Source organism: Quercus lobata, chromosome 4, assembly GCF_001633185.2.
Source record: "Quercus lobata isolate SW786 chromosome 4, ValleyOak3.0 Primary Assembly, whole genome shotgun sequence".
Classification (NCBI taxonomy): domain Eukaryota; kingdom Viridiplantae; phylum Streptophyta; class Magnoliopsida; order Fagales; family Fagaceae; genus Quercus; species Quercus lobata.
The window spans coordinates 82,369,520-82,441,608 of NC_044907.1; the positions used below are offsets into that span (position 1 = coordinate 82,369,520).

General features: G+C 31.9%; 1 protein-coding gene and 3 pseudogenes across 2 annotated transcripts; all 4 read right to left on the minus strand.

The window, feature by feature from the left end:
* Positions 1-29,169: 29,169 nt before the first annotated feature.
* LOC115987335 lies at positions 29,170-32,479 on the minus strand (annotated as a pseudogene).
* On the minus strand, positions 32,116-33,314 carry LOC115987336 (annotated as a pseudogene). Its single transcript, XR_004091056.1, has one exon. The product of XR_004091056.1 is annotated as a G-type lectin S-receptor-like serine/threonine-protein kinase CES101 (transcript).
* A 15,082-nt stretch (positions 33,315-48,396) lies between these two features.
* Positions 48,397-52,157, minus strand: LOC115987333 (G-type lectin S-receptor-like serine/threonine-protein kinase At1g67520). The gene is made up of 7 exons (XM_031110863.1): positions 50,850-52,157; positions 50,158-50,265; positions 49,796-49,995; positions 49,498-49,708; positions 49,139-49,376; positions 48,865-49,015; positions 48,397-48,785 (listed from the first exon to the last, which is right to left on the minus strand). Exons 1-7 carry the CDS (start codon positions 52,057-52,059, stop codon positions 48,480-48,482), a joined length of 2,424 nt encoding a protein of 807 aa, XP_030966723.1. The 5' UTR covers positions 52,060-52,157; the 3' UTR covers positions 48,397-48,479.
* Positions 52,158-69,352: 17,195 nt separating this feature from the next.
* Positions 69,353-72,089, minus strand: part of LOC115985941 — an 8,000-nt pseudogene continuing 5,263 nt past the window's right edge.

Consider the following 72,089-nt stretch of genomic DNA (forward strand, 5'->3'; position numbering starts at 1 on the left):
TAGGTTTAATCCAAGGTAGACTAAAAACAATTGAACTATTGTACTAGGTCCAAGGACTAGGTATATCAACATATAGAACAACCTACCTATCCACCTAAGGTAACGCTTTGTAAACCATATTAACAAAAGCATATGATCTTAAAAGTAAAGGTGAGGGAAAAATAAGATTTTTCATTATTTTATAAATAAAAGAGTATAGATGACAACTTTCACTCAAATGTGCATAATAAAACAACTAGGCCTAGTAGTGAAAAGTTTGTTATGCTTTTATCCCAAAACAACATCAAAAAGAACATTGAAAACTATATTTATTTCCGACAAATTCTACAGCACCAGAAAATTATGAAAATACCAAAACAAAAACCTCCAAGTTCACTGGGACTTTACAGTGTTTCTTGAGAAATTTTAGTCCTTAAATTGAGAACAACCATAATACAATAATGCACTATGCAGGTAATATCTATCATAAAATATGTAATTAGCTTTCAGTCCTGGAGGAAAGGCTATCTAGTGTGACTGTGAACTATCATGAAATGTCTAATTATCACTACTAAAAAGAGTTGCACCGTCCATTTGAAATTACAAGCCAACCAAAAACAAAAAAAACAAAAAATACAAATAAAAGAATAACACCGAACCCACCCTTTTTATAATTTTAATGTAATTATATGGAGAAAGATGTGGTCTTTCACGTCATTGCCAATTAACCATTCCTCACGCAAACAAATTTGATAAAGACAAATTCACTTATTTATGAAGAACTTAAATCACAATATGTTTTGACTTTAAAATATAATGAAAGATAAACTCATAGAGATGTAACGACTTCAAGAATTGTGGAGTTTTGCATTTTGATAAACATGCAAAAGATATTTTATCGAACAATGGTCTCAATAAAGGGGAAGGAATTGTTGCCTCACCATGAGTTCCCAGTACGCAGACTTTGGTGTTATGTACCGCCTTGTGTTGCGATCATACCACGTCATGTACTGAATAAGGTACGTATCATCACCGTCCAAGAGAGGGGCATCACAAACTTCATGCCCTAAGTTGGCCCATTGCTGAATATGGACATGATGTTCTACCTCCCAGTCCTTCTCCCATTTACCTTGGAGGGATATTCTGTGAAGGTCAATCAACGTATCCACGACAAGTGGAATTGGTTGCTTCATCCCAAATTGACGGAAGACCCGATCAATGGCACCTTGGCCCTCCAAATATACTGCCCGGTGGTGCAATACGCAGGTAGGGAGCCCAACGTATGCGTGTACGGCTCCCATAAAATCTGCATAAGTGGATTATGTTTGTGATAGTGAGACATCATACTAATTTAAGATTATGTTTGTGATATGTAATATGGAAAGCATGTAATTGCTTGCTTCTATTCGTACACAAAATCTTCAAGGATTATTGGGTAGAAAGTAAAATAACAGCAACATTGTGTTCAAAATATTAACAAAATTAAGTCAACAAGCAATTGAAACAATAACTAGGATTCAGCCCCATGTGCATCGCAGTGTTGGTCATGTTAATGCCACTGTACAAAAAACAATGTACAGTTTAGACATTTAAATTGCACAATGTACAGTAAAAGATCTAGGTTGACCAAGATCCACATTCCAATTTCAGCCCCATGTTCATATGCATAACATTCAAAGCTAAGCGACACCATCAGAGACTAGGGTTTTTAGAATTTGTTTTGGTTGGTTATGTTATGGTTTTATGGTGGGGGAGAGTTTTGCTGTAATTGGATTAAGTTAGCATTGAACTTTGAATGAGTTGAAACATGATGCGAGAATGAGCTTTTTGTATGAAATTTGCTATGACAACATCTCTTATACTGAATCTAACCATGTAATTATGCATTTTACTGAATAAAAAAATATATTATTTTTGGTTAGGAATGCTTAGGGGTTTCAACTTAGAGTGAGTTCAAGGATGTGCAAACGCAGGAGGCAATGTGGTAAAGACAACATGAACATATGCTAGGTACATGAAACTTTTCCTTCTAATTTCAAAATTGCTTTTGTTTTTGTTTTTTTCATTTTTTTTTTCCTTTTTTTGTGCTCCCTGCTTTATTTTTTTATTTTTTATAAACTTATTTGTTTTTTTTTTTTTTGATAAGTAACATAAGAACTTCATTAACACTCCACCCAGTACATAGGGAATGTACAAAAAAGGCAAAAACATCAAGAAGCCAAAGTACAATGATCAATCAACACAGGTAGGTTTAGAAAATGTCTTCCAATATTCAATTTCCTGAAATTAGTAGTAGGTTATTCTACTAGAGTTCAAATTACCACTAATAGATCTAATTGTTTTTAAAATACTTGTAGGCTTTTAATTTTGACCTTCACAGTGTGTTCCCCTCATAATTTGCATGTTCTAAATTGCAAAGACTGATGAGTTAGTGCAGCATTATGGTTGCATCAATCAAGTGTTGTTACTGTAGTTAGTGTTGAAATACTCATTGACATACTGTAATAATTAATTAGTAGTTGGTAGCATCCTATGAATGCCCATTGTATTGTACTAGGGACTACATTTGTAAAGTCTTAGGTTTTCTTAAATGATTCACAAGTCACATTCTGTCCTAAATGCGTTACCAGCTTCTACCATGGTTAATTAGGTGTTCGTTTGGTCTTTCTTTTTTATTGAATGGATGTTTGGTCAATGAATTATAATTCTTTCTCATGTATCATATAGTTTGTGGTACATGTTATGGATAAAGTTAGAGAGATATATAAGAAATACAACAATGTAACTTTTAGAACTTAGAAATACACATTAATAGTAACAAAGGAGCCCCAACATAGGAAACAAAACACATTTAATCCTACGCAACACAAAACTAAATGAAATTTTATTCAGTTCAAGCCTGAGACAGAGTTGGCAGTGTATGAGAATTGGGGAACAAAAAGAGAAGATTGTGTGCATGATTAGAATAATCTTCTAAGTCATATTTAGTGTGCGTTTGGGAAGCGCGTTTTGTGCTTCCCATGTCTATGTATTGCGTTTTTCTTTTCCTTTTTTTTTTTTTCAACCTGTGATTGTTGACTTTTCTCTCGTGAACAGTGCACGCACTGTTAACAGGACCCACAAACTTCACTGTTCAACAACTTTTTCATAAAAAAGTGGTCCCACGATACTATTTACACATTGTAAAAAAATTTGCTACAGTGTTTTCAGTTTTCAACTGTATCCAAACAGACCCTTAATAGCTTTCCCGTGCATAGCACTAGGACTGAGCAAGGACCCAACCCACCCGAAAACCTGAACCGACCTGATAGGGTTTGGACGGGTCTGAGAATATTCGGGTTGGGTTTTGGGTCTTAATGATGGGTTAGTTTCGGGTTCGGGTCAGTATCGGGTCGGGCGTTAGGTTATATAAGTACACTAGTCTGAACCCGATTTTTGCTTTTGAAACAAACCCTACTCTATTGTTGTTCTCTCCGCCTCCCTCACTCATTATACACAGTATTGGATTTTCCTGCGATTTGTTGTTCTCTCTTTGAACAAGAACAAAAACCCAGTTGGAGTTTTGTAGTTTCAAACCACCAGATCTGTCTCTACAGTGCTAGGTACGTGTTGTTCTTGTTTTCTCTATGCTTTTCACTCCAATGGGTGTTTTGGGTTTTGCTAAAGATAAGATTTTTTTATCAGTTTTTATTTGGGCTTTTCTAGTTGGGTTTTTAAACTAGGAAAGTTATGAATTTTCTCTATTAAGTGCTTCACATTTGGTTCTGGGTGCTGATATGTACTTTGTGTTGATATGTACTAATTCGGTTTTAGACCTGTCGGAGTCGATCAAGAGTCCTACTCCTGCGTTGAGGGTGTCGGTGTATAAGTAGTGAAAGGTAATTTCTTTTTCTTTCTTTAAATGTTTGTTTGGTTTGGATTAAAGATTTATCAAAATGGGATCGCATTGTGTAGTTTACAATTTAGAGATTCTGATTTAGGCTGCGTTTTGTGTTCTATTTTGGTGTGTGTGAACTTACTTTTTGCCATCCGTTTAGATTTTGTTTTTCCAATTTTTAACATTTTGTCTGATCTGACTATTGGGAGTTTTTTATTTTTTTTAATAGGACTATTTGGGTGTTTGAGTTTTTGTAATGGGTTTTTTTGTTATTTAACATGGGTATTTGCGGTTCTGTACAAGGTTTTTTTTTTTTTTTTTTTTTTTTTTTTTTTTTTCATGTGTGCTAGTTGTTTAAGGGGGGAATATGAGGGTGTCGGTATATAAGTAGTGAAAGGTAATTTCTTTTTCTTTCTTTAAATGTTTGTTTGGTTTGGATTAAAGATTTATCAAAATGGGATCGCACAGTGTAGTTTACAATTTAGAGATTCTGATTTAGGCTGCGTTTTGTGTTCTATTTTGGTGTGTGTGAACTTACTTTTTGCCATCTGTTTAGATTTTGTTTTTCCAATTTTTAACATTTTGTCTGATCTGACTATTGGGTGTTTTTTATTTTTTTTAATAGGACTATTTGGGTGTTTGAGTTTCTGTAATGGGTTTTTTTGTTATTTAACATGGGTATTTGCGGTTCTGTACAAGGTCTTTTTTTTTTTTTTTTTTTTTTTTTTTTTTTTTTTTTTTTTCATGTGTGCTAGTTGTTTAAGGGGGGAATATGAGGGTGTCGGTGTATAAGTAGTGAAAGGTAATTTCTTTTTCTTTCTTTAAATGTTTGTTTGGTTTGGATTAAAGATTTATCAAAATGGGATCGCATTGTGTAGTTTACAATTTAGAGATTCTGATTTAGGCTGCGTTTTGCATTCTATTTTGGTGTGTGTGAACTTACTTTTTGCCATCTGTTTAGATTTTGTTTTTCCAGTTTTTAACATTTTGTCTGATCTGACTATTTGGGTGTTTTTTTTTTTTAATAGGACTATTTGGGTGTTTGAGTTTCTGTAATGGGTTTTTTTGTTATTTAACATGGGTATTTGCGGTTCTGTACAAGGTCTTTTTTTTTTTTTTTTTTTTTTCATGCGTGCTAGTTGTTTAAGGGAATGAATGAACTGTCTCTTATCATGTCTTATCTAACTATTTGGGTGCTAGTTGCTACTGTCTCTTATCACAATTGTTTCCCATCTAAAGTGCTAGTCATCAATACTTAAAAATCAATGAAGAGTGATCACCTTATTCATCTGAATTAAATCTGTTTCTTATCTGAACTGGACGCTACTTTTTGTTCTGATTTTGTTGGCTATATCAAGTTGTTTACTATCTATTGGACCTTGGAGATGTGTACCTGAAGGCTTTTTTCTTGCTGGTTTGTTTGACTGTACCTTAGCAATTCTTCCTCTTATGATATCTCTTGTAAATGTCAAGGAAGGGATATAATATAGATATATAGCTATATACGAATCTACAGTCATCAAGCTAGAACGATGAGAAATCATTATAACTATTTTGTGTGTGTTAATTTTACAATGGAAAAATGCTCATAAAGCATCAGATATGCTAACTCAGTTACACGGGATTTGGTGATTTTAGTGACATCAACAAAATCAGTTACAGCTTGATGTATCAAACACAAGTTGTAAGCTTTCACCTAGGGTTGTTGTATCATGCCATAATATTCAGTTAATACAATTATGGCTAAAATTTTTACACACAAACTTAATAGAACATAGCAAATAATATTCACTTCTTTTCTTCCTCAGTGCAGGAACAAAAATGACAGAACAGATTGGAACAACAAAGCTAGTAGTCTTTTTTGAGTATGAACTCTTCGAAGGAGACCTTGACCACCTCAGAACTGTCAAAGCTACACCAACTCGGACTGATCCATGGATTGATCTTTCCCATTTTGTCATTTGGCCTCGTTTTTGTTATCTAAAAATTTGTTCTTTGTTTGTGTTTATGGGTTGGCCCTTTTTGTGTTATTTGGTTTAAGGCTCTCTTTTTTTTTTTGTTGAAGTATCTGAATTTTAGTTGGTTGAATTGTTATTTGGATTATAATTTGTTTTGTTGATTGGTATTATTTTGCTTGGTTCTATTCATCAAAGGGTCTGGTAGCAAACATCTAAATGCTTATGATTTTGTAACACTGTTGCCTTTTGGTTCATACTTAAAAGGCAACAGGGTGCCATTTGTTAGTGAGGCACAGCTTTAATATGGAGGATATGAACAGCTAGCAGTAAAAAAGAAAAAAGAAAAAAAAAAGTGCCCAACCCGAGACCCGAAAAACCGACCCAAGTACAGACCCGATTTTTCGGGTCGGGTTGGGTTTCGGGTCACAGTTAACCCGACCCAATATCAGTCCTACATAGCACGGGTTAGCAACTAGTTAATAATAATCTTAACTATTAAGCTTCTTAACATAACACTACAGCAGTATCCTGCATTAATACAACTCCTTAATCAGGGATAAGAGCCTTGAATCACCATAGTCAATTCCTTACCTCTGTTTTGTTTTTTGTTTTGTTTTGTTTTTTTGTTTTTTTTTTGTCTATTGTTAATAGGTAATTTAGGGTGCAGGAGTAGAATTTAAAGGCAGCATTCACCAATACAAAACTTGATGACAATCAGCACCATGATTCAAAATAATCTAACGAAGCATCAATACCAAGCATAGATCCTAAATAAACCAGAAGGCTTCAATAAAAGCGTAACCAACCTAGAAAAGAACCAATATTCTTAAATCAACTCAATCCTACAACAGTCCAAGATTTCAAACAAAAATAAAAAACGTAGTCATGCAATTGAGGGAAACGAAAATGAAAAACTCAAATTGAGGATGTCAATTAACCGAATACCTACTCCGCTCGTAATGTAGCCAGCGATGTCTGGTACGCAACGAGGACGTGTGTGGCATGCTCTGTGGTGATCTTTGGCCCGCTCCACCTAGCAAACATGGGGTTTCGACAAATGCTCGTTACTGAACTTTACATTTAACAAACTTTGCTTTATATTTCACATCCATATACTAAGCATTGATACGTTTCTTTTGTTTGTTAGTTTGACATGTTTTTAATTATAACAAAGAGACAAATAAAATCTAATATACTATTACACATAAATAATTATTCCTAATAGACACTTAGCTTGAATAACTAGAACTCAATGAATGTACCTAATGGCAAGGGGCCCTGAGTGCACTGGTGGTAAAGGCGGCCTCGTAATTGGGCATATTTGTGGGAACCTTGAATAGGCCCATAGCTGCACCAACAAGAGTGCTCCTCCAATCTGCATCGCATCCTTCTTCGATGCACTACAAAGTTGCCTGTAGAGCCAGGGCAATGCTGCATTACCCCAGCTGTACCATCTCGCATTGCTGATTGGGTTCAACAACAGCAGAGTAAACAATGAGACCCGGTCCGCCGACTTGTCCATGAACAACAGGGCCCCCATCCATACAAGTAGGTGGTAGCGGGCATGTTGCTGCACAACTTCGTCACTAGCATCCACGGTTGGGGAAGCGGCAAACTGTTCATCAAGCCAGTTGTATTTTATCCTCACCCCAGCAAGGGTAGACTTGTTTGAGTTCGGTATCACAGGCGGAGGTTCATGGCCCAACAAGTCTCGACACACCTTGCTCCATTTTAGGTTTGTCCTCCCAGTGACAGGCAACCCATCCACCGGAATCCCCAGCATCACCTCTATATCTTGCAAGGTGATACCCATTTCTCCATGGGGTAAATGGAACGTGTGCGTCTCCGGACGCCACCGCTCGACCAAGGCCGTGATCAAAGCATGGTCGACCTCCATATTAGGAACCTTGAATAACCCGGTCAAACCTACTGCATCTATGTATTGCATGATACGTGGGTCTAGCCCACCTTGCAGCAATACACATGTACGGTGTCGAACCTTTATGATGCCAGGCACCTCCTGCACACGGACGAGCATTGTGTTAGTTAGTGCACATAAGGTAATTATAAAATGGACATGTATTAATAATACAGTTACATACCTCGTCGGCAGCACACCTCCAAAGCGGAGTTGACTGATGATTCAGTTGTCGAGTCAACTGGGTCTCATCGTCGGGTCCAGGCTGCACTCTATCTAGTGCTTGCATATCTGACATGGTAGCAAATAGATTGTTAGCAATCATTTGACAAGTAAACCACAATTAATATAAAATAAAAGCATGGACACAATAAGACATATTATGATCCCAACAAGATTGTCAACATCACTTCGTGCCCTCACTTAACATGCAACACAAAAGCGATCAAATTAAAGCTTAAATAAATAAAATAAGAACTTGACATAATTTTACAGAAAAACACTTTTTCTTTTTCTATTATCTGTAATTGAAGTAAAAAAACAAACAAATGACTAATTAATGTGCTAGAAACTTGATTGACACCTAGATGTTCAACATCTACGCAATATTTAAATGTGAAAATTCTTTTTGGTTTATAATGTCTTTGAGAGAGATTTTAACACGGAAAATATCAATTACAATTATTAGGAGCTGCATATTAGGTTTCCAGTTAAATTTAACCATGCAACACACAATATGTGATCTTCCCCGAAGAACATTTAAATTCAACTCTATGGCTTATGATCAATGCAGTGACATAGTAAATATAAATTGCAACAACTCAATGTTTAGGTTTTCTGTTCTTAGAACTGTTCAATCAACCTTGGTCTTTTCAACAAAGTAACACTCTCTACAAGGTCATCCTTGACAGCTCCCCATTTTATGTCTTATGCAATTGCCCGTTTACAATGGACCACTAAGATCCCTACAGCTATAGGTCATTTGGTGTCAAGTTCTCAACTTAATATCTAGAAACCTATACTAATTATTCTACATTTCTACTCACTAGATACGTAAGCATACCATGACTCAGTTAGCCCACTTCCCTGCTTGTTAGGTCTATTTTCAACATTTTAGGAGTTAATTCTACTCAATTTCCTGCTTGGTGAGTCATTTTCAACTTTTAGGAGTTAGTTCTAGATCCATTTATATGAGTATGACTCTACCAGACTCGAAACTATACCCAGGTCCAGTATTAGCTATAAGCAATAGTCAGGATTCTACATTAGACCATAAGGCTTAAATTTCATCAAATAAAAACCAGGTACAACAAAATCCAATGAAGCATACAAGATGTATACCCTAAGTTTCTAGTACAAATTACAAATACTATGAGAACAAAAAGCTTTGGAGGTCTAGGCGCATTCAATAACATCCAATAATACAACAACCCTATTAATTGAAATTTAAGACTCTACATGGACAACTCTTGGCATTCAAAATATACTTCTATTCCTCTCTCTCTCTCTCTCTCTCTCTCTCTCTCTCTCCATAAAAGGAACATAAAACAAGATAGTACAGAATTCCACCACACTAACGAAAGCGTGAAAATTGTTTGGTTTTGGCAATAAAGAAAGCATACTTGAAAGATTAATCTTAATTTCTGGGACAGCACACTGATGAATTCATACAAAAGCAATTCAATTAACATTAACAAAAACTAACAAAAAGGTACCAAACAAAAGTAAAGTCATTGAGACATCTTATCACCAAAGTGTCTTACTATTTTAAAAGAGATTTTCTCATTTGGTTCAAGATTCAAATGAATGATGGAAGATTTGAGAACCAGCATTTAACAAAAAGATATAAAAGTATATGATTCACAGTCAACATAAAACAAATGAAAAAACAAAGATAGATTGAAGTAACAGTCAACATATTATAACTCACACATTCAAGAGAATGAAAGAGAAAGATAGATTAATCCCCCTCTGATAATCATAAAACAAATGAAAAACATTGAAGATTAATAATCATAAAACAAAAGTTACAAACTTTGATGTGCATTTAGTCTCTATTTTCAATGTCAGTGCATAGATTAATATAAGAAACTTCAGAAAATGGAAATCATGAAATTCATGTCATGGCTTGAACTCTAATGAAAGCAGCAATATATTCTCTATTTTCAATGTCAGTGCATACGCTCATACTGTTTGCAGCAAATACAAATTCCACAATAAATGATGAAAGGAAACGATATCAACATGAAGTTCAATGTCCACACCTATTGCAGAAATGGAAAATATTTATATAAACTATACTTTCGTATATTAATAAATAAATTTTATTAATAGAACATGTTCATTTGTCTTATGATAAATAATGATAATTTATTAATAGAACAGATTACTTCATGTTCATGATGATAAGCACACCATAACCTAAAAGAATTATGTACAAAGCTAAGTGATTATGTGAAATCAAGAAGGGGATTGCTATTTGTAAGCACCCCAGGCACGAGACCAATCAACCAAAGTTCTAATTAACAATGATTCCAACCGAGTGTTTACTCAATTTGTATCTTCAAAAATACAGCTACTTTGCTCCTTCCACAGTAGCCATTTGTTTTGGCAATATGAAACAAAACTTTTTCAACAACCCATTTTCAAATAGTAAAAAATTTAACTAGCACGCTTATTATCATCTTTTCTTCCCTACGCAAAACCTGAACATGCGGCGTACCCATAAAACAAATGAAAAAAATTGAAGATTTTGGTAATGCAAGATCCCCCTCTGATAAACATCCATTTCCCACAAAACAAATGTAGCACAAAACAGTAAAACGGCAGAGCATCGTACCTGTAATCAACGGCGGCGGGTACGGTGAGGGTTCGAAAAGGGTACCGGCAACGGCGACTGATTGAAAAGGGTGAGGGAGACTGATGGAGGGTGGGGGAGACTGAGGAAGCGTGATCGCAGAGAGCGAGGGAGAGTGTAGCGGGAGAGTGTAGAGGGAGAGTGATGGCAGAGAGCGAGGGAGAGTGAACAGGGAAAGAGTGAATAGGTGTTGTGAGACGTTAGTTTTGAAAAATGTAAAGCAAACTCGATTTTCTAATTACCGAGTTATGCGTTTATAAACAACCATTTTTTTATTGGAAAAGGCCATGTCTGCTTTGGCAGCGTGGCACAAGGCTGAAGCTAACTCGACTATAACACAACTGAGTTCTTCAATGAATCTCGACTTTCGTACTATCGAGTTACAAAAGAGGGGCATTTTCCTAATTAGTTTATGAAGTAGGCAGAATGCTACTTTTTTTGCCCAAAAAGGGCATTTGCCAATTTTTTAGGATTATCCAGATTGTCCAAATAGAAATAAAATAAAGATAATTGTCCAGGAATGTATTATACTCCACCTTTACCCTACATTAAGTTTACCTTGTTATTCATCATATGAAGACAACACCGAAGGCCAAAATGGGCTTTTATTCATTTCTCACAAATTTTCCAGCAAAATGCCCTCTTTTTGAAACTATTTAGAGAAATGCCCCTGTTTTGAAACTCGATTTTTTTTTAAATCGAGTTCCAAATATAAAACTCGATTTTTGGACAATCGAATTATAGCGAACGTGGACTTAGAATTTTTTTTTCCCTAGAACTCGAGTTCATAGAACTCAAGTTTCATGAATGGGTTCCAGAATTTATTTATTTATTTATTTATTTTAATTTTCAGTTCTGTATAACTTGATTGTCCAAAAATCGAGTTTTAAATTGAAACTCAATTTTTAGAAAATTGAGTTTCAAAACAGGGACATTTTCCTAAATAGTTTTAGATATAGAGCATTTTGCTGAAAAGTTTTGGTGAAAGGGGCAAATGCCTATTTTGGCCCAGCACTGAAAATTCTGAGCCCAACAACAATTTTGGAGGGTATGAATCCTGTTAGTCGCAGTACTATTCCTTCTCACACAACCTTATTAAAACTTGAAAAAGTGGAAGGAGATCCGTGATAACATAAAAATAAGACTTTTTTCGTGGAATAATTTTCCTCACTTCCTTTTAATAAGTCTACCGGTTGACAATTTTGTGATTGATTCAAAAGAAAAGTATAGGAAAACAATAATGTTAATATCACACACTAGGTTACAAATAGGACTCACTCAATATATTTCAGAGCCCAAAATGACAATTATATATATATATATATATATAAGGGTATTTTTATATTTAAATATTAATTAAATTAAATTTATTTAATTTTTAATATTATTAATAATGTATAAAACGTTTATTTGTCTTTACATTTGAGATGTAAATTTAATAATTAAGTTTTTAATGTGATAAATGAAATGAGATCTTTTACATTTTACTGTAATCTCATACGGTAGCAGTATATCTTGTTATGCTATAAAGATTAGTACACATGTAACACAACATGCAAAAGAGAGAGACTTATTTTTGGGTTATGATGAAAAATGAAAATTATTTCACTATTCAGCTTATTTTTGCTACTATTCTTGGGCCTCAGTGCACTTTTTGGTACTATTCATGACCATGCTATACTATTTCAACTAACTTTTACCTTTATCTATAGTACTTTCAGTAATAATTTTTCAGTTTCAGCAAAATAAGCAGTATCCAAATACACGCTTAAAAAACTAATTGACTTAATAACAAAATTATCTTGCTTTTGTACCATACATGTTGGGAAAGCAAAGACTAGCTAATAAAGAAATATAATTGGTAAAAAGAGAGAAAAGCTAAATAAATAAAAATAAAGTATTGGTAAAATTGGATATGCGTTGAGTGGATGACAAAAATAAATAATAATAAAAATATTGTGATAACTTTGCAATGGTCGGTTGCCCCCCTCTACCCCTTTTTGTTCACAAAAAAAAAAAAAAAAAAAAAAAAAAAAAAAAAAAAACACACACCTTTGCGATGGTCGAAAGGAAAAGAAGAAGATCAAGAAGTGACGTATATAAAAGCCCACTTAAAATACAGTTGAAAAAATAGCAGTTAACACCAATTTATGAGCAACTCAAAAAAAAAAAAAAAAAAAAAAAGAGAGAGAGAGAAAATCAAGATAGAGAATAGCAAGGTAAGCATAGAGTTGGAGAGCAATTCTTAAATTGAGAGATGAAACAAGGAAGTTTTTGAGGTGGAGGATGGGAAAACTATATTTCTTTGGCATGACCTTTGGCATCTTGCTGGAGTATTTGGTCAAAGATATAGTTTTCATGTCATTTATGATGCTGCAAGTAATCTATATATATATATAACCGAAACTTTTAAAGCTCCCACAATTTTTCACGTCAGCACATCCAACCCATGGCCCATCAACTATGTTGGTCGACAATACACCCAATCCAGCCTGTTGAAACCGGCCCAAAGGTAACTACTAAACAAATTTAATTAGAACTCTATAATATATATTTCTTTTTTGAATCCGAACTCTATAGCTATCAGGACTCTATAACTATTGTCTCATAAATAGTTGATTCTTATTAGTCTTTTTTTTTTTTTTTTTTTCATGGCTATTCAATTTCTAGGTTTATTCTTATTGCTATTCTCTTCATTCTTTTCCTCCATTCGAATCAGGGTTAAAGGTATGGTATTTGTTTGCCTCTGTGATAATCTATGTACATCTAATTTCTAACTATTTTAGTGTTTTGTTTACATTTAAAGAAATCATGAAACTCAAATTTTAGTGTAGTTATATAAGTTTTTGCAGTGTTCTTTCAATTTGGATTTTTTTTTTTCGCGGCTGTTGAATTTCTAGGTTTATTCTTATTGCCTTTCTCTTCATTCTTTTCCTCCATTCAAATCAGGGTTAAAGGTATGGTATTCGTTTAGTTTGGATTTCCTAGCTTTTAGTTTAGCTTTTTTTCTTAGCCTTTCTGAGATTTTTTACCCTAGCTTCATTGATTTCTGTTTTGTATTCTAGAGTTGATTAAATTGTAGTTTTAGTTTTGTTTCTCTTTGTATCTGTAATTGATTGAGTTTGGGTTTGGAACTCTATAGTTGAGTTTAGTACTGTGTTTTGATGATAATCAATTTGATTTATTTATTATTATTTGTGTGTGTGTGTGTGTGGAAACTGAGCTATGGGTTTGAATTTGTTTAGTGATAGTCTATGGTTGGTCTGCATTTATGCTTGCTTTCAATCAATTTGATGTTAGAATTATGACTTAGGATCTGATCTGCTTTTTTTTACTTCAAATTAATTTACTTCGAATTAGTTCACTTTGATGGAAAGAACTATTGAGGTTTTAAAGATTAGGTTATGCTTGAAATAGCTAGTCTTCTTTCACTCTCAATGGAAAAAAAAAAAAAATATATATATATATATATATATCTAATACTATATATAATAGCAGAAGCCTTTAACGACGTGTTGACACGTTAGGAAAAATGCTTATCTAAAAAACTGACACGTATAGAGTTTAAACTTAAAAAAAAAAAAAAAAAAAAAAAAAAAAAAAAAACCGGACGGTGCGTTTGGAGTGGTTCATCTTCAGACAGTAACCCGCTTATCAAAAAAAAAAAAAAAACCGCAAGCCCTTTGAAAACACTAGCCGCTTTTCCACAAAACAAAAGGAAAGAAAAAAAAACAAAAACCCTAAAACCCAATCCGTATTTCCCGATCAAAATTCAGACTCACTCAGACTAGCAATATTTCACTGCACCTTTAAACACACAAATAGGACTTGCATGTTTCAACCTATCAAACAGAAGAAAAATAAAACTTCTGCAACAGTGAAAACCTCTGCGACGGTGGAAATCTCTGTTCGTTCTCTACAACAGACAATTTAGAAGCTAACCCATCTCTAGTCTTCAACAACAAACGATTCAGAAGGTAGACATTTTCCCCCTTTATTGTTTTTTCTATTCAATTGCCGTTTCTAGGGTTTCCAGGAAAAAAAAAGGGGTGTAGTCGAAGGTAGGCATTTTTTCCTAATTTCTCATTTATTTTTGCAATTTCTTGAATCCTGTTTTGTTCGATTGTAGTATAAATAGACGAAAAGTAAAACCTCTGCAACAGTGAAAACCTCTGCAACAGTGGAAACCTCTGTTCGTTCTCTGCAACAGACGATTTAGAAACTATCCCGTCTCTGCTCTTCAACAACAAACAATTCAGAAGGTAGACATTTTTCCCTCTTTTTTTGTTTTCTATTCATTTGCCGTTTCTAGGGTTTCTAGGGAAAAATGGGTATAGTCGAAGGTATGCATTTTTTCCTCCTTTTTCCCTAATTTCTCATTTATTTTTGCAATTTCTTGAATCCTGTTTTGTTCGATTGTAGTATTGATTAAATTTAGTTTTAGTTTGGCAGATTTCTGTTTAGATTGTATTTTTTAAAAAAAAAAACTGAGTGCTTGGAATACACAATCGTCTTTGTTGTTTTCCTTTTTTGATATTTAATTTTATTTTTATTTCTCTATTGAAATATATCTCTATTGATATTTATTTTCATTTTTTGATTTATTAGAAAGTAGGAACTGCTTTTATGTTTTGTTTACTTATTTATGTCTTTATTGGTTTATTTTTGAGATATTTTACTTTGTAATCTTGAGGGTTGTATAACTGCTAATTACAATTTCAAGCCAGTTTTGAATATTTAGTTTATGGTCCCTTAGCATAAAGTGTTTCATGTACAGTAGCTGTTGATTTTTATAATTCGCAAAATTAATCATCTGTGAATGCACCCACCATTTGGTGTTAGTTTTCGTGTTTTTATTGAAAATTTAGCTTTGCAACTCAATGAACTGCTCAAATGTATTTTTAAATTGAGATCCATGGAGGAGTGTACCAACTGTAGGTTTCACAATAGTAACTTTTTGTAATACAGTTTCTAAAATTTTGAAACCTACCTAACTTTTAATGGTTGGTTATCTTTTAAACTTAATAATTAAATTATAATTTTTGGGTTTTTTGGTTTTCTCTATTACCTGTTCTGTTATTTGTAAGGGGGGTTGAGAGTGTGGGATTTTGAATATTTGGTTAATGTTATTTTTTGTTTACTTTGAAGAGTTTGTTAATGACCATATTTATGGGACTGATTCTTTAAGTAACATGCATGGTTTATGTGAAGGTACAATTTACCTGCAGTTACATTCTTCATATCTATTTGGTTCTTTAATCTGTTTCTTCAACTGTTTTTTTAAATATATTATTATATTTAGGGATTCTAATCGTAGTATACTTTTGAAAAAAAAAAATTGTTATAATATTTATTTTTTAAAACATTTTTGTATAATTGATACTTGCATTTGTAATTAGTGTTTTGCAGAAAACAGTCTTACACTTCTTTTGTTATAAAGACATTTTCTTTGTTGGTGTAAAAGCAAAGCTTTTTTGGTTGATGTGCTCATCCAAAAGTATGCATTTATAGACTTTCAATTACTATTATAAGTGTGATGAAAAATATTAAAATATAGCAAGATGCTAACTTCTGTTTTTGGCTTGACTTTTGTAATTCATTAGATTGATTAGAAAAGCTTTGAGGAATTAAAAAGCTTTTTTCGGTTTTTGAAGTGGGGCTTCAGTTTTATTTGTGTCTACATAATTTCAAAATCATATAATTATGATACAATTTTGTTTCAGTTTTGATAAAGTAATTTAAATTGAAGTATTTCATTGAAGTTGGTATTGTCATTGTAATTCTATCATGTTCTATCACGACTGATAGTTTGTACCTGTTGGATGAACATTTTGTGGGTTTGGATGGTTGTTTATGACGTAATCCATAAGAATTACCCCATACTAGCTTCTTATCTTAGCATTAAAATTTGAATTTTGAATTTTAATTCAGATTTCAAGTTTCAAAGAATACATCTGAATTAATTCTATCTTTACACCAAATTTCATGATTTTAAACATATTTAGCACACTCACTTCTATTCTTGCCTTTGTATTTTTCTTCTTAGTATTTTATTTTACTATTGTTTCTCTTCTGATTTATTGTTTTGATTTACTGGAATGCTTACTATTATTTTTTTAAATTTTCCTTCTTGATGTTTATTTCAAAATTGTTGTATTAGACTTGGTATCTTTTATTTTTTGTATTGCTCAGGCTATTAGGTTCAGTTTATTGGCAGTGTTTTTAAATTTGTAATTGTTGTTGTTGTTAGCTTTACTTATTTTGTATAGTCATTTGTTTTAATTGTGTATGTCTCATTCTTAGTATTAATTACTTTATTTTTAATTATTTCAGTAAACTGATAGTTTTTTGCTGTTTAATACAAATAAACATGCCATGTTTTGTGTTTTCAATGGCATTTACATTCTCACGTGCTATTGTAGGTTTATCATCTCTGTTTTGGATTTTAAGACCTTTTTTTTACTATTCAAGAAGAATTGCTGAATCAAATAAAGAGGTTAGTATTGCCAAATTTCCCCATTGTTACTTTTGTTTAGATTAGTATCTTTTCATCATTTGACTCTTAAAACAGATGCTAAGCCCAAATTCCCCTTTGTTGGTTTTATTTAGATTTGTATCTCTTTATAATTTGTTGATGCTTGATTAAAAAAAAAATTGAACAAAAGTAGCTTTGAGAAGATTATTAAATATGTACTCTTTCACTTTTAAAATAGATGCTAATTTTACTTCTGTTTTTCCATCTTATAATAGTAAAAGAGAAAATGGAAAATGCAAGTTTAGAACGACAGAAAAGACGGACGATGATGTTTAAAAAGCGATCCAAAAGAAAACAGTATGAAATACAAAATACTTTACAAAATGAAGTTGCTGAAGCTAGAAAATACAGGAAAATAGTCATTGCTGAAAAAAAAAAAAAATGGTAGTCAATCATGAAAATTGTTCATTACATTCACCCGGTAATGCTATTGAACCTTGGAATTTTGGCCCACCTTCTTATGTATGTAAGCATTGTGGTGCTGTGTTATGGTATGAAGAAAGGAGTGTAAAATCTAAAAGGCCTAGAATTCCAACGTTTTCTTTGTGTTGTATGGAGGGTAAGGTGAAGTTGCCTTTGCTTAGAAAAACACCTCCTCTTCTTAATGAGTTATTAGATCCTCTTGGTGGACAACGATCTAAATCATTTAGAACTCAAATAAGGAGTTATAACGCAATGTTTGCAATGACATCTATGGGTGGCAAGGTGGATAATAGAGTTAACGATGGTAGAGGCCCATACATTTTCAGACTTAATGGTCAAATCCATCATAGGATTGGAACACTTCTTCCTAATAATGGTGAGGACCCACAATTTGCATAGTTATATTTCTATGATACTGAAAATGAAGTCCAACATAGAATGAATGCCTTTAGTAGCAGTACAGTTAATAAAGACCTTGATCCATCTATTGTTGATGCATTGGTCCAAATGTTTGATGAGTCAAACAATTTGGTGAAGATATTTTGTATGTCTAGAGATCGTTTCATAGAACGTGATATTCATCATTTAAGATTACGTCTTATTGGCTCACGAACTACAGATGGAAGAGAGTACAATCTTCCTACATGTTCTGAAATTGCTGCAATTATTGTTGGCGATATTGGTGTTGATAATGCATTTCGTGATATTATTGTGGAATTAAAAGAAGGAGGGTTACATAGGATCAATGAGTTGCATCCATCGTACATGGCATTGCAATATCCTCTTTTATTTCCATATCGTGAGGATGGCTTCAGGCTTGGCATATTGTACAGAAATATAGATGAGACCAGATCTGACACAAATGACTTCGTTACTATGAGAGAGTATTATGCATTTAGATTGCAAGAGCGGGATGGTGAGGGACATACATTAATTTCTGGTGGCCGATTATTTCAGCAATTTGATGTAGATGCCTATACATGTATTGAGGCAATAAGAGTTATGTGGGTGAAAAATAATCAAGAAAAGTTGAGGATTGAACTGTATAATGGATTGAAGGATGCGGTTATGAGAGGTGATACCACCCCTGCATCTGCTGGAAAAAGATTTGTTTTACCTTCAAGTTTCACAGGAGGTCCAAGGTATATGATCGAAAATTACCAAGATGCAATGGCGATTTGTAGATGGGCTGGCTACCCAGATTTGTTCATTACCTTCACATGCAATGCAAAATGGCCGGAAATTGAGCTTTTCCTATCTAGGAAACCTGGGCAGAAAATTGAAGACCGACCTGATGTGGTTGCAAGAGTATTTAAGATAAAACTTGATCAACTTTTAAACGATTTAAAGCATGGTCAACACTTTGGAAGAGTGATTGCAGGTACACTTTGGAAGAGTGATTTCTTATTCCTTTTGGTGTTTATAATTACTCTATATTAATATATTTAACTTGCTGTTTTGGTACCAGTTGTCTATACCGTTGAATATCAAAAGAGAGGCCTACCTCATGCACACATATTGCTTTTTCTACATAATGATGACAAACATCCTATAGCAGCAGAAATTGACAAATGCATCAAAGAAAAAAAAATCTGAACTCTAATGTATATACTACCTTACTGAATGTACATATGTTTCTTTAGAACTACCTTACTGAATGTACATATGTTTCTTTAGAACTACCTTACTGAATGTACATATGTTTCTTTAGAACTACCTTACTGAATGTACGTATGTTTCTTTAGAAGAGTAAACTGAATGTAAACAAAATGTACTGTTAAGTTGCTATGACTGTATTATTGCTTTTTAAGTATTTTCTTTTGGTTCAAACACAAGCTTCTGATATGTGAGTGTATATTTATGTTGAAGCTCCTGCTATATATTGATCATAGATTAAGACAACTGCTTCTATATTTTTCTATTATGTCTTATCAAAACAGACTTCTAATTTATCTGAACACATTGTGCTGAACTATGATTTTTAGCCTGGATGTACAAATAAATATGAATCAATATGTTGTTACAGAGTGCTTCTATAGCTTGGAACATTTGGTTTCAAAATATATAGGATCATGGACAAAGTAAAAAAAAAAAAAAATTGAATGATGCCATGAAACTCTGTCCTTAGAATCCTTAAAACTTTTGTGAAAAAACCATATTTTGTTGTGAGAGAAGTGCAACTCAAACTTCAAGATTGATTTAAGAACAAATCAGGAACATGTTAATTCAATGAAAACCTAAAAGAAGTTTCAACTTCAAAGATAGTACCTTTAATTTTAGAATCTCATGGGAGTCTATTACCTCCACAAGTAGCATTTACTTCAGTTGAAATAGAATGTTACAATTTTTTTTTTCTCTTTGATTTGGTTATGAGCTAAGTAGATTTGGTTATCTACTGAAGATGGAAGCACTGGTCATAAAAGAATACCGCTCCAAATGCTTCAATCATATAATTGTTTTTTTTTTTTTCCTTTGATTTGTATATGAACTAAGAAATTTGAGTTAGTTTTGAGTGTTTTGGTTGGATTAATTAAACAAACAAATTGATAACTAACGTATCATACACACTTTACAACAATTTTAAAAAAAAAAATTATTTTATTACACAAATTTCTCTGCCACTTATGAGATTTCAAATGATCTTGCGCATTGCGCGGGTTAAATACTAGTTTATATTTATAGATGACCCCAACAATCCAGCTTTATGGATTTCCCTTTACTTCTTCTGATGTTTCCAATTCGAGTCTAAAATTCATTGTTCCATGGGTGGTTTGAAGGGCCATGAGAATTAGTAATTGGAGAATATCCCATTCCATGAAGCAGAGTGCTTCTAAGTGGACTCACTTTCTTAGCCACCTATGTGTCAATACCTGGTATTTTCTAAAGCACTTTGTGTTCTGCCACTTTCATTATAAATATGATTACGCTAATGGAATTCTTTGTCATAATAGTTGCTCCACTTCTTTTCACTCCTTAACAAAAACACCATTATACATATACTTGGGAATTTTCTTTTGTGAATGCATTATTGATTTGAGTAGGTGGTTTTGGGTCAATTTACTATTTTTTGCAAAAATGTTTTTGAGTATATATTGATAAAATTTTCTGTATTGAGCTTTATTTTCTTTATGTATCATAAATTGAAAGATCTTGGAATTAAGTGGTGTGATATGTTATAACCAGTATTAGAATGTGGGGTTTTGTTGTCTTGGGCTATCCTAAAGATGGAACTCTGTGAATTGCATTTGCAACAGATGGTGAAGTCAGTTGTTTTGTAATTCTAGAGGGATTTATTGAGCTATTTATGTGAGAGTTATTGGTTTCTGTAACTTCAATAGTTTACTGTTGGCTTATTATTTTAATATGTGTTGTTTTAGTTGTGTTTCTTTTGTATTTGTAATTGAGTTTGTGCACACACTTAGATAAGTCTTAGGTTTGGAACTTTGTAACTAAGTTTAGTAGTGTGTTTTGACGATAATATTTTTTGAAGTGAGTTACATCTTCAATATTTTAAACAGATATTAAAATGGTGATAATCAATTTGAATTTTTTTGTGTGGAAACTGAGCGAGGTGGAGTTATCAGCTTGCTTTCATCACACAACATTCTTAATAATCTTAGCGGAATTGGTGTGGAGTACGTTGAGGTTAGATTTTTAGTGTTGTTTAGTTTTTCATATTTGAATATTGTATTGCTCAACAACATTATTTTTGTCTTCAAACACATGAACGTATGGACATGCAAGGTATGATGCAGTTGACACATTGATTAGATAAGATACATTCAAATACTTGCAAGGCTGCAAGAATATAACTGAAAGTAACTGCATAAATCAAAATGGAATTCGTAAATCAATTAGAGGATTTAGTTTAGGCTTTTGCTTTTAATATCTGGGTTCCTTTGCCTCTATAAATTACTGGTCACTGTGGAAAAAATAAGTTAAAGTTAGCTAACAGCAACAACTATGGTGATGCAGGTGATTGTTTTTTCAATGGATAGAATAATTGAAATTTTTATGTTAATCTATTTAATTCTTGAAAAAAATAACATATATAGGAAGAGTTCTCATTTTTTTTTTTATGAGGGTAAGCTGCCTACTCTCACAATCAAATTGTTTGATGATATGAAGGAGATTAAAAAAGAAAAATCTGCACTACACTGCACTGTTTCAAACTTTCTGCACTGCACTATTTCTCTTCTATTAATGTTTCTTGGCCGAAAATTGGATTCTTACTGTTTTGCAGGTAGGGATTTAGCATTTTGATATGTGGCTTATTTGGTAATACAACTACAAGACGAGGAAAGTCAGGTATTTACCAGTCTTTCCTTTATTCTGTACTATATATTGCATATTTATTGGTAATATGTTTGTAGAAAGAATTTGAAATTGGAATATGATTGCATATTTAAGTTTCTTGGTTATCTCAAACTTGGTTTTATGTTTGGTTTAATTGTTTCATCTCAAGATTTTCATTGTTTTAATTACTTCTATGTACAATTTGTATTTTATCAAATAATCATGGTTTTTTTTTTTTTTTTTTTTTTTTAAATTCTGAAGTTAGTATGTGAATGCTATATTTTTCTTCAATTAAGAAGAAAAATACAACTAAATGACTATAATCTCAAGTATGGATGAGAATTCTACACCGTCAAGAAACTTTTTGACTCTTTTGAAGAAACTGACAAAGCAATTTAGCTTGATAAAATGATAGAAGTACATATTCTTTAATTTAGCAAAATTACAAATATGATATTTAAGATGTATATGTTATAATACATTCTTCAACCTGTTCTATTTCTAGGCTTACATCAATGATAGTTCAAATGAATGTAGTAACAACTTATCAATTGAAGAAGATGGTGATTGTACAAAATTTCAAAAACTTGATGTTCAAAGCAATGTGTAACTCAAACCAACATCTGTACTCAAGGAAAACAAAAGGGCATATTCAGGGACTACTACAAAGCAACAAAGGAAGAAGATACAAAAAACACTTTAAAGTTGTCTTTCAATCTCTAAGATTTTCTATGCACAATTTGGTTTTAATGGATTTGTGATTTTGGTACTAAAGACACATTGGAACATAGGAAACTTTTTTGCTTTTATGCACAATTTGTAATATATTATTGTAATATATTACTTTATAATATTTGTATTGATCTCATTTTTAATATTACCCCATAATATTACATGTTTCATCTTATATTAGAGTCAATTTAGCTTTCAATAATTGAAATTAGAGAGATGTTTAAATTTGAACATGTTAACATTTGATTTAAAACTATCCCGTGCATCGCACGGGTTTGGGAATAGTTAATCTTAAAGCTAAAGTGAATTCTGTGCTGAAAGATAAAACATGGAATTGGAGGCCTGCTAGATCTAAAACTCTTTTAACTATTCATAGTCAACTATTTCTTGTTGAACTTAAAAATGAGGATAAAACCATTTGGCAAGCTACTAAATCTGGGAAGTTTTCTTGTGCTGCAATATATGTTGAGATTAGAGATAAATCTAGCGAAGTTGAGTGGTGAAAGCTACTTTGATTCCATTTAACTATCCTGAAGCATTCGTTTATTGGTTGGCTAGTTGTAATCAACAAGCTACCCACACAAGATAGAATGACCAAATGGAGGTAATTGGGTGATAGCTTATGGTTTTTTTGTGTGTGTGTGTGTGTGTGTGTGTGTGTAGAAATTGCCTTAAAAATAGAGATCAGCTCTTCTTTGCATGTTGCACGGACACGGCATTTTTGGCCCAGTACCCATGTGTGACGTGTTGGACATAGGTACTAATAAGACAAGCCCAAAATCTATGTTTGAAAGGTGTCCTTTTTTTTTTTTTTTTTTAAGATTTCGACACATTGCTGACACGACTTAGACATGTCATCGACATGGCTCCGTCACAATGGACACAGAAAATCTTAAAAATAAAATAAAAAGCTTAGGACACTTACCATTGATCTTGTTTGATGAAAGCCCTTGCTTGCCTCTATTCTAGGATTGAAGCTCACACAGCACACACACTCTCACTCCCCTCTCACTCCTCAGTCCTTAACTGAGCCCCTCTTTGTCCTTCATCTATGCTAAGATTGGTAAGTTGTTGACCACCATAGGGCGTAGATCGACAACGACCACAGCTTCTCCAACAACTCCAAAGCCTCTCTCCCTCCGCCGTTTCTCTCTCTCTCTCTCTCTCTCTCTCTCCCCTTCAAGTATCGCACTTCTCTCTCTATCTTTTCGTTGTTCTTTCTTTTTTTGATTTGGCCCTTTGGCTTTGGGTTTACACACGTTTTTTTTTTTTTTTTGGTTGGGATACACGTGTATTCTTAATTCTTATATATAATAGGTTTATTTATTTATTTATTTTTTGGGTTTTATAATTTTAATTTTATGTGTGTTTTTTTTCCCTTGAAATCTACAACTACCTCTACGTTGTACTTTAAACATTTTATGGGTGTTATTGTACTACTTTGGGTGTTAGTTTTCTTCCTGAGCTTACAAAAATGTTTTCTCCCCAAAATGAAGAGGAAATTGAGTGGTGATGCATTTTTTCTTGATTGACAAAAATGTCCATGTGCATGTGCACATGGTCTTTGTCCATATGCCTTTTTTTATTTTTTTATTTTTATTTTTTCTGGGCAGTAACATTTGCCTCTTCTTTTTCTTTTTTCTTTTGATTTTCTAGGGCCTGGCTGTGATAATTGAATTTTTTATATTTTTTTTGTATTTTTTTTTAAATAGATGTGATTTTTTTTTGGACAAGATTTTTATTTATTTATTAATAATTTCTGGTGATTGCTCTTTTTTTTTTTTAATTTTTTTTTTAATTGGGCATCATTCTTTAATAAGGGTATATGAGTAAATTTATTCAAACTTATTTTTTCCATCCTTCCATTTTTCCACTCTCAACCAAACTAAAATGAGAGAAAAATTAAAATCTTTTCTATATATCCTCTCACTTTCCTATTCTTCCACTATTTTATATCCTCCCACTTTTCCACCATTCCAACCAAATGGACCCTAACCCTAACTCCTCATAGGTAGAAAGATTAGCACACCAATTTACTTTATGTAGAAATTCTTTTTTTTTTTTTTTTTGAGAAATGTGGAAATTCTTAAGCATTATCTTCCATGAAAGCATAAAAGTGGTGTATATTTGACATCCCATTTGAAACTACGTACATCTAATCTAATCTAATACTATATATAATAGCAGAAGCCTTTAACGAGGTGCTGGCACGTTAGGAAAAAAGGCCCCCCTTCAAATGCTGCCACGTCTACAGTTTAAAGGCTCGCACGTCACATTGTTTGAGGACTCTTTACCCAAAAAAAAAAAAAAAAAAAACTGTTTAAAAACAGTCACACGTCAAAAAACAAAATCTGAACACAGCCCAAAACTGTTCATGCCCATCTTCTATTTATTTTATCTGAAACAACGCAGCCCAAAATCCTCCAATCTGTCTTCTATTTCTTCTTCTTCATCGCCCAAATCTCAAATAACCCCTTCAAAGCCTCATAAATCTCCCCTCAAAGCCTTCCTCTGCATCTCCAACATCCCCAACCACCGCCTGTTTTCCATTCCCAAGATTTTTCCTCTTAAACCGTTTACAAGGTTTAGGTTGGCGTTCACAATGTCTGAGTATTGGTGGTATACACTATTTTTTGGCATGCCGACAAATTGGCGATTGAGACGAATCAAGTTTCAAGGACTAAGACAGTTTCATTGGGGAGACGCTATGTTGTATTTGCTTAATGGGTTTTGGCCAGAATCATATTGGCGTCGGGTAGATGATATGGTGTGTTGGCTTTTGTTTTCGATTTTGCTATTACTCTTGCTCTACCTCTATGTGCCGTTTGGTTTCATTGGGGTTGCTCTGCACTGCTTTTCTGTTTAGTTGCATTGCTTTGTGTTGGTTTTGCTTTTTTGCCATTTACTCTCTACAATTCTCATGTTACCCTATGTAGGTTCAATCCCTTTTGTTTTGTATTTTCCCCTAATCATAAGGACTCGAGGTTTTGGTAAATGGTCATAAGAATTGGGGTGACATGAGGCTTTTATTGTTGTTCTTAAATTCTTAATTAACGTTAAGAGTTTTAGCATATTTGATAGTTTGATTGTGGCTTAGCCAATTTTATAGAAATTATGCTTCAAAAACGTCAAAAGGGTACTAAGCAGATTGCATCAAAGAAGAATACAATTTGAAGTCTAATGTCTCAATGTATTTTATAAATAACATACTCTTACAAGCAAGACAAACAAATGGACGTACTACATTACCCTATGAATTTTAATGAATTTCATTGTATTGTTAAGTTTTTTATTTTTTTTTTTAAAAGAGTAAACTAAATGTATTGTTAAGTTATTGTATGTCATCTTCTTTGTACATATTGCCATGAATTTTTTTGGAAAATTACATTGTAAATAAAGCTGGATTGTTTCTTCAAGATTGCTGGCTTTTGTAAGTTGGGTCAATTATATTAATAAGTATGGTTTATTTATTTATTTTTTCCATTAATACTTCTTTTGCTACTATGGATTACCTCCACTTTTGGATGATTCTAAATCACATCATGTGACTAAGATTGGTTTGAAAATGTTGCTGATAAAAAGGGTTGGTATGTTACTAGGGATAAAGTCTAAAATTTCATTGATAGTATTCCCCCTCTCCCCTGGTATTGAGTCCATTTTTTAAGGCTTTTGCTACTGGAATAAGCATTAAGTTATGTTTTATATTAAGGTATATTTTTATACTTTTTTGGTATCATCTTGTTATTTAGCATTGGAGTATTTTTGTTAAGATAGAAGTGGGATTAATGTATGATTGTGTACGAAATTTGTGAGGACTTTCTTAGTGACTTCTCCTCCACTATAGAGTTATGTACATTTTTTGTATGTACCCTTGGTCTTTCTGATTGGAAGCCTTTTATTCTGGTTTTTCTTGGGTTTGAAAAGTGGTTTGGTCTGGTAATAGACACATTATTAATTGGCTTATAGTATGCATCTTAGAGTTTGATAGGCTTCGTATTTTGGATGATGTATGTCACATTGTTGGGCTCTTCTACTTTAATGAAGATTTGGAATCTTTTTGGGGAGAATACTAAAAAAAATCAAGTATCTGCAATATTTCATTATGCAACACTAATACTTGAGGTGGTAGATAATTTGCAGTTGGTTCATTGTGATAACTTTTTTTTTCTCCCTCCAATCTTTCTCTTATCAATTTTTTTTTTCTTCCTCAGGTCATAGCTGATTGATTGTGTTATGTGGAATCTACAACTGTATAGGAACCTTGCTCTTCTATAGTTTTAGAGTTAAGATGAGGACAGGTTCCATGTGCTTTTCCATCTTGCAAGTTCCTAGATGCAGAATCCCCACATTAGCTACTTTTTGGAGGGAAAGCTTCCACAGTTTGAGTAGGACTGACAAAAATAGTTCTATCTTTAGGCTACTTGGTTCTAATATCTATGGGCTTGAGAGAGGTTACATTAGGAAATGGACTCGAAGTCCTGTATTTACAAACACAGAGGAAGGAAATAAAACCACCTAGCAAAGTAAACCAAGCAACATTGGGCATGAAATTTTAGATTGAGTGGTTTCAAAAAGTGATACATTTAGTGTAAATAAGACAGAGATTAATCAATTCCACAATACTGAATACTGTGAATCATAAGATTTACTTCCTATAGATTATTGAAATAAATAAATATATATATATATATATATGACTACACAATAGAGAAATATAAGAGAAAAATTGATTACTTTCAAAAGAATAATCCACAGTATGATTGTTTTTATTGTGTTTGTCTTAGTGTTTTGGATTTGAGTACTTATAGATGATTTACTTTTATTTATTTATTTTATGAATAGATGATTACATAATAATGGGTTTTATGAATAGATAATTACATAATAATGGGTGAAAAGTTTCATAAATTCCATAACTTGGGTGTGCGTATAATCTAATATTTTTGTTTTGTTTATCACTACAAGGGTTGTTGTTAACATATTTTCTCTATATCATTGCAGATTTTTGGGGATTGTGAGCTTTTTCTTTTTTTGTTTTGCAATTGAAATTTAGGGCCAAGATTAAGATTCGATGTCGTTTTTATGGGTTATGCCTTATGAATTGGTTTGGTTTTAGAATTTGAGATTCCCATCTACTATTGATTATGCATTTTATTTGTTGTAGGTGGAATTTTGTTTTGTTTATATGTTGTGGCTTGATTATTCACTACAGCCTTTTCTTTTTCCTTTTGCGATTAAAAAGTTGGATTCAATGTCCCTTTTAAGGGTTATATATTGGTTTGGTTTTAGAATTTGAGATTCCAATGTACTATTAATTATGCATTATTATTTGACTAATATTTTTTTTGACTTTCTGTTTCATAAAACTGTAGCGATTTTTCTCTTTTAAACTTTTTGGTTGTAAAATTTTCTCTAATCACATGGTTTAATTCATTGTGGTTCCTAGGAATGGTAGATTTGGTATTTGAAATGGTGTTGCAAGTTTTAATTCGATGTGATTTATTGTGGTTCCTAGGAATAGCAGATTGGCTATTTGAAATTGTCATGTAAGTTTTAATTGCTTAAAGTTAGATTCTTTTTTTTTTTAGTCTCTCATAACAAGGAAGTACACACATGATGTGATTTGAAAAAACTAATTTTTAAAATTTTTAGAGGATATTGGACATTATATGCTTAAATATATTACGTTATTTAAGTTTGAATATATGTAGTAGAAGTATGATAACTAAGTTTATGTTGGATACAAAGTTCATTAATATGTAAAATGATTCCGTGCATTGCGCGGGTTAAACACTAATTTATTTAAAGTACAAGTTTTTTTCTTCAATTTTTCAAATATAAAACTTTTTGAAATAATTAATTTTCAAAAAGTTGAAAAATAATTTGTACGTAAAATAATAAATAAAGAGCGTAATCGACCAGTTTATCGTAAATAAAACCTCCTAGCTGAATATATAAATTAAAAAGTTTAAAAGTCAAAACGTATAAGATCAGATCCTTATAGAACAGGGTCAAACCTCCTAGCATTAAGTTTACTCTTGTCATATGAAGATTGAACCGAATTTGTCATATGAAGGCCGCATCAGTTAGACTTTTGGCTTAACTACTTTTCTATACATCATTTTTCTTTTAACAAAGGCTATTGGATGACAATATCGTGATTGACACTAAGACAGTTAATTCTTTGTCTTTTTTACGTGGAATTATGACCAAGAGAACATAATGTTTATACCTTCGTGGAAAGTATACACAAGCTTTTCTAGCATGGGTCCCTTATTTTCCAACCTGTTGCAATGAAATTCCTTTCGTAGAATTTACTAAAAAGGAGAAGTCGTGCCAGCTTTAACATAAAAACTTTCATATAGTAGAATTTACCGCGCATTGAATCATTAATTAAGACACGCACATCATTTAATGTCTCCCATTTTTTAAAGTTAACTTTGATGCAACGTTTCTCAAAAAAAAAACTTTGATGCAACCACTAGTTAGGAAAAAGCATGCATAGCAAAAGCAATTAGAAATCATGAAGGAGAAGTTATATTAGAATAGAGTTAAAGGAAGACCAAGCCTGCAAAAGTCAAAAAAGTTGCATTGGTAGCAGCCAAAATACGGTGTTTCAAAAGTCAAAACTTGAGTACAATAATTTGGCAAGTAAAGTTCTGGCTTCCAAACAATTTCATTGATGAGGAAAACTATGATGTGTCATGCAAGATCACAAAAGAAAATCATTCCCTCATCGGGCATCTATATCAGAAATGGACAAGCCATTCACTGTATGAATTTCTAATTCATTATTAGGAGTATTCGCCTCAATTGCTTTCTTTCCAATAGAAAAAGCTGGTTTTTTAGGTAAAGGCAATTGTGTACTTTCATTTGTCAACATGGATAGCATATCTGACGTGGTAGGACGATCAACTGCACTATCTTCCACACATAAGAGACTGACGTGAATGCATCTCAATACTTGATACTCAACACATGAATCCCTTATTGTTAGATCAACTAATTCTAGCCCTTCACCTTCTTGCCATAAATCCCATGCCTGAAAAGAAAAAAGGAAAGGTAATAGTCATTTAAAATGCTGGGAACAAACAACCACGAAACTGTATATGATTTAAGTCTATATATATTACATACATATCCAACTAGATTGAGCACATGGTCAGCATGATAGAAGCTATTACTTCTTCTACCACTCAAGATTTCAAGCATTAGGACTCCAAAGCTATAGACATCAGACTTGATTGAGAACACACCTTCCATAGCATACTCAGGAGACATATATCCACTACACCAAAACAAAAAATAAACATCATCATTTCACAAATTAAACATTATAGGAGCACTAATATTGTTCAATTAGCAGCAAATTAAATGCAAGATTGTGGATGCACTGTTTACTTCTTTTAGAAGAATGATGTCTAGTTAACTTACTATGTTCCAACAATTCTATTAGTATTTGCTTCCAGTTCATTTTGTTTGAAAATTCTTGCCATGCCAAAATCAGAAATCTTCGGATTCATACTTTCATCAAGGAGTATGTTGCTAGCTTTTAAATCTCTATGAATAACTTTCAACCTTGAATATTTATGGAGATAGATCAATCCTTGAGCAATTCCTTCAATTATACTGAAACGTTTCTTCCAATCTAGTAGCTTTCTTCTATTCGAATCTGCCAAAATAAAAATTTACTTAAAAAAATATATAAATTGGTTGAAGAAAACAAATGTATTCATAGGAAAAACTTAAGATAACAAAATTGGATGTTTTCAGACCAAATAGAAAGTAATTCAAGCTTTTGTTGGGCATATATTCATAGATCAGCATCCTTTCTTCTCCAAAAATGCAACAACCAAGTAACTTCACAAGATTCGTGTGTTGGAGTTTAGATATGAGTATCAACTCATTCTTGAACTCATTTATTCCTTGTCCTGAATTTCTTGATAGTCACTTTACGGCTATGTTTCGTTCTGATAGTAGTTTTCCCTGATGTGATGACCAGATAATTAATGTTTAAGCTAATGTTATACATAAATCAATTTTGACATCTCTCTTTGGAACTTGTTTAGAGCTTACTCTGTAAACAGGTCCAAAGCCCCCTTCTCCAAGCTTGCTTTCTAATGAGAAGTTATTTGTGGCGGCCATGATACATTCATAGCTAAATACACTTACATCATGCCCCTTCCTTCCATCATTAGGAATTTCATCGATGGTAATTGATTTATCTGATATCACCAAATCAGGCAACTCTTGTTCATCCTTTGATCTACTATTTTCTGTATAAATTTATATGAAATGAGAATAACCATTAAATTATAACAATAGTCATGAAAATACAAAAAAATCAATTTGTAACTTTTCTACCTTTAACAGTAACTTTTTTCCTTCTTTGTAGACAACACAGTGTATAGATTAAAATCACAAGTAGAGCAATGGCGGCGATAACAGGACCAATCCATATCCACTTATTTTTTCCTGTATTTAGTCATAAGCAGCCATGTTAGTAATCATCATTTGAGAATTCATTTTATTTTATCCTTTTGTTGAAAACTATCAATTCCATATTAATTGAAAAAAAAAAAAAAAAAAAGTAGAATTTGAGATTTCAAGTTTATTTAATTTATTATTATTTTATTTAAAAATTGTGAGGATTGAGTGTGAGCCATTTAAAAACGGAAAATTTATCAAATACTATTTCTTGGAGAGGCCTTATTAGCCGAAGATATCTAAATGGGCCTAGCATGTTGAGTCTTGGTACATGTAAACAGAGTTGGCTTTAGCCCAAAAAAAGAACTATAAAAAACTTTATTAATGCAAATGGCACTTAGCCCAATCACACTTCTCTTTAGTGACAACAGTTATCTCATGGAGTAGACTTCTCACAAGTTGTGGGCTCATCCTCCATACCTGAAGAGTCCACAGCCTATGAGTGTGATGGTTGGGCCTACCCATCTAATTTGTTCTATGATCTATGGGCCTACTAGAGCCACCCACGACCTTTTTCAAAGAGATTTTTTTATCTCTTTGTGTGGTGAAAATCTATCATGTATTCATTATCTCGGTGGATGCATATAATACCACCTATTTAGTAAAGGGATATACTTGTGGCCTAGGTTTCCTGACAACTCTGCTTAAAAAACACAAGATTTGTGTTGACTTGTTGTAATGGGGTTGAAAAGTCACTCTAAATTTATTGTTGTCAAATCAAAAGACATTATTATAAAATGTTTGTTCTTTGTAAAGTTACGGTGTTTGCGACACAACCACATGATTATTACTATTTTTATGAGGTGAAATATTGAAAGAATGATATTAGATTTTTTTATTTTTTTTTAACAATTTGTTAAGGTAGTAATTAATTAATGATTAGAGTAAAATTATTTTCACATAAATTTTTTACAAATAAAAAGTTACTTGAACAATTACTAAAAAAAAAAAAAAAAAATGGGAAGAAGAAGAAAGTTTGTCTCGTACTAAAGAAATTGAAAACTTCGTGCATTTGTTCATGTCAAAAACAAATCAAGCAAACTCACCTTTTCGAGAAGGCTTTAATGATAGCGTATATACAGAAGTTGAACCAACCGAGTTGCTCTGAAGGAACATCGACATATCTGTCCAAAACCGGCACCCAGTACCATTTTCATAGAGAGAAGCAAAAGCCACATAGCTACAGTTGCTCAAGCAAGTAGCTCTACAATCACTGAAGCCAAGCCTTGGACTTGACAAGTTAGTTGAATGATCTCCATCTTCAACAAAATAACCAGATCTAACATCAAATGGGTCACTAGACACAATCTCCCGCTTACACTCCCATCTCTTGCATCCCCCATTAGTGTTATAGCCATCACAAGCATCCACTCGTGCAGTAACAGGTCCTTCCAAATCCTTCATTTGCCCTATAGGAGTTAGCACTCATTTGGACAATTTGCTTTGGTTTTTATTTATGAAAGAAAAATATTCCTCATCCTCATTTGAAACAGTAACAAAATCATACATGCATGGACCTTGTTTCGTCTGGTAAATTATTTTGATATGTTGTGCCTCTCAACACCCCACTTTCCCAATAAACCACACCTTCTTTCTGAATGACTAATTGACGTCCATTAGGGTCACATCTAAGAGAGAAAGGACCAGGAACTGGGTAGTTGTCACTTAACCATGATGTAAGCGACCAAGTTAGATTATTTCTATGGCTGATACCTAATTTCATACCTGGTAAAAGGGTGTTTGTAGGATAATCAAAACTTTGCCACAACACTTGCTTTATAGTTCCATTAGAGTGCAATTCTCTCAAGACAAAATTGCCAGAATCCAATAGAATAGCGATAGTGTTATTGGTAGGTTGAGAAGAAGAGTGTAACACTATTGGATCACTACCTAGGCGTGTGATTTTAAGTGTTCCTGTGTTATCTAAGGTAAGTACTCCGGAGTTGTTGGCAATAGGTTTGCTTGGACTAGCCGACCATACTATAAAATTTGTGGCAAAGTCTGATATTCCCAACGACGACAAGGAGTTAGTAGTATTGCCCCATGGGAAGAACCACAAAGAGAAAGTTTTATTTGGAGAAGTTAGGTAAGATGAGGAATTGAGGGTGTCACCTGGTTTGAGACCATCACCTGCCCATGTTAAATTCCACCATTCTCCTGCAGCATAAGGAGTACTCCATATGCATGAGAAGAGGATCATGAAAAGAAGTTTGAGAAGGTGTACGGTTGTAGACATGATTATTGAGCTATGAATTGCTGTAGTTGTTGAAATAGAAATATATGGAACTCTACCTGCTGTAAATTATGTTGAAATAATGTTACTTTCCCATGTTAGGACCTAACGCAAAGAAATGTATGCAATTTCTTTCGTAGATTGGCGACAAGCGAAATAGTAAATGATGCGACATAAAGCGATGCGACATAAAATTTCCTATTACATTTTGAGATGTGGCTTTCTTTGAAAAATCAGTAAGTAAATTTTTTAAAAACATAGGTATGTTTGGGATTAGTGTTTAAACATTTTTTTTTAGTTTTTAAATAATATTATATGTATTTTTACATATTTTTTTTATCTATATATATTTTAAAAAAATATAAACAACATTAATAGAACAATATTAACAAATGGATCCTTAATTTGCACTAAAGTTTAAATTAAGCAATGTAAATTTGGAAATTTATACTTTTTTTTTAGACAAGTTATTAAATAATCTTTCTTAAAAAGTTGGATTTTCTAAATAAGTTAAACAATATGGGACATAGTAAGTAACAAATATTGTGAGTTTCAGTTGGACCAATAACTAAAGTATTATATAAGGAACTAGTTTTTTAAAATTATTTTTTTTATGATACTATATGGATAGGTTGTAATCCATGCAAAACACCAAACAATTTAACATAATATGATTTTTTTTTTTTTTCTAAATATAAAATTTGATCATGATAGTTATTAATTGACATTTATTATTATAAGGAGAGAAGTATATATTCTTTCTTTATAAGTTTCTTCTAATATCTTTCTAAAAAAAAAAAGGTTCTATATATATATATATAGAAAGAAAAGCGAGCATATAATTTGACCTTATTAATTAATATTTTGTGAGCATTGTCTGAGTTACTACTAGTTTAAAACAACTTCATTAAAAAAAAAAAAAAAAAAAAAAAAAAAAAAAAAAAAAAAACCTAAATTTAAAACAATACATAAATGTCCGCCAAAAAAGAGAGAAGCGTAGTCTTTTAGGTCTCATCTGGGAGGAGGGAATGGAATGGAATGGAAAGGAATGAAAAGAATCATTTTAGAATATTCTTCCATTCTCTTGTTTGGGAGTTTTAATGGAGGGAATGGAAAGTTCATTCCCTTGTTTGTGAGTTTAAGTAGGAGGGAATGGAATGGGTCACTCATTCCTCTCTATTCCCTTAAAACCTCAAATTTTCATTCCCCCCAAAATTGGGAGGAATGGGAGGGAATGGAATTAAATTTAATGATTTTTTTTATTAAAACTCCCAAATTACCCCTATATATTCAATTCTTTATTTTAAAATAGAGGTCTAATAGTAATATTGTCGTAAAATGATTCCATTCCATTCTCTCCATGTTACTCCCAAACAAGATTACTTACATTCCATTCATTTCCATTCCTTTATTTTAAAAACATCAAATTAAGGTTACTTAATTCCATTCCATTCTATTTTTTTCCATTCCTTTCCCTTACTTAAATACATTCCATTCCATTCTATTCATTTCAATTCCCTTATGATTATTCAATTCCATTCCATTCCATTCCATTCCATTCCATTCCCTTATGAACTCCCAAATGGAGCCTAAGGCTCCGCTTGGGAGGAGGGAATGGAATGGAATAAAAAGGAATGAAAAGAATCATTTTAGAATATTCTTCCATTCCTTTGTTTGGGAGTTTTAATGAAGGAAATAGAAAACTCATTCCCTTGTTTGGGAGTTTAAGTAGGAGGGAATGGAATAGATAGGAGGGAACACTCATTCCTCCCTATTCCCTTAAAATTTCAAATTTTCATTCCCCCGAAATTGGGACGAATGGGAGGGAATAGAATTAGATTTAATGATTTTTTTACTATAAACTCCCAAAATACCCTTGTATATTCAATTCTTTATTTTAAAATAGGAGTCTAATAGCAATATTGTCATAAAATGATTCCATTCCATTTCCTCTATGTTGCTCCCAAATAAGATTACTTATATTCCATTCATTTCCATTCCTTTATTTTAAAACATCCAATCAAGGTTACTTAATTCCATTCCATTCAATTATTTTTTATTCATTTCCCTTACTTAAATACATTCCATTCCATTCTATTCCTTTCCATTCTCTTATGGTCATTCAATTCCATTCCATTCTCTTCCCTTATGAACTCCCAAGCAGAGCCTAATAGAATTGTGAATAAAGGAAGAATATATGTAAAATAACTTAACAAGGTAGTTTGTAGTTTGGACTTTGGAGTTAGAAGTGCTTACGGATGACTCCGCCCTCGTGGACATCTGGCAATTTTATTTTTTATTTTTTTGAGAACTCTAGCATTTTTAATTTCACTGATAAATTCTTGATTCTTTGAAAAACAATGCTAAATACGAAAAAAAAAAAAAAAAAAATTCTCAAGTTTTACATTTATTAACTTATCAAGTTGTTCTTGACTCTCATACTATCATATGATATTCTTTTTTAGAGAAGAATAAAATTGTTACTCTAATTGAATATAGTTTATGGTTTGTCTTTGTATTATAGGGTCCAGTTAATGTATGCTCTTAAGATATACATCAATTATTTATTTTAGAAATTTTTTTACATGAAATTGAAAAAACTATCAAAAAAGTTAAACACATTTTCATTTTCCTATAAAAAAATTTCTAAAATTGTTTATTAATGTATACCTAAGATCATACATTAGTAAAACCCAAATAATAATAACAAAATTATAAATTGTGATACTTATTGTTGTTTGAACCAAACCACTATAACTTTTCATTATTGACGTTTAACAGTCAATTCCTTGTCATTTTCATGTGGACTACGACCAAGAAAACATAATGTGAACTCCTTTTTTCCTAGGATGGGATCAGTATAAGAAATTTCGAAGTTAAGATGGCTCCCCGAGCTTCTCCAATTCCATATACAAGCAAGTCCCTTCATTTCAATCTTCTCCAAAGAAAATCCATAGCTTGGTGGCTCATTGTTGACAAAAGGACCCTGTCATCTATGCAAATATGACATTATTTGGTGATTTTTTTTTTCTTTTACTAATTAAGAATTTGATTCATACATTTGCATAAATGATATCATTTTATTGGTTAAAAAGACCATTTCAGTAGTCCTCTTTAGGGCCCTAATAATTTTGCAAACAAAATTTGACTAAAAACATGGATATAACTTGATGATTAAATAAATTCACATCATCCAAACAAGTCTTTGGATGACCAAAACACCATAAACATGCATTTAATACAAGAGTCGTTACCAACGGACGCACGCACAAATATGACTGTTGGCAAGATCATCAAATCACCTCATTAAACCATCAAAGGCGTTACCAAAGCAATTAAGGCCACTGTTGAAGACCTCCAGCCGTCAGAAAGATAGAGATCTATATAAACCACCTCAACATCTAAGAAAAAAAAAGGTACAAATACACATTGAAACATATTCTTTGTTCTTATTATCTCTCTCTCAACATCTAACTTTTTCACCGAAGACTTATTAGCTGGCACTACACTGGTGGCCTTGAAGGGAGAAACATCTTTGTTATTGTTTTGTAGGTTACGAACCCTCTTTCATTGGATTCCGTCTAGACAACCATTCAATTGACAAAATCATGCTTTATTGTAACTAATAAATACAATTTCCTTCGATATCTTTTTATTTAATGTGAATTTTGACAAATCTACTATTGTATTATATTTTATTCTTATATTCTCTGTGCTTACAAAATTTCCAGAAGCTCGAAAATTAATAGTCATATCATCAATTAAATGTTTAAATTTCAAGTTTTTGTTGTCTAAAATTATACACAATAAATAAGTTTATGAATCAAATAGCAAATAACATTGATTAACAGAAAATTAGACATGTTGTTAAGAACATAAAAAACTTACAATTCAATAGTTAGATTTTCAAAATACGCAATCATAATAATTTTTTTTATTGGGAATTATAGTCAAACTTTGTCTAATTTCTCCTAAAAAAACTACCAATTCTTGAGGGCAGTGTTTGAATATTTATGTGTGAGTAACGTGGTTAGTTAATTTGTGAAAGTCTAACATTAAATATTAATAACAAAAATGAGTGGTTAGGAAAAATATAATTAGACTCAAATTCATTTGCTTAACCCCCCAACTACAGACTACAGTCTCCCCAAGTTTCAGAAGATTTTTTTACAATTTTTGGAATATTATGCATTGAGACTTGAGGATATAGTAGGTTGGAGGAATTTTCTTACAAACCGGTTTAATGGAAAACATTTTTCAATATGTATCCCCCAAAGTCGTTTAGGTCAATGAACTCGTAAATCAAATAGCTAGAACTTCACCAAACCAAAACCCAGTCGTGCACGGAAGGGATTCAAGTCAACTCAATATAATCAAATATGCTGGCTTATGGTTGAAAATCTATCGTCTTCTATGCTTGTGTTTTGACTAGAAAAGTACTAAAATATGAATAGTTGATGATCAATCAGGTTTGGTAGCTTATAGTTGAAAATTTGCAATCTTTTATTATCACAGAGAGAGAGAGAGAGAGAGAGAATATAAATTAGGGGAGACTTGAGAGTTGAGAATATTTTGGGATTTAAACAATTTTTTTTTTTTTTTTAACAAACAAGAATATCTAGACCTCTTGAAATATTTGAATATTCTATATGTAACATTTGCATCAGAAAAGAAAATAAACTAGGCTTGTGATATGATATAAAAAATCATTGTTTGATTTACAAATTTTATAAATAATCTAAACTGAACCAGCTCAAGCAGCTTGGTTTTTCAAAAGCTTAAAATTGAGTCAAGACTCAAGCTAGGTAGCTGGTTGATGGGAAATCTTTTCGAAGAATAATTTAATTTCTTTTCTAGTTTTGCCCCACTATTTACCATAACGGAAAAATTTTGAATATATATATATATATATATATATATATATATTGGGTTAATAAGGTGAATATATTGAAAACAATAAACAACTATTACAAACTGGCCACAAAGGCCAAAGTAGTGGCAACACGCTTATAATTTAGATATATCTTTTGTTGTTTTACCGAAGGAAAGATACATTAGAAGAATAATATAAAATAGAGAACAGCAAAAACAGAGCTTGAGAGTGTCAAGTTTGTATTACAATAGGAAATACTGTTTTAATTTTAGAGCTTTAGCTTGATAAAGTGCCTTTGGAAATTGAAAAGGGTTTTAGGCTTTTAGAAATTCGACTGTTAGGAAAATCATGGGTTAAAGACTTATAAGTGCTTTCAAAATTTCAAATCGCTTGGGTAATTGACATGTACAACATTTACCAATTATCTTGATGATGTCTCTCTACTTCCTTAATGCATGGTCTTGTCATATAGGAAATTTTACCTGTGGTTTGGACAGTGGAGATTTGACGGTGGCGGAAAGGGACATTGGGATCGGAGGGCAGAGTGTTCTTGGCGTTGAAGAAGAGCAAGCTTGTGAGAAATCAAAAAACTGGAGAAATTTAGCAAGTGATCAACAAAAACTAGGTTTAAACTTACCTATGGGGAGTGAGAGTGATAGATGTGCAATGTACGATGGGTGAGGGCTTGAGATCAGAGAGATGGAGAGTGAGAGCTTGAGATCGAAGATAGAGGGTGAGGGCTTGAGAGTGACAGATAAAGGGTGAGGGCTGAGATCGAAGATGGAGGGTGAGGGCTTGAGAGATGGAGGCTTGGAGGGTGAGTGTTGAGATCGGATGGAGCGTGAGGGCTTGAGAGATGGAGGTTGATGATGTGCAATGGGAGAGGGTTGGAAATTTTTTACTATACAATTTATACAAAGCCTAAAGCTATGTTTTTAACCTGTGGGTATAGGCAAAATCTAAAGCTGCGTTTAAGAAACGTGCCCCATCCCAAACTAAAGCTACATTTTAAACACGCAACTTCAGACTAAATTTAAAGTTGTGTTTATAAAACGCGGCTTTAGGCAAGCTAGAGCCACATTTTATAAATGCACCCATAGTTAAGATTATAAAAAAATAATAAAAAAAGAGAAAAATAAATAAGAAGGTCCTATAGCCGCATTTTTTAAACATGGCAATAGCTCCTCCCCCAAAAATGCGGCCATAAACACTAAAAACGCAGCTATGGACATATTCTATAGCCACATGTTTAAAATGTGGCTTGTTTTGCCTACTTTAAGCCGTGTTTTTTAAAAACGTGGCTTTATCCCGTCTGTAGCTACGTTTTTACAAACTCAGCTTAAAAAAACGTGGCCTAAAACCCACGTGTTTTGTAGTGATAGCTCATTGAGGTTCATAAGATGCATAGGTTGTTGGCCTTGAATAGATAATTAGATATCCATCTTAAAGAATGTAGTTATCTTTGACAAGGTGCGATGCACTATAGAGGGCATGATAGATCTATTATACAATAGATAATGGTACTACTTTGATTAGGCCTTAGGCCCAACCTAACTGGTAATAGAATCCATCCATTAGACCGTTGATTCTTGCCTCTACATTCGGCTTGTATCTTTGTCACTTGGACAATTGTGGCATATGTTGTGTCATTTTACATTATCTTAAATAAAATTTTATTTATTTATTTGGTATCATGTGAATATATACTATATAATAATGGAACTTTTACAAAACTTTTGTTACTTCCATCATCAACATTTTTTTTTTTTTTAATTTTCATTTTATTTGACCTTTCATCTTCTTCAACTATTGTGTTCTTATTTCAGCATTTCATCTCCTCAAATTGTTGCTTACTTAAATTTTCCATTTGATTTCTTTTATGAATTTTTAAATTTTACTATTTCACTTTGTTCAACCTTCAATCTAATTTAACCATTCCTCTTTTATCTTATTTTTCATAAAAGATTTCTATTACTTCATTTCCATCTCTCTCCCCTATTTCTTTAAAGTATTGTAGCCAACAAAAAAAACTCAATATTCTCCCTCTTTCTTTGATTTTGTTTCTCTGTTGGAGGAAATATTTTTATTGTTTCTACCATTTTTTCCCACTAATAGTTCAATTAGTGCCAATATAGAGTACTTTTTCCCACATTAAAACTACAAATTTGTTCACCCAAAAAAGATAAAAAAATTAATAAAACTTAGTAAAGTCTCATAATTCAACATTTAATGGATCACTAAAAAAACCCCTCAAATTCTCACTTAAATAATAACAAATTAGTAACCCAAACTCAATTCAACTTAAAATGGTAAAGAGAGAAAATTTTTTTTTTTTTTTTTTGAGGGGGTAAAGAGAGAAAATTTGTGATTGTGAATTGAAACACCAAAACACCAAATTGCATAGACCAAAATATATTTGCCAAAAAGAGAAACAAATATGATGTTGCAATTATGAAAAAAAAAAAACATTAGTGGGAAAACAAAAACGTGGTAGAAACAATAAATAAAATCCTTCAAAATAGGAACAAAGCTGAAGAAATAAAGAGAGTACTGTCATTTTTTTTTGTCGACAAAACTTGGAATGAATTGAGAATTCGAATTTGAGTTAGTAATTAGATGTTTTACAAGTTATAATTTTTTTATTGGTGATCTGTTTAAATGTTATATTATGAGACTTTGCTAAGTTTTATTTTTATTTTTAATCCTTTTAGGTGGACAAATTTTCAATTTCTATGGAGAAAGTAATTTTGAGAGGTTATCAACAAGAAGTTTTTTTTCCTAATTAGTTCAGTTAATCATTGCTAATCAACAATTACTAATATGATATTTTGTGTTTGGTTTGCAAAGCATCTTCATATTCAGTTGATATTTACGAATGTATTGAAATAATCAGTGTATTCAATAAAAAACATCATAATTGTACTTTTGTTATATATATTTTGAAAGAGATCGAACTATAATATTATATGATAATGTAGTGGTTTGGTACTAAATACAACATTGAAATAGAGAACTAAAAGTTGAAGTTTTATAAATAGTAGGAAAACTGTATTTTTCTCTTTCCTTTCGAACTATCATAATTGAGAAATATGCGCCCATTTGTGTGCAGTCTTTAAATGTCGAAAGATAGGCACCATGCTTTTTCTTAAATAATTAAAAAAATTAAAAAGAGAGAGAAAAAAAAGAAGAAGCTAAAATATCGGTTTGCACCCCAAAACGTTAAAAAGTTCTTTTTTGTTTCTAAATTTTTGCACTGTTCTATTTTTTGTCATTCCATCTATACCCGTTACTTTAATTTCTACATGACCTAACAGAAAGATGAGGTGGTATATATTAATTCCAATTTGCAATTACTTGGACCAAAAATTTTTTTTATAGCTTTTTTATAACATAAAGGCAGAATATGTGGCATCCAATGGTGAATCACACGTGGGGATAAACCTTTGGAAAGAAAAAAATTAACCTCCGCAAACAAAAAAAAATCTCAAATCATGATTTGTTGTAGTTTCATGCAGTTTAATTATGTTGTGTAAAACTACCCACTTCTTGGTGAGACCAAGGTCTCCCCCAATATTATCAACCAAAAATGTGAATTTACTAACACAAAGTTACGTAGTGGAGGCAAGCCACGGCGAATACCAAGGCTAAGCTTGCAAGATATGCAATATGGAACCCAAGAAAAATTATCAAACACTTAGAAGGCATATACAGTGCACAGTTGCGCACTCAAGAATTGCGTAGTTTGACACTAAACTTACATGCACGATGTTAAATTACTGATTCCTCAAAAACTTGATCATTTAACCTTATAATTCTAACAATCTCCTCACTTGTGGGCTCAAATTACCTTTTAATAGTTGAAGTCCAACATGTGAGATTATAAATGAGAGGAAGATTGAAGGAAATAAGGATTAAACATAAAACTTATCGCTTTAATATCTTGTTAAATTACCAATTGTCCTAAAAGTTTAAACTATTAAAAAATGGTAAATTTGATTATTTAACCACATAATTCTAACACACAATGACTCAGGTCAAGCTTCGAATAATCCACTATAAATAGCAAGTTACCATGGTCTTATACTCAACTCCACCACAATGAAGCCATCTAAACACCTTTTGAGACACTTGCTTTAATAGGTTTCAATGGCCATGGGTCCATGGTAGGAGGAAGGAAAAACTCCCACAAAACCTTGCCTGTTTCTCTCTTTTGTGTGTTTTTCTCTCTATGTGCTACTGCTGAAAGGCTTGAGAACATGGGCCTGGACACAAAACCTTGCCTGTTTCTCTCTTTTATGTGTGGAATTTCCAGCTCGTTAGCCTCTAAAAGGCTTGAGAACATGGGCCTGGACCCAAATGGGCCCGACAGTTTACTGATTCAATAATTTGGAAATTTTTCACTATGATTGATTTCACTCGCGGATTTGGGATTTTTCATCCATTGAGGCTAATTTCTTCTTTGTAAATGTTCATCCCCACTTTTGACTAATTTGGATGCTACGTTTTTTTCCTTTATTTTAAAAACGAAAACAAAAAATGATTTAGTCCAAATCAATTCACCTAATTTTAAGAAATATACCACCTCAATTTTTCTGTGGGCCACATAAGATAAGAACTAATGTACATAGAAGGGAAGATAGAAAGTAGAATGGTTGCAAAGATTTAAGAAAAGTTTAGTGACAAAAACAATATTTTTCATCAAAATATAAAATTATTTCACTTTACAACCACACCCCCCCCCCCCCTCCTCATGTCAACCTATTTTTCCACCACATAACCCCTATCTTATTCTCCCTTACATTCTCACCTATACACCCAAAACCATCATGTTGATACCATATTATGTTTGGCCTCGGTATCCATGACAAAATGTCGATTTAAGTCCTAATAAGCTAAAATCATGTTTTCAAAACTAAGAAAATAGAAAAATACGTGAAAGAGTCCTGTTTATTTTGACCGGATGATGAAACAAACCGTCCAATATTTCAAAAAGCTTAACTTGCCATTTTTGCAAAGTTTGACCAATGTTGACTAAACCCTAACTAGGATTGGTCATAATGTTGATTTTTGATCTGACTGTCAACCATTCTAAAGATCATAAAATTCCCTTTGAAACGAAAATTCACGGCCATAGTCAGAGTTAAAATGGATGAAATATCATGAAAATACCAAAATCCTGATTAAATGTACTATTTTTTAGGTAAAATGGCTGTTCTTGGGGCGTATTCACGTAATATTCTATACCAATCCAACCACAATTGTTGTGAATTACCTGAACCAGATTGAAGCAAAATGGGCTAGCTACCTTCTATAAATATGGCTTGACGATATCTTCTCTAGAGTGGGAAAAATTAATTTTTCAAGAATAGTGCTATTAAATTTTCTACATTACGTCACCTCCCTTTCCAATGCAATATCTCAAAAACCATAACTCCAACTCATGTGAGGTCTGAGCCTATGGAAACTAGAAATCCATAAATTTCTAGGAACACCAAGTTTGAAAAAATCCAAGCTCTTGAATACCTCCAAAAAATAGCCCGAAAATAGGGTTTAAAAGAGGAGAAAGCTGTAAATAAAAAAATGTGAAGATAAGTGGATAAGATTGGGTGATGTGGAGGTATCACACTCCCCTAGCCGCTCATTAAGAGGGGCGGCTAAGGGGGTGTGTCACCAAAATACCCCCAAGCTCCTATAAATATCCCCCCACTCCCGTTAGGTAAAATATGAACAAAAATGCACACAAATTCCCAAAAATTTCATTCAGTCACTTTTTCTTTAGGCTTTTCTCTAGATTTACTTTCTCGCTCTTAGAAAACCTTCCTCAAAGCTGAAAATCCGGACCCCTTTTCTTCCATTTCTCTGCCATCAAGAGCCCATAGGTGAGCTTCTAAAGCTTTTGTAAATGTGAGAGGGTGTTGCTTCTTTGATAGTTACACCATTATCCTTCTTATGTGTAAAATACCATGGAAAGAGGAAATCCTGAGACCTTGTTTTCCCAACATGGAAGAGAACCCAAAAGCCTGGCTCTTACAAGTTTAGGTCTTTTTTAAGAGAAATTTCCATTTTAAAAGAAAAAAAAAAAGTTTTTAATCATGTCTTTAAATTGTGTTCTTGCTGATAAATTGCTTTTACTTTCAAGTCTTTAAATTATTTTCTTGTTCATAAATTGCTCTTACATTCAAGTCAATAAATTATTATTTTTATAAATTGCTTTTACATCTAAGTTCTTTAAATTATGTTCTTGCTTGCTTTTAATCCATGACTTTAAGTTCTCTTTATTTCCCTTGTTATCATTCTCATGGGAATAGGAATTCAAAGGTGATAGGTCTCTAGCTAGTACCATGAATCCTAGAAGCTTGGGTAATCAAACTTCCAAAAAATGTGTTTTCCAAAAGATGAAAAAGGCTCTAATGGCCATTCTTTTTCTTAGAATGAATCTTTTCAAAGAAAGTTTCTTTTTGAATTCATAAAAGCCTTCCAATGGGGCACTTTTTCAAAAACCCTCAATCAATGACATTTTCAAAACCCTTATCCGAAAAGGGGTCAAGTTCGGTTCTTTATTTTTACACAAAAATGAATAAAAATCACGGTTTTCACTAAGACCATGGAAACCATTTCCTCAAAAGCCTTTTTTTTTTTTTTTCTTAAATGGTTTTGATCTCAGTTTTGGGTATTTTCTTTCTAAAAAACCATGGAATTTCCCTTTTCCTAAAATTAGATGGTTTTAATCTTAAACTTCTATTATTCTAAAAACCCCTTTTAAATTAAGTTTTCTACCTGATGATAAAAACCATGGATTTTACCTCAAAACCCTCTTCTTCTTTTTTTAGAAAACCATGGAAACCATTTTCTTGAAACCAAATTCTTTTTCTTAAATAACTTTAGTTCCAACTTAGGGTTCTAAAAATTGTTTTCTTAAACATGAGTTTGTTCTTCCTTTGTTTTGAATTCCCTTTACAAATGGTTTTCAATCTTAGACCATGTTTTTATGAAAACACTTTTCAAAAGCAAACCATTTTTCCTAAAATTTTAGTTTTGGGTATGTTCTTTCTAAAAGGTTTGGGAAATCCCTTTTTCTTTCTAAAAAAAGAAATTCCTTAAAAGGTTTTAAATCTTAAAGGTTTTGTGTCTTTAAATTAAAGTTTTATTCATAAAAGTTCTTCTACTTTCCAAAATACCTCTCCTTAAAATTTGCACACTTTTTTTTTTTTTTTTTGTTTTTCCCATCAAAGAAAACATTTTTTCATGTAAAACCAAGAGAAGTGCTTTTGGGTCATTTTCCAACAAAGCTTTACAAACTCTTTTCCCAAAAGTGATGAGGTTTTCCCAAGGGAAAAACACTTATCTTTTCAAAAGATAATTAAAGGTTTCTTTTTATGAGCATTGTTTTGAATCTTTTGAATTTTACATTTTTGTTGTTGAGGTTTGTGCCTATGATTCACTTCCATTGAATCAATAGATTCATATCAAGTTGATATATCCCCCCTCCCTTTTGCACTAATTATTTTGAGTTCATCGTGTTTATGCATGAGAATGAAACTTGGAGAATAAAGTGGACCTAATTGCAAAAAGATGACATCCTTCCTCTCCTCTCTCTCTCTCTCTTTTTTTTTTTTTAAATATATTTATTTATGTGAAATATATTTATCATGTGAAATATGCATATTCACATGATAAATATGTAGCAAATATATTATTTACATGTATACGATTAAATCCTTGCAAATTTGTAATATAGTTTTCACATGATATGTATATATTTTATATAAAATATATACAAGCAAGAGCATGTGAATATATTCACATGCTCTTGCTTGTATATATGTCTTTGCAATAAATATTCGTATGACACTTTATAAATACATAAAATACTAACATGAAATGTATATATATTTGTTTGTACAAAACCTTTTCAAAAATAAAAATGCCTAGTATTTAATTTGTTTTTCTAAGATGTGTATGTTGTAGTTAAATTAAAATAAGGTACTGTCTTTTGGATAAGTGGTATGGGGTATCTAATACCTTCCCTACTCGTAACCGAACTTCTAAATCCAAAATCCTTGGTTCAAGACATTGGTTTACCTTAATTAATCTAAGAACCTTTGAATTTTATTTAGTTAATTAGGTAAAACAAATTAGACTAATAGAAAGACTAATCATACCTAATACAAAACCAATAGTTGGTGGCAACTCCTAAAAATAAAAATAAGAAAAAAGACTTACATACACATCTCACCCTAGAAATACATGCACATGTAAGTCACATCGCCAAAGCACCCAAAATGTGACAACTCCGGGGGAAAATCCTCCTCCCAAGGGCCCACGCATCTTTTCTACACTTCTCCTTCACTAGACCACTACCACCGGTAGTGATTTATCAAATAGCATTAACCGTAGAGTCCTCAAGGAGACCTCTTCCCTCAATTGTTCCAATTTTTAAAGATGAAATTCTAATTTTTAAAAAAAAAAAAAAAATTATTGTTAATTTCTCTACCAGATCTAAGCAACGTGATTAAGGGATGTACATGTGATTATGAATATGAGTTTTGATTTGATGAATAATATGATGAATAATTAAGGGTATCTTTTAAAAAAATTTGGCCATTATTTGAGGTTTTTCTATAGTCAACATTTACGGGATTTGGGTCTTTAACATGTTGAAGTTGAAAAATCCATTCTTTTGTTTTCCATTGAGTGTATTTGGGTCAATTTGAGAGTTTAGTCAGCTTATTGTTTTGGTTGATACTGTGATAAATATTAACTTCTCTAAAATATTGTTAAGAGGGAGATTAAGAAAAATGATGAAGACATTGAAAGGCTTCCAATTAAAAAATTGGAGTTTTTATTTTGTAAATGATTTCATTGTAATTATGTATGTCAAACAGATTTACATATGGGGTTAAAAACTTTGTAAATGAGTAAGAGAAATTTTACATAACGGTCACTTTTACGGATCTCTATTGAAAACACTTTCAAAAGACCGAAATTTTTAATACTCTAAGAAATATCGGGAATTTAGGAAAAACTATTTTATGGTCCAGTCTTAGTAATATAATTTCATTGTTTAATTGTGTAGGCAACGATTTTCATTTTAATGAGATTGATTTAAATTGGGTTTTATAAAATTGAGGATAAATTTTGAATGAAGTTTGTGGTTACCTTATCTTGTTATTGATTTTCGAAAAATAATCAATACTTACATATGAGCATTTTAAGATTAAACGTGTTTTGAAACATTATTCAAGGTTTTCTTAAAATGAATTATGTATGTGCATTATTTTTTCTACTTGATTATTTGAGGTTTTAAAATGACTAATGATCATTTGAAAATTTTTGGCTAAAATACCATTTTGCTGGTCCCTACATTTTAGGATCATTGTCAATTTGACTTTTATTATTTTCAACTTTAGTCTACTTAGTTCGTACATTTTGGTATTAGTTAAATTGGACATTGTTATTTTTAACTTACACTCAACTTTGTCCCTATTATTTTCAATTTGCAATTATTTCGGATCCAAATCTGGATTTGCTTTAGTTGTTGAGTGGATATGTATTCACCATAGTAGGATATTGGTAAATTTGATTTGTGTTTTTGTGTTTGGTTGTCAAGAAAATGCAAGAAAAGCTATGATTTGATGGTAGTAACCAAATTGACTATAAGTTGAAAATAAGATAGACCAAATTCCTATAATTAAAAAAATAATAATAATAATAATAATAAAAACATTGACCAAATCAATGGCTACCAATTATAGAGATCAAATTGACAACAATCCACATATGTTGGGACAGAACTAATATTTTTCCTATTTTTTTTTTAAAGGAAACAAATTTTAAGAATAATAAACAAAAAAAATTCTCAACAACAATTTGACTTATTGCATGAATTTGTGGTGGGGACTTTGGACAGTGCTCATTAGGTGGTTCCATGATTGAACAAATAAAATTCTCTTCCTTATCTAGAAAATTTTTTACTTAACAAGCGGGCCATTGTTGATTATGAAATGATCATTACAAAGAATATGGTGGCGCATACTTGCTTCTCAGAACTAAATCAGATTATATTTAAAAGATGTTTAAGATTATTAAAAGATGTTTGTAATGGTCAATGGTCATAATCTGAATATAGTTTTGCAGCAAATGAAAGGGAATCTATGTTATAAACAAAATTGTAATAATTTACATGTTAAGTATGTATAACAGTAAATATCTAAGTGAAAACATTCAATTCTTGGGAAGTATTTGTTGGTTAACCACGTTAAACCAACATTAACATACTCAAGCGTATGAAGTGATACTAAAAACATGCCTCTATCTTGGAACCATATTAGAAATTGACGCCCAATTTATCGAATTACATTCTGATTCTTTGTCATATATATGTGCCTCAATTGCTTGTCTTGCAAGAGAAAATGCAGGTTTCTTAGGTGACGGCAATGACAAATTGTCATTTGTCAACATAGCTAAGACATCTGACATTGCTGGCCGATCAATTGCACTATCTTCAACGCATAGGAGACCAACATGAACGCAACGAAGCATCTGATCCATATATGAATCATCAAGTGCTGGGTCCATTAGGTCCAGGGCAGTACCTTCATTCCATAACTCCCATGCCTGAAAAAGGATTATACATAATCAGAAACACACATTGAATATCATAGAATCATCCGAAGCTCATAGATTTTTGACATACATATCCCACTAGATTGAACAAGTGCTCTGTCTTGAAAAAACTGTTGTTCTTCCTTCCACTCAAGATCTCAAGCATAAGAACTCCAAAACTGTAAACATCAGATTTTATAGAGAAAACTCCCTCCATGGCATACTCAGGAGACATGTATCCACTGCATCAAATTAGAAAAAAAAGTTTTAAGTTTATAACTTCATTAATCATGTGGAAGCAATAGTGTTTAAAATTCAAAATGAAACAAATATAGTAATGTATGTAATATAATTTTTTTACTTACTATGTCCCGACAACCCTTTTAGTATTCGCTTCCAATTCATTTTGTTGAAAGATTCTTGCCATACCAAAATCAGAGATTTTGGGGTTCATATTTTCATCAAGGAGTATATTACTCGCTTTCAAGTCTCTATGAATTACTCTCAATCTTGAGTATTTATGGAGGTAAAGCAATCCTTGAGCAACTCCTTCAATTATACCAAAACGTTTTTGCCAATCTAGTAGCTTGCTCTTATTTGCATCTGTTGAATATAAAAGTTAAATATGATTGATAATCTACTTTCAGCAAACTTATCATAAATGTATAAATTTGTTGGCGAAATCAAATGAAGTTTTAAAATAAAAGGAGAAAGTTTTTCAAACCAAATAAAAATGAGTCCAAGCTTTTGTTCGGCATGTATTCGTAGATTAACATCCTCTCTTCTCCATGTAGGCAAAAACCCAAAAGCTTAACAAGATTCATGTGTTGAAGTTTAGATATGAGTATTAACTCATTCTTAAACTCAAGTATTCCTTGTCCTGAATTTCTCGATAGTCTCTTTATGGCTATTTTTTGCCCCGTCAACAATTCTCCCTGATATTTTGATCAAATAAGGTTTAGGCTAAGGTAAGACATAAATTAATTAAAACTTGTATCTTTTGTATGTTATTTAGGGCTTACCATATAAACTTCTCCAAAGCCCCCTTCTCCAAGTTTGTTTTGCGGTGCGAAGTTGTTTGTGGCTGTCATGACATATGCATAATTAAATACACTTAAATCATGCCCCTTCTTCCCATCATTTGGAATCTGATTGACAATAGGAGATTGATCCAAACTCACTAAATCAAGTAAATCATTTTCATCTTTTGTTACATTATTCCCTGTAGTAATTTACAAAAAAAAAAAAAAAAAAAAAAAAAAAAAAAAAAAAAAAAATTTATCAGTATTTCCATTAAACCAGAGAGAGAGAGAGAGAGAGAAAGCAACAAATATTCAAGTTGCTAAATTTGAACTAACAAGTTCATTCTTCATGTAAACTATACCTCTGGGCACAACTTTTCTCCTTCTCTGTATATAACACAATATGCTGAAAAATATTACAAGCAAAGCAGCGACGATAACAGTGCCAATCCATATCCACTTCTTTGCTCCTACATTTGATCATAAGAAGCTGTATTAATAATCATCGTATGAGATTTATTTATCTATTCTTATTCTTTTTGTTTCAAAATTATATATTGCATATCAAAATTAATAGTCAGAAGTGAGATTTTCACGACCCAAAAAAAAAAAAAAAAAAACTGTAAAGATTGTGTAAGAGCTACTTGTGAAGGGGTAATAAGTTTGGTGCACCTTGAGAGGCCTAATTAGCTCAAGAGATGCATGTGGGTCTAATCCTTAAAAGTTAAATAACATTTAAAAAAATCAGGCTTTGGTGCAAATGTGAGCCGTCGAAGCCTAAAACATTAAACTAATAGTCCAAGAGATCCAACTAAACCCATATGAAGCTTCACATGTAACCCATACATAAAGTCAGATCATGGTTTTAAATTCTAGTGGTTTGTAGGTATGTTTTGTTTATAAAGCTGTAATAATGATTTTCATTTACAATTTGTTCTCTAAAGCTGTAATAATAATATTGTGTATAAGGCCGTATTAGAAACTGTTTGCTATTTGATGAATTGACAGTCAGCAATGTTCATAGCACACAAAAAAACTACAAATAAAAACTTACCTTTGTGAGGACTTGATGATAGAAGGTAAATAGATACGAAATCACTAGCGTGGTCGGATTGGACCGCCGTCTCTCCTGTCCAAAATCGGCATCCAGTTTCATTAGCAAACTGATAAGTGAAAGCCACACAGCTACAGTTGCTCCAGCAAATAGCTTTACAGTCACTTATGCCGAGACTATAATTATTGCCCGACAAACTATCTCCGGTTACATAGTACCCAGCTGCAACATCAAATTTGTCACCACGTTCCCTACACACTGGCTGCTCCCAACCTTGACATCCTCCACTAGTATCATAGCTATAACAATTATCAGCTCTGCCAATATCAGGTCCTCTCAAATCCTTAAATTGCCCCAAAAAAGTGATAATCCATTCAGACATCAACACACTCTGATTTTTGTTACTGAAAGAGAAGTATTCTTCATCCTCGTTTGAAACAACTTTGAAATCATACATAGATGTTATATCTGGTGAAATGTTCTCAAATTGGTTGTTTCTCAAGATCCCACTTTTCCAATGAACCACCCCTCTTTGCTTAATGACCAATTCAAGTCCCTTGGGGTCCCATTCAAGACTGAAAGCTCCATAATCTGGAATATCTGTAGTTAACCATGATGTGAGTGCCCAAGTTTGGCCAGTTTTGTGATTAATCCCTAGCTTCATTTCAGGCAAAAGGGTGTCCATAAGATAATCAAAACTTTGCCATAACACCCTTTTGGTAGACCCATCAAAGTTGACTTCTTTCAACACAAAATTGCCATTATCATACAGAGTAGCAACAGTGTTATTAGTGCCAGAGGAGTATAAGATTATAGGACTCTCACCTTGGCGTACAATCTTCAATGTTCCATTGTTGTCCAAGGTAAGCGAACCCGTTTTGTCTTTGATGAAAGGTTGACCACGATTGCCAAACCATACATAAAGATTGAAAGGACTCTTTGGATCAGCCATGTCTGATATTCCAACATAGCTGTCGTTAGAAATGATGTCAATCCTCCTAAAGAACCCCAAAGCGAAAGCCCCTTTTTGAGATACAAGGTAACTCGTGGAATTGAGTGTGTCACCAGGTTTGAGAGTGTCACCAATTGATGACAGATTGCCAGATGTCACGTATACCCAGTCTGCAACGTGAGGTGTCCACAAGGATGAGAAAACGAGCAAGAGAACCAATGTGAGAAGGTGTACAAGTAAAATGTTGGTGGTAGCCATGGTTGAGCACTGAAATTTGCTCACTTGGCAATTACTTGAATACAATTCATTCACGGTTCAGCATCCAATGGAATAATATAATCAATTGCTAAAGTCTAAGTCTTGGGAGTATTGTATGAACGTGTGAGATATTCATCCTTGGGACCCAACTGGGTGGGTAGCCTAGCTAAGAGATGGAGAGGTGGGTGGGCCACTGTAGCTTGAATTAATGGAGTAATTATTGGTAATGTCAAAGTCGTTGGGACTTGTCGTGTTCTGTGAAATATACACCAAGTGACTCAACTTGCACCAGAATATGCATGATTCTTAGACCTCGAATCAATAAAATACTGAAAAGAAAGCTCTCATTAATTTTCGATGTTAATATAGAGAAGATAATAAAATATATGTGGGTTTGACTCAATCTTTCCGAGTTTCAACGGTTTTACATTGGATTGGGTTGCTAAAAGTTTAATTATAATGCCTAATTGTGCCTCAATTTTGTTGCTTCCTTCCTACAATTTCTCCAAACAATTGTGGGTGGTTCAAGGTTCATTCAAGGAAGTATATAATTCAATTAAATTTAAAATATAAAAAAACTGTAGTATTTGTGGAAAAAGTGTCAATCAAAAAGATTTATTTTCTTCGCAAATTATTATATAATCAATTAAATTAGTGTGATATTAATTGAATAATTCTCTAAAAAAAGATATTAATTAATTAAATAAAAGGAGAGACTTCTATGAAGAAAAAAAAAGGCTTTACACTATGTTTGAAAATTTATAAACCAGCGACAAAAAATAGAACAGAATATAAAATATTTTATTTATTTATTAGAGCATTTATAAACGAAATAAAAGAATATTTAAATCTACTGGTATACATTAAATTTTTACTTGTCCTTTCTCATAATTGGATTAAATTGATATTTTTATGTTCAATTCATTAAAATAATGAATTTTTTCTTATTTTTGGAATAAACATTTAGCCGCGAATAGAATAGATTAGTCATTGCGATTATTCAATTCATTTTTAAAAAGTTTCAAATAATGAAATAGATAAAATATTTATATATTTTCATTACATTCTTTTTCATTCGTTATTATGTTCTATGTACTTAGACGGGCTATTAATTATGATACCAATTACATGCGTTTTTTTTTTTTTTTTTTCTTCTTTCTTAAATTGCTTGATGAGGCGAACTACAAGTGATACCATTAGTATTTTGACTTTGAAATATGTGTCAACTGTCAAACTTCAATTCCAAGTAATTTTGGATTTTATTAACTCAAAAAAAAATTTTGGAATTTTCAATTTAGCATGATTTTTTAAAAATTCCTGCCTTTTTACCCTCTTTGTTGTGTGAACAATAATTATTGATGTTCTAAAAAAAAAAAAAAACAATTGTTGATCGTGTGGCAGATCCTTTATCTTTTATATATATATATATATATATTTTTTTTTTTTAATAATGCTGACATGGTATATAAGGTCACGTACTAATATAACAAAGAAAGATGCTACGTTTACAACATTTTTACAACAAATTACAGGTAGTTAATTATTATTGGTTCAAATTTGAAACTAACACTAAGATTATTTTTTTGCCCTAATAATAACAACCATTAATAACCTACCACTTAGGATTTGTTGTAAAAATGTTGTAAACATATCATTTCTCTATAACAAAATAAGAACATATAGGTTTCCAAAAAAAAAAAAAAAACATATAGAGCTGCATTGTGAAGACATTAAGAACCATGTCAAGAACTGAAAAAACCATGCTTAGAGTGTTGAAGTTCAATTAGTATTTGCTTATGTGTCTAATAAAGATGTTCAAGATTCAATCTCTTTCTTTTTTTTTTTCTAAATATTAAGTTAATATGTGTCCATAAACTCATAAGTCAGGTTAACAACGTAAGGACGCGTACCGAAAGGCCTGTCACACCAGCAATTTTCTTTGACTAGGGTGCGAAAGCAAAGTAAACGCAATATTGAGACATTTTTAGATCATCACCGTCTATATCAATTAAATTTATAGCTTAAAGACAAATTGGAATATAACGTATTAACTAGAAACCAAAACTATATTTTGACAACAAGAATGAAAAGTGTTACAGGCATTTAGAATTGACAGGAGATAGAAAAATTCCATCCATTGATTTTTTGGATTTCTTAATTTTACGCATCATTATGTTAATCAATTTTTTTAATTAATTTTAAATTTTAATCTATATCTGAATATTTTTTGGGTTTTTAAGACTCTAATTGTATATTATGCAAATTATATCAATTGAGTCCAATTGGGACATCAAACCTTTGAGTAAAAAAAAAAAAAAAAAATCCAATTAAGACAAATAATCAATTAAGTTTTAAGCAATTAAAGTAATATTAGCATGCATATGTTGTCACTAATCCCAAAGCAAACAATCACAAAAAAATATAAGGCAGCGATATAGTGACTAAGTGGAAAACCCAAAGAAAATTATTCAAGGTAAAACTAATACAGGGAAATCTTTTCCAAAAAGCAATTCATACAAATCAAGCAAAAAAAATTACAATCTAAGCAAAATTGTTACTTAGACTTTACAATCTTAGGGTCTGTTTGGAATCTACTTATTTTGCTAAAACTGAACACCTTTTGCTGAAAGTATTGTAGATAAAGGTAAAAGTTAGCTGAAATAGTATAGTTGGACCAATGAATAGTACCAAAAAGTACAGTGGTGATATCAAGTAGGGTTGAAAAACAACATCTTCATATTAGCTTCTAGCTAGAACTCTAGTATTGTGGTGATATTAAGGAGTGCTGTAAATGAGCCGAGCTTTGTAGAGTAGTGAATGTTCAAGCTCGACTCGACGGCAAAAATAAAAAGTTTAAACTTGGCTTGAGCTTGATACGAGCCTACAAATAATATTCAAGTTTGAGCTCGTTATAAAGTATAAAAACTTGAGCTCGACTTGGCTTGACTTGATTCGTTAGTCAAGTCAAGCTCGAGCTCAATATCAAGCCCAAACTCAAGCTCGATATCATGCTTTTGAGCTTGAGATCCCACATAAGTATATTATCAAGTCTATATCAAGTTTATTATCTAACCTATTTGGTTTGGATGAGTGGTCTCAACTTATAATTAATTAAAGTTTCAGAAAGGTGTGAGTTTACTTGTCAAGCTCATATCAATTTTATTACCAAACTCATAAATAAGTCTAAGCTCAATTTGTTTTGTTACTTTTTTATCGAGCCTTAGTATTCATGAGCTCATTCATGAACAATATTTTTTACTTGGGCTCGGCTCGTTTATTAAACAAGCCTAAAACTAAAGTTTAACCTTGGCTTGTTTATAAACAAACAAACATAAATGAGCTTTTTATTGAGGTAAGCCTGAGCTATTTATGAACGGCTTGGTTCATTTATAGCCCTATATCAAGAGATTATGTCTTCTCACTCTATTAGGCACAACAATAGCACGTGCACGTGCGTGCGCACACACACGTACTCTCTCTCTCTCTCTCATTAGTTAGCCCTAACATATTCTTACATAGTTACATGAGTAGGCTAGGAATTCCAAGCTAGCAGTCAAGAAAAGGGGCTTGATATTATTATAATTATCAAGTTTTATATTTTGACAAAAAAAAAAGAAAATGTAATATTCTATTTAATTTTCTTGTGCATTGTACACTCATCACTTATTAAAGAAAATTTGAATGACTTATTTGTTCCTTTCTTCAAAATTTAAATTACATTATGAGAAAATTTTGAATATAATTCCTTAGGTGCACTACATTAAGTTCTCCAATTAAATTTAAACATTTGGCTACTTTGATTAATGAAGTACGAATATTATTGTCTTTGGCAAAAATAACTAAATTAAATGCAATTATATATTTGAATTTAATTGAAAGCCCTAATTAATTGCTCTTAACGAATTGCACTTAAGTTTTACCCTAACATTATTTATTAATTTAGTACAACCCTCATCGAATTATAATATATATACATACATAGAACACGTGACTGCGGGACAGAAGCGCACAAGAAAAAGGAATCAATTATATTTGGAATTTTGTTTATCCATTGACTCCAATTTTGGCCGTCATCCATCTAAATGGGTCGGCGACGAATTTGGAGCAAGATTCAGTACTGAAATGCTGTCCAAGAAGTAGCCTTCGAATGGGGAGACTCTAACAGTAGTCTACTCCGCTAGAGGAGCCATGGAATGGAATCATTGTCAAAACAGCCTACCAATTATGAAAGTGTTGAAAGATGGCTCATGATCATATCAGTTCACACGGCGGTGGGGCTTATTTTCCAAAATTCAAAGGTTCTAGAATGGGGATAATAACTAAGGCAGGTCACAAGTTGACCAAGTGGCACAAAAAAAAAAAATATATATATATATATATATATATATATTATTTTTGAGTCAGCAATGGAGTAGGCCTTCAATTCTAGTCTAATCATTAGCCTATTTTGTAATAATAAATTAATAATGTGCTGTTTAGTGGTACTATAGTATTTCCCATTAAGGGGAGAAAAAAAAAAAGTATTTAGAAATCCATGACCATAGGAATTGTTGGAATAAATTGTACTGACCGCGACGGATGTGTTAGTGTGTTTTGACACATTCCTAAGTGCCGGGCTATCCATGGATTGCATTTTCTGCTTTTTTTTTAAAATTTTTTTTTTTAATAAAGGATTTTATGTCTTAAAATCAAAACTTAATTCATATTCATGTCCAGAATTTTTTTGTAGCGTACATATGTTTCACATAGCCAAACAACGATTTACGAGGTTTGTTAAATTTAAGTTGTTAAAACGAAAGTTAATATTTTTAGCTTGATTGTGTGATAACTGGACAAACCAAACATAAAGATCTTTTGCACTATCAGCTAACTTCAATGGAGTCGCAGAAATGAGGTACGGTTTGGGACTTGGACTCTTTGGTTCGAATTCTTCGGAAAGCAATAGAGATTTGTAATTCATTTCCTAGAGCTAAATGATAATATTTTTGTTTTTCAACCCTTCTTATTAGTCCAAAGGGAAGAGTGTAAAAGGAGTCAGGAGAATCAGATTAATCCCGTGTATAAGTGAAACATTTGAGTCAGCATGCTGTTTCTTTGCATTATTCAGTTGGAAATGTCCTTTACTTGTAGTATAATTTACTTTTGAGTAATTATTAGGGGTGGCAAATGGGCGGGTTAGGTGTATAATTACCCATTTATCCATTTATGACATGTTTATATATAAATTAATTATCCATTTCCAACCCAACCCATTTAACCCAATATGACCTAAATACCTCTAAAACTATTGAATACTCTCTTGACCTCCAAAATACCCATAAATACCTAAAATGATGCAAATACCCCTAATCTTCCAAAATTACCAATATACCCTTGTACATCCAAAATTACCCCCAAAATCTCTAAAATTAGCAAAATACCCATGAAACCTCTAAAATGATCAAAATACCCCTAATATCTCTAAAATCACCAAATATGCTTAAAAACCACTAAAATGAACAAAATACCTCAAAAATCTCTAAAATGACCAAAATACTCCCAAAACTAAAAAAAATGACCAAAATACCATCGAAACCTGAAAATTACCAAAATACCCCCCCAAAATCTAAAAAATTACCAAAATACCTCCAAAACCTAAAAATAACCAAAATACCCCAAAAACCTAAAGAATGAACAAAATACCCCCAAAACCCAAAATGACCCCCAAAACCCAAAAAATGACCAAAATACCCTCAAAACCCAAAAAAATGACCAAAATACCATCAAAACCTAAAAATGACCAAAATACCCCCGAAACCTAAAAATGAAACCAAAAAATATCCCTGAAACCCAAAAAATGACCAAAGTACCCCCAAAACTCAAAAAATGACCAAAATACCCCCCGAAACCTAAAAATTACCAAAATACCCCTGAAACCCAAAAAATTACCAAAATACCCCCAAAACCCAAAAAAATGGCCAAAATACCCCAAAAACCTAAAAAAGTACCAAAATATCCCCGAAACCCAAAAACTGACCAAAATACGCCTGAAATCTAAAAATTACCAAAATACCCTCGAAACCCAAAAAATGACCAAAATACCCCCAAAACCTCAAAAAATACCAAAATACCCCCGAAACTCAAAAAATACCAAATACCCTTGAAACCCAAAGAATGACCAAAATACCCTTGAAACCTAAAAATGACCAAAATACCACTGAAACCTAAAAAATTACCGAAATACCCCAAAACATAAAAATTACCAAAATACTTCTGAACCCTAGAAATTTACCAAAATAACCATAAAACTAAAAGATGACAGAAATGCCCTTGTAACCTAAAAAATGGCTAAAATACCCTTAGAATCTAAAAGATGATCAAAATAAGCCCGAAACTTAAAAAATTACCGAAATTCCCTCGAAACGTATAAAATCAATGAAAGACTCTTAGAATCTTTAATTTGTCAAAAATATCCTCGAAACATCCAAAATACCCTGAAACCTCTATTTCAGTAATTTTAGATGTTTCAGGTGTATTTTGGTCATCTTACATGTTTAGGGGCATTTTGGTCATAATTTGGGTTTCAGGGTTTTTATTGATTAATTTTTTAGGTTTTGGGGTTATTTTGGCCATTTTTTTAGGTTTTTGGGGGTATTTCGATCATTTTTTAGGTTTCAGGGTATTTTGGCAATATTTTAGGCTTCGGGGGTATTTCAGTTATTTTTTAGGTTTTAGAGGTATTTCGGTCATTTTTTAGGTTTATGGAGTATTTTGGTAATTTTTTAGGTTTGGGAGTATTTCAGTCATTTTTTAGGTTTATAGAGTATTTTGGTAATTTTTTAAGTTTTGGGGGTATTTTGGTCATTTCTTTAGGTTTTTGGGGGTATTTTGGTCATTGTTTTAGGTTTTGGGGTTATTTTAGTCATTTTTTAGGTCTTGGGCTATTTTAATCATTTTACAGGTTTCAAAGGTATTTTGGTAATTTTTTAGGTTTCGGGGGTATTTTTGGTAATTTTAAGGTTTCAGAGGTATTTCGGTCATTTTTAAGGTTTAGGGGGTATTTTGGTCATTTTTTAGGTTTAGGAAGCATTTTGGTCATTTTTTAGGTTTTTAGGGTATTTTGGTAATTTTTGGGTTTTGGGGATATTTTGGACATTTTAGAGGTTGGGTATTGCTCATTTTAAGGTTTTGGAGGTATTTCTTTGGTATTTTTTGGGTTTTTGGGATATTTTGGACATTTGAGAGGTTTTGGGGGGGGGTATTTTGCTCATTTTAGAGATTTTGGAGGTATTTTAGTCATTTTGTGGGTTTTGGGGGAATTTTGGTCATTTTTTGTGTTTCGAGGGTATTTTTGTCATTTTTTTGGGTTTTGGAGGTATTTTGGTCATTTTTAGGTTTTAGGGGTATTTTGGTCATTTTTTGGGTTTTGTGGTATTTTAGTAATTCTTAGGTTTTAGGGATATTTTGGTCATTTTTTGGGTTTCAGAGGTATTTTGGTTATTTTTTGGATTTTGGGGGTATTTTGGTAATTTTTAGGTTTCGGGGGGTATTTTGGTCATTTGCTGGGTTTTTGGGGTATTTTGATCATTTTTTGGGTTTCTGGAGTATTTTGGTCATTTTTTTTGGTTTTTGAGGTATTTTGATAATTTTTAGGTTTTGAGGGGTATTTTGGTCATTTTTTAGGTTTCGGGGGTATTTTGGTCATTTTTTGGGTTTTAGGGGTATTTTGGTTATTTTTTAAGTTTCAGGGGTATTTTAGTCATTTTCTAGAAATTTAGATTTTATGTTATTTATTTAAATTTTAGATAGGTTTAGTGGGTATTTGTGGGTTTATCCATTTAGACCCATCTAATTAAATAACCAAATGAGTCTTTACCCATTTAACCCAAATATTCAAATGGGTTGGGTTAGAACTTATCCAAATAAGGTGGGTAATGGATGGGTTCATGGATATGGATAAAAATTACTACCCCTAGTAATTATTAGGTACTCTCTAAGTATTATAAATTTGTATTCACTCATCTCATATAACTATCACTACAAAAAACTGGATCTATAGTGGCGTTTCACAAACGTCACTATAGATACTAAAAACGCCACTATTGTACCGCTACTATAAACTAATTTTTTTATTTATGAAAAGGCTATAGTGGTGTTTATCAAACGCCACTATAGGCTGACCTATAGTGGTGTTTGTCAAATGCCACTATAGCCTTTTTAAAAATAAATATGATCTATAGTGGCATTTCTATAAGTCTGTAGTGACTAGCCCCAAAACCAATAAAAAATATTAATTACCAAAAATCAAAAGAATTCTTTTTTTTGACATGAAATTTTTTTTTAATTGAATTAAGATTGTAATTAAATTAATATTAAAATTTTAATTAAATTAAAATATACAAAACAAAACAAAATACATAAATAAAACAAAATACAAACACTATAGCTATCTATCCCAGCAAATTCAAAATCAAATACAAACCCACCTAAAAAAATTCAAAATCAAACACAACATTCTCACATCCAAAAATATTAAAAAAAAATGGCAACTCCAAATACAAACACTATAGCTATATCAACAAATTCAAAATGAGACATAAACCCACCTAAAAAAATTCAAAATCAAACACAACATGCTCACATCCAAAAGTTATAAAAAAAAAAAAAGAAAAAAAAAAGAAATAGCAACTCCACCCCACGAAGCAAAGTTAACAGCAAACAAGGAATAGACCAAAACTATTATCAAAAAATAAATAGACCAAAACAATCATAATTTTTTTTTTTTTTTTTTAAATGCTTACCTGTAACTATACAACCAATGGCTTCAAACACTATCTACAATTTTGAACAAAATCAGTAAGCTGCAACACCATCTGCAAATCCAAAACCCACAAACATTAACACCACCACAAATAAAACAAAAGAAATAAAATCAAAATGGAGAGGAAGATAAAAGAATCAATTCAGGTGTGAAGTGAAAGAAGAGTGAAAGAAAAAGAAAAGAAGAAAGATGGAGGAGTGGAGATAAGGGAGAAAAAGAAGGAATGAAAAAAAAAAAAACAAAACAAAAAAAAACAAAAAAACAAAAGAGAAAGGAAGTCTGGGACTTGGTGTGGAGAATTAAGGGAGAAAAAGAAAGAAAGGAAAAAAACAAAAAAAGAAAAAGAAAAAGAAAAAGAAAAGAGAAAGGAAGTCTGATACTTGGTGTGCAGAGTTAAGGAAGTCTGGCTTGGCGTAGAGATATGGGAGAATGGGGGTTGGTGGGGTTGGTGGGGGGTTTTAATGTTTTTTTAATGTAGCGGCATCTGTTTCTTAAAAATACAGATACTTACATGTTTCATTCTAAAAATAAAAAATAAAAAACTTTGAGGTATTAATAAGGATTTTTTTTTTTTTTTTTCCCTTCCAGATTGGGGTTTTGAAGATAATCTCCTTTTTTTTTTTGATTTCACCAACATAAGTTTTTTTGAAACTCTCTTGAGTAAGTACAAACAATCATTATTTTGCATAGATCCTCAATGAACTCCGCTAACTAGTCTAGCTTGACATGTTAATAATAAAAGTTTTCTTTTCCTATAATAAAAATACTCCACTAACTAAAAGAATACATATCATATAGATAAAATATATAAAAATAAAACTGTTATTGGTAAATTCTAATTAGTTATATAATAAAATGTGCAAATACACGTTATTTATGGCATAAGCAAAAATAAATTAATAATGGAATAACCTCAAGGCAGAAGTTATAGTAGATTCATAGATGGAAGATCTCATTTTTTATAACCAAACATTAACATCTATATATTTCTAAGTGAAAACTCTAGCTAGCAACTAGCATATACAATGGAATAAGAGATCTAAATTTTAATCTCTACTTACGCCAAAAACCGATTAATGTTTTAGTCTGATAATATAAAACTATTATTAGGAGCGGATGCTATGAATTGAAACTCTTAAGAAAAAAATTTTAAAAAGAAGACTTGGTTATTCTGAAGATTCCCAACCAAAAGAAAAATGGGACATTCCCAGAACCTAACTGCTAACAAATTTTAAAACAATTTGTACGCACAACATCAGGATACACGTAAAGCCGTAACGGTGGATACGCACAATTGCATGGGTTTTGAGTCTTTTGACCTTTGAAGACACAATGGTTGTTAAAACTTTTATTAATAGCAAACCACATGCACGACTACACATGATATATAGCACATGGCATGTGATTCGAAAAGATTTTTTAAAGAATTTTAGGGGATTAAAAAGATAAACTAGTTAGAAGAAAATAAATAATATATATAGGTATTATGTTATGTGGCAGAAAATAATGAACAGGTTTTTGGGCAGGCAAGTATTCTTTATACCACTAGAACATCATGGGGTTGATGTCACACACTTATTGTCATACACTTGAGAAAGTCTTGATTTTTTATTATAAAGGACTTGGAGAGATAAGTTTTTGGTTCATTTTAATTGTTAACCACCAGTCTCGTGCAAGCTGTGCGATCGTGCTTAGTTTTTAATTTTTATATAAAAATTACTGAGGAATATTATTTCTGATAAAAAAAACAAAAAATCAAAAACTCTTTTTGTGAAAGAATTTTGAAAGTTTTGATAGTTACTGTGTACTATTCTTCCTGCTTGATTATTTATGGTTTTAAGATGATCATTTATGGTTTTAAAATGACTAATTAATGATCATCTGCCAATTTTTCCTAATTTTATCAACTTACTTTATTTGAGTAATGCTAGGACCATAAATGATCATTTGCCAAGTTTTCCTACCAATGGTTGCTTGGTTGGTCACATCATTACTCATAGAAGATTATATATATAATTTTCTTTTTTTTTTGAGAAGGCATATAAAAGAATTTGATTGCTTATTATGTGTTATAATATTTGGGCTATCAACTTTTTTTTATAAGGGAAATTATACATTACCACCCTAAACTATGCATCAAATTATACTTTGCATCCTAATTTATTCGAACGCACACTTTGCATCATAAACTATCACAATTATCACATTTTTCACCCCAATGTTATTTTTCCTATTATGTTTAACTGAATCCTACTGCACATAACAAGTACATGATTCTTGCTTAGGTGAAACAAACTTAAAAAACTAAAACACCCTTCTTCAATCAATTAAAACAAAACCCAATTCTTTCCACGTCTCTCTTGGGTATGTGCCTCTCCCAAATTCAAATTTTGTAAACCCTAAATTTCTTGCATTGCTTCATATTTCAACACTTAAATTTCTCTCATTGCTTCATATTTGGCATATTCATCTCCCTTCAAAGTTTGATTCAGCTCTTAGCACTGCACAAAAAATCCAGATTCTAGACTATAAGATGTAGTCTTCTTACCCAAAAAGGCTAGCTTCGTCGTAATAAGATGTGGGTTATAACTCCAATGCTCCGTATATCTTCTTGCTTCTAGATCATATGATGTATGTAGGACTTTAGGTGCAACATAGTATGCAGTTCCAACAGTATCATTAAGCGTTTCTCAAAAAAAAAAAAAAAAAAAAAAAAAAACAGTATCATTAGTCTTTCATCTGCACAAGAATCTGAATTTGGGTCTTGCCAGTGGGTAAGCACTCAAGACAGAGAGATGTGGAAAAGCATAGTCTTTTTAAGTTTATTTTACCTAAGTAAAAAACATGTGCTTGTCATGTGCAGTAAGATTCCATTAAACATAATAGCAAAAATAACACCACCTTAATCTTTTTTTCGAGGTTAGGGTGGTCCTGTGACCACCTTGAACTCTATGTGGAGGCACCCTTGTTTTTAAGGCAACATGAGAACAAATGTCATATTCCAAATCAATTGTTTGTTTGTTTTTATTTTTATTTTTTATTTTTTTGCGTAGTAAATGTCTTTATCTATAATATATTATAAAGTTTGGATTCCTCAAATTAGTGGATACACAATATTGCGATAACTGACACAATATTCTATTTATTTAAAATGATGTGCACAAATCATTCCACCTGTTTGCCCATAATATAAAGCATTTGACATGTGTAAAATAATTTACTATTTTTTCTATGTTTCAATAATAAATGGGAATTTAAATCTCACCCTTAAATGTTCTCTATTAATTGCACAAAATTTTTTGCGATCAGGGATGTTAATTTCTAAGTGGAAAAGGCTCTCCAAAGGTTCGTAATTTTGTGCGGTGTGCGTGCTCAAATATCTCACTCACAAAAGACAGCCGGAAGAGGAAAATCAGAGTCGAACTGCTATGCGAACTGAATCCGTGCGTCATATCTTATGGGAACGCCCCTTTGCTCGAGATGTTTGGGCTTTGGCTAATGGTCGGATTCAATAATGTTCCAACACAGCAGCAAATTTCTTCCTCCTTAATTTTCCAATATATGGTGGACAAACTGGACGTGCAGCAGCTTGAAGTTTGGTCTGTCATTGGGTGGGCTCTGTGGAATGCTTGAAACAAATACCATTTTGAGGGAGCTACAGGCTTTCTGCGTGAGTATCAGTTGCTCTCTGCAGCACAACAGAAACCTCCTTGATGCTTTGGTTGTTTTGTTCTCTAGGGACCCATGGTTATAGTGTTTAATCTCTTGCTTAAAAGGGTTTTTGTCCCCTATTTTTTTCTTGCCTGGCCGAGTATCCAGACCCCTTTGTATACTTTATTTTTACCTTATAATGAAATTTCTATCTTTAATCTCAAAAAATTTCAAAGTGGAAAAAAAAAAAAAAACTAACGTATGCTAATAAGCTTTTTGTTTGGCAACATATTGTTCCTATATATCGTACAATTGAAGTGAAAAAAAAAGAAAAGAAAAAAAGTAAATTAATTGTCTATGAGCATGACAATTGGTTGATCTTATACTTACAAATTACAATACAAGTTAATTTTTTTTTGTAAATTCAGTTATTTAATTGGAAAAATATGACAACAATAAATTATAATCTTTTCTCAAGTGGGAAAATAAAATAACAATGAATATGGAAAGTGGCAAATTTTTCATAAACCGATAAATTCTTGGCAATGTTATATTTACTATAAACTAAGGAGAAAAAACTAAAATAGGATAATATCTTCAATGAAAAAAATTTCACATGGCTAAGAAGTAATTTGAACTAATTACTTATAAAAAAAAATAAGGGGACAATTCTTAGTTTAGTGCCATGACATAGCTACCACATGGCTATACGTCCATCTATCTTGCATACATCTCGGATATGGACAAGCCATTCACTGAATAGGCTTTCGATTCTTTATCAAGAATATTTGCCTTAATTGCTTTCCTTCCAATAGAAAATGTTGGTCTTTTAGGCAAAGGTAATGGCATACTTTCATTCGTCAACATAAAGAGCACATCTGACATGGTAGGTCGATCGGTTGCACTATCGTCTACACATAGTTGACTAACATGAATGCATCTTAGTACTTGATTTTTGACACAAGAATCACTTATTTTTGGATCAATTAGTTGTATTCCTTCACCTTTTTGCCATAAATCCCACGCCTGAAAAGAAGGTTATAGTCAATTAGAATGTCAGAAACACACGATGATCAAAATATACATAATTCACAGTTGATGTTTTCTTGACATACGTACATATCCAATGAGATTAAGCACATGGTTAACATGATAGAAGCTATTATTTCTTCTATCACAAACCATTTCAAGCATTAAGACCCTATAGTTGTAGACATCAGATTTTATTGTGAATAGACCTTCCATAGGGGACATGTAACCACTAAATAAAAAGACAAAACAAACATTTTTATTTCACAAATTGACCATTGAGTTTTTATGAGCAATAAGTTGTAATTGGCAGCAGCCAAAAAACACGAGTATATCAATGCATGGTTAACTATATTTCATAAGATAACTTATGCATCTTTAACTTACTATGTCCCAACAATTCGATTAGTATTTGCCCCTAATTCATTTTGTTTGAACAATCTTGCCATTACAAAATCTAAAATCTTTGGATTCATACTTTCATCAAGGAGTATGTTACTAGCTTTTAAATCTCTATGAATAACTCTTAGCCTTGAATATTTGTGGAGGTATATCAATCCTTGAATAATTCCTTCAATTATGTTCAAACATTTCTTCCAATCTAGTAGTTTGCTTCTATTTTGATCTGTGCAATACAAAAGGTTAAATATAATCAATAATCTACTTTCAGCAAAATGGCATAGCAACATATGAATTTGTTTAAAGGGAAAAAAATGAAATCTTAAGATGAAAGTGAATGTTGCTCAAACCAAACAAAAAGTAGTCCAAGTTTTGTTGGGCATGTATTCATATATTAACTTCCTTTCTTCTTCATGTATGCAACAACCTATAAGCTTAACAAAATTCACGTGTTGTAGTTTAGATATGAGTATCAACTCATTCTTAAACTCATGTATTCCTTGCCTTGAATTTTTGGATAATCGCTTTGCCACCACATTTTGCCCTGTTGGCAAATTTCCCTGTTGTGATGAAATAAGCTTAAGCCAGCGTAAAATATGATTAATTAAAATATCTTTCTTTAAAAAATAATTGGATCTTACCATGTATACAGGTCCAAAGCCACCCTATCCAAGCATGTTTTCTAATGAGAAGTTATGTGTGGCGGCTGTGATGTGTGCATAACTAAATACATGTAAATCATGCCCCTTTTTCCCGTCAATTAAAAAATAATTAATTAATAAGCCTACAATTCAACCAATGAACCACTATTTAAACTAGTGAACCAATTCTTTAGTCGGTTCAACCTCTAATACAGTTTTGATACCTATGTTGCTATGCATATATAGGAGTCAAGTTTATCTTCTATGATAGCATAGGGGTTTAATATTTTAGATTTAAGTAAAGGGGGCTATGTTTGTGTATAGCCCAAAATTCAAGGGCTGTTTATGTTGTTTGCCCTTTTTATTTGCACAAAGTTTGGCTACCAACTTGATTGTAGCTAATGACTACAATTCTACTCGATATCTATTTATTGGATGTAAATTTTGACAAATCCACTATTAAATTACATTTTCTTTTTATATATTCCGTACTAGTAACTTTCTAAAAAATCAAAATCCTTTGTAGTCTAAAATTATTCACAAAAAATATGTTTATAAATCAAATAGTAAATAACAATCTGATTAATCTGAAATTTGACATTCATGTTAAAAACATTAGAAAAAAAAAAAAAAAAAACCATACAATTCAACTACTTGTTGTTTAAAATTTATAATCTTGTTAATTTTTTAATATGAGTTATATTTATTGACTACTAATAAGTTTCTAGCCAAGTTGTGCTTTTTTATATTAAGAATTTAACATATGCGCAATTTTATAAAATCCTCTTCTTTTAACATATTGATAGATGGATCATAAGAACAACTCAATTCCCCATATAAATACGGTGATCCTTCTCGATAGACTGCCCAGGGGACCCTCAGCAGCCTTTGGAATGAGTCATGGTAAACAGCATATGTGCATACACATGCACTTTTTATAGCATGCTCGCACATAACTCATACTTGGTATCGCATGTGTATTGACGTACGGCTCAAAGTTCTTTTTGTGAGATATGTTATTACTTTTTAGATTTGTTCCCCATGCTATGTCTAAAATTGATATAACTTTTTTACCAACTTGTAACAGTTTTTTATTTTTTATTTTTTTTTTTTTTATTTTTAATTTATTGTAAAATTGTCATTAACATAACATTACCATTAAAAAAAAGGGAAAGAAAGTAGTAGCTCACACAGATAAAAAAGGAGATCTCTAGGACCAAAATGTGTGTGAAGGAGATCTGTTGTACTTAGTTATGTATGTGTTTGCTATTTGCTTCAAAATGTGAGTGAATTATTTTATATTTTGTGAGAGCTAACTAAATTAAAAATTTTAGGAAAATTTTTAATTTCTTTTTTAGTATATAATTGTTTTAATATATATATTTTTTTGGTTTTATGATTTTAATTTTATACATGTGTTTTTTTCCCTTGAAATCCGCCACTGCCTCTAAGCTGTACTTTAAACATTTTATAGTTATTATTGTACTATGGTTGGTTTTTTTTTTGGGCCCACCAAAATATTTTCTTCCCAAAATGGAGAGAAAACTAAGTGAGAATATACTTTTTCTTGATTGAAAAAAATGCTCATGTGCATATGCATATGGGCTTTGTCCAATTGCCACTTTTTTTCTTTTTGGCAGTAACGTTTGCCTCTTCTTTCTTTTTCTTTTTCTTTTTTGGTTATTTATCACTTTTTCTTTTTTTAATTGCGCATCATTTTTTGACAAAGGTATATGAATAAATTTATTTAAATTCATTTTTTCTATCCCTTCACTTCTCCACTTCCAATCAAACAAAAATGAGAAAAATTAAAATTTTTTCTACCCTCCCACTTTTCCATCCTCCCACCATTTTTTATTCATCTACTTTTCCACCTCTCTAACCAAACGAACCCTAACTCTTCATAGGTCGAAAGATTAGCACACCAATTAACTTTTATGTGGAAATTCTTATGCATTATCTTTCATGAAAGCATTAAAAGTGGTGTATATTTGACATCCCGTTTGAAACTACGTACATTTATTTAAAGTACATGTTTTTTTCTTCAATTTTTTTTAAATATAAAACTTTTCAAAATAATTAATTTTCAAAAGGTTGAAAAATAATTTGTACGTAAAATAAAATCGTGATTGACAAAGGCTATTTTGTACGTAAAATAATTTTTTCTTTTAACAAAGGCTATTCGATCAGTATCGTGATTGACAATAAAGACAGTCAATTCTTTGTCTTTTTTACGTGGAATTATGACCAAGAGAACATAATGTTTATACCTTCGTGGAAAGTATACACAAGCTTTTCTAGCATGGGTCGCATATTTTCCAACCTGTTGCAATGAAATTCCTTTCGTAGAATTTACTATAAAGGAGAAGTAGTGCCAGCTTTAACATAAAACTTACATATGGTAGAATTTTGCCACGCATTGAATCAGTAATTAAGATATGCATATCATTTAATGTCTTATACGCATATCATTTAATGTCTCCCATTTTTTAAAGTTAACTTTGATGCAACCACTAGTGAGGAAAAAGCATGCATAGCAAAAGTAATTAGAAATCATGAAGGAGAAGTTATATTTGAATAGAGTTAAAGGAGGACCAAGACCCTGCTATTGCAAAAGCCCAAAAAGTTGCATTGGTAGCACCCAAAATCCGGTGTTTCAAAATTCAAAACTTGAGTACAGTAATTTGGCAAGTAAAGTTGTGGCTTCCAAACAATTTCATTGACGAGGAAAACTATGATGTGTCATGCAAGATCACAAAAGAAAATCATTCCCTCATCGGGCATCCATATCAGAAATGGACAAGCCATTCACTGTATGAAGTTCTAATTCATTATTAGGAGTATTCGCCTCAATTGCTTTCTTTCCAATAGAAAATGCTGGTTTTTTAGGTAAAGGCAATTGTGTACTTTCATTTGTCAACATGGATAGCATATCTGACATGGTAGGACTATCAACAGCACCATCTTCCAGACATAAGAAATTGACGTGAATGCATCTCAATACTGGATACTCAACACATGAACAGGGCCGGCTGAACTATATAAGCAATTGATGCAATCGCCTAAGGCCCCCAAATAAAAAAATGCTCCCACTTGCAAAAAAAAAAAAAAAATTATATATATAATATATTTATCTATATATTTTAATTAAAAAAAATTTAAGTACTTCTATTGATCAATAAAATGCATTAAAAAAGCCACATTGTATCCTAAAATATAAAACACTGCACAATAACAGTGCACTAGGAACTCTGCAAAATGTCCACTAGCACCTGAGAGTGCTCCAAAGCCCAAAAGGGCTATAGTCTTTAAGTCTTCACCACTTATATTGCATGTTTATTTTTATACGTGTGGCACTGTATTATGCTCAACACTAGAATGCGTTCGGGCTGGCTACTCTAAGCTGAGGTGGTACTAACCACGTCTTTGTTTGAGCACACCTGTAATTTACTCATGCAATATATATATTTAAAAAAAAAAAAAAAAAAAAAAAAAAAACTTGTACAATGCACATAGCACTGTGCAGTCTTGTCCACAAGCCCCCAACACATCACAAGGCCTAAGCTAAGCTGACCCTCACACAACTCCACGCTAATTAATAAGTTATCACATTTTTTTTTTAATGCAAACTCTTACTTTATCAATTATTATAAATTATCACTTCAATTAATTATTTGATGTATATTATATCAACTCATTTGTATTATAATAATATTAATTTATTAAATTATGTAATAAATTAATTTTTATTTGTACAAATTTAAACTTTAAAGTTAAAAAAAGAATTACTTAAAATTTTCGCTTAAGGCCCCCAAAATTATTGAGCCGGTCCTGCACATGAATCCCTTATTATTAGATCAACTAATTAATTCTAGCACTTTACCTTCTTGCCACAAATCCCATGCCTGAAGAGAAAAAAGAAAAGGTAATGGTCATTTAAAATGTTGGGAACAACCAACCATGAAAGTGTATAAGATTTAAGTCTATATATATTACATGGCCAAAATGGGCAAATGCCCTTTTCGTGCAAAAAAACCAGCGTTTTGCCATCTTTCTCAAACTAATTAGGAAAATGCCCCTGTTTTGAAACTCGATTTGTAGAAAATCGAGTATGGGGAGATCAAACTTAAAAATAAAAAAATAAAAAATAAATTAAAAAATTGCATGGAACTCGAGTTCATGGAGCTCGAGTTCCATTTAAAACGCCACTATAGGGATTTAAAACACCACTATAAGGCTCCATATGGAGCGATCAAAAAAAAAAATTACATGTTTTAAAATGCCACTATAGGGATTTAAAACGACACTATAGGGCTCCCTATGGAGCGATCAAATTTAAAAAAGCTTGCATGCTTTAAAACGCCACTATAGGGTATTAAAACAGCACTATAGGGCTTTAAAAAATTGCATGGAACTCGAGTTCATAGAGCTTGAGTTCCAGAAAGTTTTTTTTTTTTTTTTTAAAAATAATTTTTTAGTTTATTATAACTCAATTGTCCAAAAATAGAGTTTTAAATTGAAACTCGATTTTTGGAAAATCGAGTTACAAAAAATGGGCATTTCTCTTATTAGTTTGAGAAAGAGGGCAAAATACTGTATATTTTGCGTGAAAAGGGCATTTGCCCCATTTTGGCCTATATTACATCAATATCCAACTCGATTGAGCGCATGGTCAACATGATAGAAACTATTTTTTCTTTTACCACTCAAGATTTCAAGCTTTAAGACTCCAAAGCTATAGACATCAGATTTGATTAAGAACACACCTTCCATAGCATACTCAAGAGACATATATCTGCTACACCAATACAGAAAATAAACATTATCATTTCACAAATTAAACATTATAGGAGCACTAATATTGTTCAATTAGTAGCAAATTAAATGCAAGATTATGGATGCATTGTCTACTTCTTTTAGAAGAATAATGTCTAGTTAACTTACTATGTTCCAACAATTCTATTAGTATTTATTTCCAGTTCATTTTGTTTGAAAATTCTTGCCATGCCAAAATCAAAAATCTTTGGATTCATACTTTCATCAAGGAGTATGTTGCTAGCTTTTAAATCTTTATGAATAACTTTTAACCTTGAATATTTATGGAGATATATCAATCCTTGAGCAATTCCTTCAATTATACTAAAACGTTTCTTCCAATCTAGTAGCTTGCTTCTATTCGAATATACCAAAATAAAATTTTACTTAAAAAAATATATAAATTGGTTGAAGAAAACAAATGTTTTCATTGGAAAAACTTAAGATAGCAAAATTGGATGTTTTCAAACCAAATGGAAAGTAATTCAAGCTTTCATTGGGCAAGACACCAATCTGTAGCGTCTGCTCTAGATGATAGCTTTTTATCATCAGATCAAGATACCTATTAGTGTTTGGTGTAAGCGGGAATTGAACTCTAAATCTCTTATTCAACTATCAAAGACTTTATCAATTAAGTTAACTATAACCCACAATTACATGTAACTAAGTATGTATAGCAGTAAATATTTAAGAGA

Excerpts from the sequence above, each read along its gene's own strand:
- LOC115987333 (XM_031110863.1), bottom strand. The coding sequence starts at position 52,059 with ATGGCTACCACCAACATTTTACTTGTACACCTTCTCACATTGGTTCTC. Across the intron at positions 49,996-50,157 it reads GAGAAAAGTTGTGCCCAGAG|GGAATAATGTAACAAAAGAT; the intron begins GTATAGTTTACA and ends AAATTACTACAG. Across the intron at positions 49,016-49,138 it reads AAAAGGGTTGTCGGGACATA|TGGATACATGTCTCCTGAGT; the intron begins GTAAGTAAAAAA and ends AATTTGATGCAG.